The 62,127-nt window shown below is 43.0% G+C and overlaps 1 protein-coding gene across 1 annotated transcript; it reads right to left on the bottom strand.

Moving 5' to 3' along the window:
- Positions 1 to 3,330: 3,330 nt before the first annotated feature.
- Positions 3,331 to 39,576, bottom strand: PSAP (prosaposin). Its single transcript, XM_081329317.1, has 14 exons — positions 39,450 to 39,576; positions 24,643 to 24,779; positions 20,090 to 20,164; positions 19,133 to 19,258; positions 18,671 to 18,865; positions 17,775 to 17,918; positions 16,737 to 16,793; positions 13,665 to 13,778; positions 11,865 to 11,960; positions 11,298 to 11,478; positions 10,986 to 11,149; positions 9,328 to 9,408; positions 7,314 to 7,421; positions 3,331 to 5,178 (listed from the first exon to the last, which is right to left on the bottom strand). The coding sequence occupies exons 1-14, from the start codon at positions 39,493 to 39,495 to the stop codon at positions 5,143 to 5,145; spliced, it is 1,560 nt and encodes a 519-aa protein (XP_081185443.1). The 5' UTR covers positions 39,496 to 39,576; the 3' UTR covers positions 3,331 to 5,142.
- Positions 39,577 to 62,127: the final 22,551 nt, after the last annotated feature.

Here is a 62,127-nt window from a genome sequence, read left to right as displayed (position 1 = left end):
CTTGAAAGCTGGAGAATTCTTCCTTTTGTGACTCCTGCATTTGACTGCTGGCAACTTGCTGATACATTAATGTAATTAACAATAAGACCAAAATTAGCTGCCCGATCTAACTAGACTGATTTTTTGCAGTTCAAGCCAAGTTCAGCTAGCTGCTGGGCAATTACATAGCAATAATCAATGCAAACCTGATTCACATCCAGAATTAGGTGGAATGCAGTCTACAAAAAAACCCCCAAGGTAATTTTCTTCAAGGACAAATGGATGTGTACACCTTATTCCCCAACAGGAATGTCTGCGTGTTACTCATGAAAAATAGAGCTTTCCTGATCAAATCAGATATATGCAACATAATTGCTGTCCCATATTTTGCTTAAAGAGTTTGTGCTTACCTGAAGCCTATTATGAAGGAGTGAACAACATAATCTCCGAGATACGACAGGCTGGTTCTTCTGGATCCCTTGACTCAGCCTTTCTCCCGTAATCCCTAATGTATCCTCCCACATGCCAGAGGAAAGCCTATTAACAGGCTCCACCACTTTCCCCAAAGCATCTCTCCAATGATGAATTATTCAGAAATAGGTAAAATGGGTGACTTCTCCCTCTTTCTTTTTCCAGTCTAAGCAAATGGAGAGATGTGTGTGTGCTAGGCTCAAAATCTTTTAAAGACAATTCCAATTCAGTAAGAGTTCACGTTCTTATTATGCCAATCACCTCTGAGGGAGTTAGGAAATATGAAATATAAATACGTTGTTACATGAAGATCGTATACTATTTTGGCAATGGTATAGCTTTAGGCAGTGTTGTTTTGTAAAATAAAAATGTGGTTATTCTCAAACAGCTTCTTATAATAGTAAAACAAATCTTTGATAAGCTTGCAAAATAGAGTTTGTTCTGACTGCTTTGTCCCTCTGCCCAAGGAAGACTGATTGGTTTTGAAAAAATGACCCAACTCTAGGCTGTTCAGGACCTCCCACCACCATCCCGCCCCCAAAACCTGGGTATCCCTAACCCCCAATCTGCAAACTCCCTGTACTGAGGTGGGAGAAAGTATATTGGGTTGAAATAAAAAGGCTAAATAAGACCATATCCATTTCTTTTCATTCAGAAAAGAATGCAATGGCATTCAAAGTATGCCATTAAATTTAAGTAGTAGTGTAAGCCTGGAGGAATCCTAGAAGAACACAAAAGACTGAAGTACAACACAGTGCTTAATATTTTTTGTGCTTGCTAGAGCACTATTTACATTTGTAGAATCAGTTTGCTCAATTTGTAGCGTATCCATAGATTAAGCTTGTAACTTCAAGAAACGTAAGCACTCAAAAAACCCATTGTAACAAAATGAATTAGTTCAACTAGGAATAGGGGGGAAAAACTCAAAGAAATGCCAGTAATAGTAGAAAAATAATCATGACCCAGATATTGTAAGTACTTGGTATAGGTAGGAGCTGAAGGCAATATTCTTGTCCAGTGGCACATAGCTATATTGCTGTTCACAATTCAGTTATTGTCTTGCAAAATTCTGATTATAGAAAAACAATAGTAGAATTGAGAATTTAGAAAAAGGGAATTTATAAGCTACTGTAGTTTCCGGCATATAAGACTACTTTTTAACCCATGAAAATCTTCTCAAAAGTCAGGGGTCATCTTATACACCGGGTGCTGAAACTTTAGGGACAGGGCTGGCTGGAAAACCTGGAGCGGATCTCCCATTTGGTCTGTGCAGGGAAAGCAGGACCAATTGGAGAAGAAGCTGCAGTCTGTGATTTTTTACAAGCTGGGGTCTGGGCGTCTTTCCTTCTAAAGTTGAAGAGCAGCTGTAGTATATCCCAACTTGAAAGGCAGATGGGGAAGGCAGCAGCCAGAGCAGCGGCTTAGCTCTAAGGACACATTTGACTCAGGAACTGGGCGGGCTGGCTGGAAAACGTGGAGCGGATCTCCCATTTGGTCTTTTTTTTTAAAAAAAATCCCATTTATATCCTGCCCTTCTCCGAAGACTCAGGGTGGCTTACAATTTAAAGCACAAATCAATGTGGTTAGCAATAGCCTTCATTCTGTGTATACGCCTGTTTATTAGGGCTTTCACCACCACCCCAAGCAGCATTATTACAAAGTCAGCTTATTGCCCCCAACAATCTGGGTCCTCATTTTACCTACCTTGGAAGGATGGAAAGCTGAGTCAACCTTGAGCCTGGTGGGATGCGAACCTGCACTAATTGCAGGCAGCTGGTGTTATTTAAGGCTCTGCACAGGGAAAGCTTTAGAGTGAATTAGGAAAAGTGAAAAAGTGAATTAGGAAAATAGGGAGCGGTTGCTGGAATTGGGTATGTGTAGCTTAACGAAGAGAAGGGTGAGGGGTGACATGATAGCAGTGACCCAATATCTCAGGGGCTGCCACAAAGCAGAGGGAGAGAAGCAACCTAGAACTAAGGAGAAACTTCCTGACAGTTAGAACAATTAACCAGTGGAACAACCTGCCTCCAGAAGTGGTGAATGTTCCAACACTGGAAGTTTTTAAGAAGAGACTGGACAGCCATTTGTCTGAAATGGTATAGGGTTTCCTGCCTTAGCAGGGGGTTGGACTAGATGACCTCCAAGGTCCCCTCCAACTTCTTCTTCTTCTTCTTCTTCTTCTTCTTCTTCTTCTTCTTCTTCTTCTTCTTCTTCTTCTTCTTCTTCTTCTTCTTCTTCTTCTTCTTCTTCTTCTTATTATTATTATTATTATTATTATTATTATTATTATTATTATTATTTAATCCACTTGCACTGTTTTATGTTTACATGTTTGATGACAAACAGCCTTATGTTTATAAGTGACAGTTTTCCGACTAAGCACCTGCATGTCATAAGCATTTGAATTAAAATTACCATATTAAAATCAAATCTGATGTTTTTTAATTTTTATTTTGTGTGTGTTGGAAGAGGGGTAGTCTTATACGGCGAGTATAGCCCAAACCCTATAATTTAACAGGAAATGTGGGGGGTCGCTTATACGCCCAGTCATCTTATACACCGGAAAATACGGTATATGAAATGATTTAATTGTTCACATGAATTGGGGCTCTTCAAATTTAATATTTCAGCTTTACAAATAGGGAGCATAGTACATTAAACCCACCCTATGTGTTTGGAGAATAGGGAATAGGGACCATATTCAAAAAGAGTTATAACATTATACAGGAGCTCTAAACATCCCACTTCATTTAGGCTACTCTTTAAAATTTCCAGGATATGGCTCTACTGCTCACAAATTATCAACATTTCAACTTTTATCTCTCAATATATTAGCTTCCAAGTTAACAATTAAAATAATTTTTAAAAAATACTGACAAATGTAGTTACATATTTATTGAATTACAGAAGCTTTAGTGCAAAAAGAAAAAAGAAATAGAATAGAGCGGTTTGTTAAAGCAGCTGCTTATCTTCCCAGGTCATTTCTGAAGGTAAAGACATTATTCTGCACATCATATTTACATTAAGTTGTAAGAATTTGTCCAAAAAGTATGAAATAGTTTCGTATCAGCAAGAAACTGGATTCTATACATAAATGTGTTTTACCTCACAGAATGCCATTTTTCTTTATAGGGAGTGTATTATAATTTCCAGTAACACATTACAATCTCTTACAAAGGAAATATTAAGTACAACACTACAGAACAAACATCCATATTAATTTGCTGTTCTTTTTCATTATATACTTATTTCAAAGCAGCAAGAATTTGGAGCCAGTAGCAGGCAAAACAAAAAGTTATCAGTCTGAAGAATTCAAGTCAATGCCCTCAAAAGTGCACCCAAGATATATAAAATTTTAAAAAAAATATTCCTAACTGTAACAATAATGCTGAAGTTGATTATTTTAGGAATTCCATTCTACAAATCTGTATTTTAAACCAAGTCAGAAGTCATGGGGTTTAAGGGCTTTATGGTTTGTTTACCTATGTTCAAGAAGCGGCACTGTTTTTGAGTCTGTGTACTTGCTCCCCACCCCAACCCAGCACACCCCAGCTGTCTTCATGTAAAAGTCATGACTACCAGTTAACATTTTGCTCATACGTGGTTCTGATTTATTCCCACTACAATCCAAGAAAATGTCAACTTATGCAAGTAGAGGTAACACTGTAGAGCAGCGGTCCCCAATCTTTACTTGGAAAACAGTGGGCGCATGGAACACGCGTGGCCCCCACTGCTTGCGCGACCTGGGGGCCACAGCCTAGGGTTGTGGGGACCTCTTCTGTAGAGGGATAAGTTGTTAAGAAAAGACAATCCTAATAGATAAATGTACAATCCAACAAGAAAACTGATACTCAGCCTGTTTTTTTTCTACCAAGCTTTTTTTTTATTTTAATTTCAGAAAATACACCTTACCAAAATGGAGGGAAAGAGCTCCATGCACTAGATGTCTAGGTGGGCCAAATGAAATGCACCTCTTGAAAGAGAAGCTACTAAATTTGTTTAAAAAAAATAATGGGCTGATCATTCGTAAGCATTTCAAACTTGCACGATCAACTAGTCCTGCCTGCTCCTTACGTTGTGAATGAACATTCATTCAGTATTAGCTACACAGGCATTGGGACTTAAGACTTTTAATTATGACACAATTGTGGGCATACCTAAGTTATCCCTTCGGAAGGAACGGGATTGCCTCTGTCTATATAGTTTTAAGCCAGCAATTAAGAATTTATTTGGAAGATTTGTCTACAAAGTTAACTGATCACACAAAAGGGTATCAGCAGCTATTTCAGTAGAGAGCACTGCAGTCCCACATTTTAGGTTTAATTATCAGCAAGAATGTCTTTTTAAAAAAATAATAATTAAAATCCAGACACACCAGCACTGTCCTTAGTTTACTTACATTCACACACACAATATTACTCCTTCTCAGAAACACTGAACTCAATTGATCAATGACTGGCAGTATGTTCTCATGTACCGCAAAGGCCTACAACTGGAATTAGAAGTATCAGTAAGTCAAAACAGTGGATCCTTCCAAGATAGTAGCACTGCTACTAAGCAATTCATAAAAAGGTACTTGAAATGGAGTGGGAGAAGATCAAGACACTAAGATTTAGCTTTTACTAGCTTAACCCTTGGCTTCCATTTTCTTCCAAGAATGAAAAAAAGAACTGGCCAAAATGATGTATCTTCCTAGTTCCACACATGACGCTTGCAGTGCTCAACAGCCTGGGAGAGAAAGAGAGAAGGAAGGGGGGGGGGTGAGAGAAAGAGAAGAGATATGCAAGGCATAATCAGAGGAAACATGATTTATATCAGGGTTATGCAAAGTGTGCCTGGAAGCCATTCCCAAAAAAAATTCTGGGATTTTATAAAGTTGCTGCTTATCGAATATTTACAACTTTTTCAACCAACATCATAGTTTTAGCTGGCTCAAAACTTAAAGTCTGCTAAATCTAAACTGGAAAAAAAAAATCTAGATAATCATTAGATGGCAGGAAAGAGAGATAGAAACCATAATGCTTTGATGCCATCTAGTGGTCTGAAAATTTCTCACAGCACAGCTCTGACAGCCTAGCTACAACTTGGGCTCCACCCAGCCTCCCACTTACCTTTCCTGCTGTACTCTGAACTATGATTTCCAGTTTGTGCTATAATAATCACAAACTAATAAGGTTGACCCCTTATGAACAATCCTACTCGTGTTAGCCTAAACCAGGGGTAGGCAACCTTGGCTCTTTTATGACTCGTGGACTTCAACTCCCAGAATTCCTGAGCCAGCCATGCTGGCTCAGGAATTCTGAGAGTTGAAGTCCACGAGTCATAAAAGAGCCAAGGTTGCCTACCCCTGGCCTAAACCATGAGATTTACGTCAAAGGGGGAGGGAGCTGTTCCAGAGGTTGAATGAGGGCCATTTTATTTCATTTTTAAATTTTATTTCACGTTCCAGCCAAATGTGGCACAGTAGTTAATACGTTTCAAAGTGAAATTAAAAATTTCTCGAACAAAAAACGTCTGCTTGCCGTACACAGATAACAAAACAGGCACAAAGGAATGCCTTCCTGGGGAAGATACATATGGCATTGTGCGAGAGAGTACCATTCCAGGTAAAGAGTTGCCAGGTAACCAGTACAGCATCCCCTCTTTTGGATACTCACTCCCTAGATGAAATTAGGGTAAAGCATTTTGGCCTGCCGTACTGTGACCAAATAAACAAGTCATAACATTTTCCTCATTCATCCACAGTTTGACTTGGGTAGGATTAGCTTGCTAGTACAATACTAAAACAAATCAAGGAATTGCAAAAGGGAACTGGCATTGTCTATAGAAATTATTTTACTCTCACCAGGCTCTCTCTTCCATTTCCGTGTCATTCTAGAATGTTTACATCTGGTATCAGGCACTTGGGTTCTGAGGGTGCACTGCCCATCCTGCTTGACTACCCAATTGACAGAAATGAGACTAGATTTGATCTTCTCCAGAACATCCAAGGCAGGACTGCCACAACTACAGCAATTTACGACTTCGTGGCCTATCCCCAGAAGCTAGCTGATTCCAAAGGATGCTGGACAACTTTCCAGCTTACATGCAGGTGCTCCTCTTGGAAGCCCGGATTAAAATCCATGAAGCCATGGACAATGGGGAGGAGCTGGCCATGTGACATGACTGATTCTGGACATTCTGCATTCTCTTCTGCTATGCACAATCCATTCACTTCCTTAGTATATCCCTCCGCTGACAACAAAGCAGGATTAGGATGCAGACAGAAGAAAACTCGTGTCTGAGGGAATAGCTAAGAGCTCATTACTGAGCTTATTCAGTACAGACATGGAAGAGAAGCAAAAACATTTCATTCTTTCGCTATTGCATCCTGCTCTGATACTCTCTCATATCAGAGATGTGATGGACAAGCCTTTTCAATGGCAAGCTTATCCTTTTGGAATGAACTCTCCAGTAAACATATCAGGGTCTGTATTTTTTTTTATGTGGTCAAATAGGTTTTTAATTCTCAAAGGCATTTTAATCCACCAATGTGTTCATTTTAAACACCTTTGTTGTTTAGAAACTTTAATTACTCAGGATTCTCTATTTACTTGTTTTGGTGTTACAGCCTCCTTCAAAAAGGCAGAAACTATAGTTTTTTTTTTGTGGCATTCACCAATCCCAAATGGTGACAACTAATTTTAGGTGCATAAGCTGCACCCCTGCTGTGTCACTGCAGCACTGGATCCTGCTCATGCCTTCTAGTGGGTGCTCTTGCTTTGTAGAAAACCTCTCCCATATTAGCTGGCATAAGGAAATGCTGCTTGCTGGGTTTCTGTCTCTATCTACATGTCTGCTCAGAAGTACACAAAAATACTTACATTACACTGAGCTGCAGTTTCCATGTTCTTACACCAGTACCCTGGTCCTCGGACACACAATTCCGATCCCAAAAGAGGTTTAGTGGATGCTGAGCAAACTCCAAGTTTCTGTAAAGGGAAAGGCAGTAACTGCAGTTTAACTGTTTCACTGTAATAAAAGTGTGATCCGTCCGTTCACTTATTAGGATTTCTACAAAGAATGCTAAAGGAACCAAAGAAATCTCTGTCGTTACAACGGACAAGTTGTAACGACTTGGTTGGGTCAGAAAATAAGATAAGAACAAACCCCAGCTTTTCAAAGGGCATTTTAGCAAATGGAAAAAGTGACTTATGACCGTTTTTCATACTAATGACCGTTCCAGCATCCCCGTTCACGTGATCAAAATTCAGATGCTCGGCAACTGACTCACATTTATGACGGTTGCAGTGTCCCGGGGTCATGTGATCCCCTTTTGCGACCTTCCAACAAGCAAAGACAATGGGGAAGCCAGATTCTTATTCTTATTTTTCTGCTTTAATTTTGGATTAGATAAATCCAGAATAAATAAATCACTTTAAGATAAAGCATTATTGAGTTCTCTTTGGTACCTGCTATCCATAAATAGCTTTCAGTTGTGACAGTAGATATCTACAGTGAGGGGAAAAAATATTTGATCCCCTGCTGATTTTGTATGTTTGCCCACTGACAAAGAAATGATCAATCTATAATTTTAATGGTAGGTTTATTTTAACAGTGAGAGAAATAACAACAAAAAAAATAATCCAGAAAAATGCATTTCAAAAAAGTTATAAATTGATTTGCATTTTAATGAGTGAAATAAGTATTTGATCCCCTTATCAATCAGCAAGATTTCTGGTTCACAGGTGTCTTTTATATAGATAATGAGCTGAGATTAGGAGCGCTCTTTTAAAGGGAATGCTCCTAATCTCAGCTTGTTACCTGTATAAAGGACACCTGTCCACAAAAGCAATCAATAAATCAGATACCAAACTCTCCACCATGGCCAAGACCAAAGAGGTGTCCAAGGATGTCAAGGACAAGATTGTAGACCTACACAAGGCTGGAATGGGCTACAAGACTATCGCCAAGCAGCTTGGTGAGAAAGGGACAACAGTTGGCGTGATTATTCACAAATGGAAGAAACACAAAATAACTTGACAATCTCCCTCTGTCTGGGGCTCCATGCAAGAGCTCACCTGGTGGAGTTTCAATGATCATGAGAACGGTGAGGAATCTTGTCAATGATCTCAAGGCAGCTGCGACCATAGTCACCTAGTAAACAATTGGTAACACACTACGGCGTGAAGGACTGAAATCCTGCAGAGCCCGTAAGATCCCCCTGCTCAAGAGAGCACATGTACAGGCCCGCCTGAAGTTTGCCAATCAACATCTGAATGATTCAGAGGAGAACTGGGTGAAAGTGTTGTGGTCAGATGAGAGCAAAATCGAGCTCTTTGGCATCAACACAACTCGCCATGTTTGGAGGAGGCAGAATGCTGCCTATGACCCCCAAAACACCATCCCAACCGTCAAAAACAGAGATGGAAAAATTATGCTTTGGGGATGTTTTTCTGCTAAGGGGACAGGACAACTTCACCGCATCAAAGAGATGATGGACGGGGCTATATACCGTCAAATCTTGGGTGAGAACCTCCTTCCCTTAGCCAGGGCATTGAAAATGGGTCGTGGATGGCCCAGCCAGTTTCCAGACCTTAATCTCATAGAAAATCCATGTATTTTCACTTATTAAAATGCAAATCAATTTATAACTTTTTTGAAATGCATTTTTCTGGATTTTTTTGTTGTTATTCTGTCTCTCACTGTTAAAATAAACCTATCATTAAAATTATAGACTGATCATTTCTTCATCAGTGGGCAAACGTACAAAATCAGCAGGGGATCACATAATTTCCCCCTCACTGTAATCATTTAAACGCCAAGCCAATTATTTATTTAACGGTACATACACTGAAGTGTAGTTCATAAGTAAATATTCTAATTTGCGGTACTTACATTGCACACAAAAGTAGGATCCATCATTTCTGCCAGAAGTGCCACAACTGTTGGCTCATAGTCCTTCACAAACTGGACACACTGTTTATAGCAAATAAAGCATCAATGAGAAATGGAATAGGATCTACTAATTGATTATGTAACTTAGATGGAAACTTTTGAATTTAAGAGCCTTTTGTTATACCAAGTGCCACCTAGCCAAAGCTACTATTGATTTCAATGAGATATTTGATATCTGCTAGATTTTTCACAGTTAAGTTTGCAGACCTAATCTAACCACATAACTTATTTGTTACAAAGTTAAATAAATCCTCTCATTTAGGGACCAGAATCTGACTAGATGGCAGGGAGCGGAAGGATTTATATTGCTTGCAGACAGATGGTCATATGAAATGGTTGTAAAGGAACATGTGTGTGTGACAGAGAGACACAATGAAGACTGCTAGTTGCTGCCACCTCATTCAGATACAAGTTATTTCATACTGTGTCCTGTGCCTGATCCATTTTCCCCTCTTTTTTTGCAGGACAAAGAGATGGCTTAAACAAGCTAACTTTTCCTTAGCCGCTTTTCTCCACTACATAGCATTTCCCTAAAAAGTAATAACGGCAAGTTTAATAAGCTCAGCTCTGTGACTGCAATTACGGGTAGACCTTGTATAACGTTCAATGGTGGTTAGAAGTTATGATGGCACTGAATCAGGGGCATTTATTGATCTGTCCTTATAGTTGCAGCTGTTGCAGAATTCCTACATTTGATTACCGTCTGCAATCTTCATTGCCAGCTTCTGATAGGCAAAGTCCACGGGGAAACCCAGTAAGAGGTCAAAGTGATCGTACAGGGTTTGCCTAACAATGGCAACTAGAACTGCCAGATCTGCCATTGCACATGAGTGAGGTCATGTGACATTGGCCTGTAGAACTATGTTGCTTAGGAACAAAGTTCCAGGTCCAATTACTGTTTGTAAGCAGGATGGCCTGTGGGTGATTAGAACATTGGCTCCTGCCTGAAACTGACGAGACCTCAATTGGTTTCAAGCTGAAGGCTTTTGATAACAGGCCATGAAATCTGATGGTACACCCTGCCTCAATTCTGAGTTGTATTGTTATTACTGTCATAATCACTAAGCAGGGAATGACTGTGTACAGAATTGGTATAGAAGTAGATAAATTAAAATGCATCCACTGATTCTTGGACACAAATCCACTGGAGTATCATATAGATAGGTGAAAAGGAAAGCAATATTTCAAATTCCTAAGCATCATGCTTGTAGCTTGCAATTTCACAACAGCTTATGTTATGAAATACAAACAGGACCTCACTTACTCTACAGTACATCAACTTCTTTTAAAGCACAGAAGTGATCTGCTCCTCAAAGAAGCAACCCTAACATTACAGCTCATGTTAAGTATTAAATTTTGAAAGTGTCATCATAACAGATGCCAGCTAACCCAATAAAATGGTCTGTTTTCACAACACTAGGCAATGATTTGAAAGAACCCAACTCTAACATGCTGGAACTTAAAGTGTCCAGCTTTGTGGAGGTCGTTACAAAGTAGCAATCATTTGTAACTGTACTCTTTCTGCTTTCACAGATTAACTTTTCAGAAGAATTCATTCACAGCACTGCAGTTTTAACACACAATAGCACATTAATTACCTGGTCACTAACAGACTCTGGTAAGTAGTGGCAGACTCGTTCCAGAAACATTTCAATCTCCGCAGTGGTAGCATTCTTTGCTAGTTCCTTGTCTGCATAAGCAACGATCATCTTGCACACATCACAGACATTTCCCAATTCTGATTGCACTGGAACAATTTCTTCTGAGGGTACACAAAGCAAAGGTCTTTATGTCAAGTTAAATTTCTATATTTACATAACTGAATAAAAAATAGCAATACGGGCAAAGTAAAATCCAAATCAAACACAGAAGCACTGATTATGTAGCAAAGGATTATTCCAAGTTCTCACCAGGTGGTAAAATGTTATTTTTGCAGCATCTCAGCATCACACACACCATTTTAGGACTAGTAGCTTCCAACAGCATGTCAAGAATAGACTTCCCATAAACTTCCACAAAGTCCTTGCACTCCTCTCGGCTTTTTTCAGGTAGCACTAAACAGACTTTCTCCATTCCATGTATCATCTCCTCCTAAGTACAAAGACAATTACTTTGAGACTTAACACGTTTAATCATCACAAGGCCTCTAGGCATCTGGTCAAATTAGCAACATGCAAAGTAAGTATAGTACGGTTCAATGGCACACTGAAATGCAGCCTTAAAATCGTAATTTACAAAATAAGCATGGGTTGTTTATTTGAAGTGAATAAAGTAGGTATTCATTTTGTACGGCAAGAACATTGCAAGATGAGCTCCTCTGGTGATCCTTTCTTTGCCACCGCAAAGAAAGCCATTTTGTCAGAAGCCACCTGTCACCTCATTTGATCAAATTAGACAAAGCACAGCTCGTGGAGAGCAAACTGTATTATATAACAGGTAATATTAGCAGTCTAATATATTTCGTGGAAGATGCATACCTCCGTCTTATTGCTTTCCAGAAGGCTGGCCACCTCTTCTACCATGATAGTACATACTTCACAGAGAGAGAATGCTTCCTTGTGACTCGGGTTGGTCTATACATTTCAGCCAAAAGAATTATTTGCAGTAGTTATTATTACAAAAAAAACAAGACATCCACAGCTACAGAAATATGAAACAGTAGTTGGACGTACGCTGAAGTATATTTTGGGTCACTGGAAATTGGACCTGACAAGAAAGAGTTAACTCTATCTCACTAGTTAAGAAGGCAAGGCTTAAAACTTCCTGCTGTCACCTGAAGGAACCTCTCTACTCATATTCTGACTTCAGTATTGGATATTCAATTGTTCACCATAAAATTAGCAACTACTGCGGCATTTGTACAATGGTTAGCACAATGCAGTAAAAACAAAAAAAAACTTAGCTGTCAACCCTTGGGCTACTTCATTTCTTTCTAAATTAGGGTAGGACTGCAGACCCTCTCCTTCTAGCGTCCAGAAACGTTAATTCACATTAACCCAAGTTTCCATTCTCACTCATTTCAACATGAAAAGAATATTACAGCAGCAATCTTTCCACAATGGGCCAATATCATAAATCACGGCACTCCCTGTAACTCAGTGAAGATAGGTCCAGGCCCAAAGGAGCAAACATTTATCTATTTGATAGTGCTTTATAAGGATTTGCATTACAAATATCTATTAATGGTAACTATTATGGCTGTTGACACAAGTTCTACATTTATGGGGTATGCTGTCAATAGGAAGGAAGGGCTGCTCTTCCTGGCTACACATGCCAGGGAATTCTTTGACACTCTGCTAAACAGGACAAAAAAATCCTTTGGTTTTCTTCTTTGGAAGAGACAAACAATTGACCCATTATCCCTTTGAGGTACTTTTAGGGTATGTTCTCAGAGTCTTATTGCAGCCCCAGCTTGAGCCAGATGCATTCATTAGAGAAGATTTGGCTTGAGAAGTTCGGTAGCACGCTCTTTTGTGCTAGATGAAACGCGGATCTGGCCCGAGTTTAAAGCAGGGGGGAATCTGGCCTTAAAACCACTTCATCCAGGTGCAGCATGAACAGTTCCCCACCGGAAGAAACCTCTGGAGTCCAACTTTTCAAGTCAAGGTTAAGGCTAGCAAAATGGCTACCAAGAAAACAAAATATGATTTTTTAAAAAAAAATGATACGAATGGTCAAGACCCACGTAGAGAAACTAAATCACTGCAAGTGAGAGGAGAGTCCAAGAACGCCAAGCCACCATAGACAGTCTGCTTGTTCATACAGTAGTTTATTTTTCCGGGCCTTAGGAACCCCCAAAGTTCAGGGATCCTTGATGCTGGTGCCACTACTTTTAGTTTTTGCATCACCAGAGGGTTAAGTCAACTGAGATCTTGATGGCAATGGTTTTGGGGCCAAGATGGTCTCAGTGGAAGACTAGCCAAGATTAGACTCTTATTAGCCCATAAGAGCCATTCAGAAATTGTTTTGTTCAATTTTTCAGGCTACCATGAGTCTAAAGTGCATTACTGAACTTTGGGACAGGATGTCCAAGCATCTGTGATGACAATTTTACGTTCCTGGAGCTTTTTGTTCTATATCATTTTATTCTAACTTATCAGGAGGTTCCCTCTGTCACTGTCTCTTAGATTTTCTCTCCTTTACCATCTCCAGGCTTCTGATCTCTCACTTAGATCCATAAAAATAATCACATAAGTTAGAGCTTTTCACTATTTACGACGCTCATCTCCTTCTTGCTTCTGTAAACGACATTCAGATAGCTATGTACTAAGCCTTACCTCAACTGGGTCCATCTTTGCTGGAGAGATAACTTTAGCAGGCACCAGAGCTTGGAGGGGTATAGATTTCAGAGAAGAACAAAATCCTATTGTATTACAAATAATCTGTGGTTGCTGAAGACATAAAACACCAATGTAAGTTACTTCTATAGTCTACAAGGTAGCAAATTAGTTTTAACATCACTCTAATTTCAGTAATGTAAAAGCAACCCCAAAGCGCCATGCGGAATAGTACAGATATTATTATTTGTACATGAAATAAAAAATGCATTTTCTTTCAAGCCCAAAACATGGTGTCTCTGAAGTTCTGCCAAACTGTTCCAGACAAACGGTGGTTCCGTAGAATCAAAAGATAGAAAGCTTTGGTTGTTTCAGGTTTCAATCAAATCAAATCCATATTGGTCTTACAAAATGTGCAGTCAAAAAACTGACCTCCCCACTCTACTTAGTCTCTTTCCTTACATCTGTCACCCATGACTGAGATTGTTCTTGCTTTCTACCTCTCTCAAACATTTCTCTTTTCAACATGATGCTTCGGTATATATCCAAAAGAAAAATGCATGCTTTTGTCTGGATATGGACCATCCCAAAAAACTGGTTCACATACAGCTTGTTTAGTATATCCTCAAATGTTATGTATGTTTTCAGGTTGAATTTTATTCAATTTTGGCACTTCTATTCCACAGCAGGACAAGTTATTTTTAAGTTTAATCAAAGAACTTATTTCAGCAGCTTGCATGTGTCCACAACTGATTTTTCTTACAAAGCTAAATACTTTAGAACAAATAGAAGTGTAGATTATTGTGTTCTTCCTGATGTCTCATAACTGTCCATTGGTGCATATTAAAAAAAAATCAGAACTTCAATGAAACATGAGCGTTCTACAAGATACATGCAGTCATTTTATTAAATTCAATTTGTTGTTGTTAGCTGCGAAGTCGTGTCCGACCCATTGCGACCCCATGGACAAGTTCCTCCAGGCCTTCCTGTCCTCTACCACCTTCTGGAGTCCATTTAAGCTCACGCCTACTGCTTCAGTGACTCCATCCAGCCACCTCATTCTCTGTAGTCCCCTTCTTCTCTTGCCCTCAATCTTTCCCAGCATTAGGCTCTTCTCCAGTGAGTCCTACCTTCTCATTAGGTGGCCAAAGTATTTGACTTTCAACTTCAGGATCTGGCTTTCTAAAGAGCAGTCAAGGTTGATCTCCTCTAGGACTGACCGGTTTGATCGCCTTGCAGTCCAAGGGACTCGCAGGAGTCTTCTCCAGCACCACAGTTCAAAGGCCTCAATTCTTTGGTGCTCGGCCTTTCTTATGGTCCAACTTTCACAGCCATACATTGCAACTGGGAAGACCATAGCTTTGACTATACGCACTTTTGCTGACAGGGTGATGTTTCTGCTTTTTAGTGTGCTGTCTAGATTTGCCATAGCTTTCCTCCCCAGGAGCAAGCGTCTTTTAATTTCTTGGCTACAGTCCCCATCTGCAGTGATCTTGGAGCCCAGGAAAATATAAATATTATTATAATTTTTAGCGGTCATTCATCTATCGGAACCATGACACATTCAGTGCCAAATCCTAATTTCCTTTCAGTTAGTATTTCACATTAAAAGTGTTTAAAAACAGTCTCTAATTTATAACCCTACAGCACGGGTGTCAAACTCGCTGTGACACGTGACGTGATGTGACGTATCGTGACTTTTTTCGCATTGCCGGAGCTCAGGTGGACGCGGCCTCTGCATGATGCAACCGGCTTATTAAACAGGACTTATGAAAGACATGAGAACCAGTTTTAATATAAGTGATTAGGTTTTAGTACCGCCAGTGGGATGACCTTGGGCCAGTAACTCTCTTCTAGGCTTAGAAAGAAAGCAACGACAAAGCATTTTGGAAAAGCCTTGCAAGACAACTCTAAGGCCTAGTCTAGCTATCAGCAAGAATAAAAAACTGACTCAAAGGCAAACAAGATATAGCATTTAGTTTTTATAAATAGAAGGTAACAGTGGTTTAGAGATTGAGTGTCAACGCATGCACTTTTCCCAAAAGTTTTCCTATGAAAGTATACCATATATATATATGTATGTATGTTTCCAGATCATCTTCGAAGTAGTTCAATCATTCTTTTCTCCTATAGCCAAAGAGCTGTTTCCATACCACTTACATACAAAAGCAAATATACTAAAGTATGATGCCATCTCTACACAGGCCAAGAAATATCCTCCTTCTCATTTCACTGTTTTCCTCATTAAGGCATATGAAAGTTGGCAAACAAAACACCACAGCTCGAGTTATAAATACATGCAACATGCAATTGACAACCAAACCATGACAGGTGCAAGGTCCAAAGAGGTTTATTTAGGAAGCTCAATATCTCTTCCCAAATCATATCCTAAAACTATCTTGATCATTATGGCGACAGGCTTTGTAATATTTTCTGTGCATTAATTTTAGTTTCAAAGCCATGTGGCTCAAGCAGGCCTCATAATGTTTCAGAATGGCCAAGGTTTCATTTTAGACTCAAAAATGATTCTTTCCACAGCCACGCTATCCCTTGAATCTGTCAAAAATATCACATTTGTCAACTACATTAGCAAGAGATCAAGCAACACTCTCTAAGTGAGGGAGGAGGTTTCTCACATACCTGCTCTTGCTGTTGACAGGATAGAGAAAAAGAAACACAAGAGAGTTAACAATTGGAAATCAATCAAGTATCTAAATGGTTCACACCACAACTTTACATGCAAGTGGGAAGGGCCAATTAACAATATAATGATTATTTTTACAAAATAAAATTTGTTCAATGTTTATATATTCCAAATGGACATTAACACAACTGAATGCCATATGAAAAATGTTGTGATGCAGTCAACCCTGTATGATTCCCAGTATGAATATTATTTTGTCCTTACTACCATATTCCTATAGGTATCTTCAATATAAATAATTTCAAGAATTAAAAAAATGGAGCCTGGTGGTACAACAGGATTAGCCAAGATAACTTTTGATGCTATCAGACCTACTTTTTTTATATTTTTGGAGCAAGATAGTAAAATATAAGCAATGTTAATCTTACCATTTGCGTGATCACCTGAATTGCCAGGGAGGAATATTCAGAAATGTAGCGTTTACACTATTAAAAGAGGAAAAGAAACATTGGGGATGGATGTTATTACTGTATTTCTTATGTAATGACTTCTTCAAATAAATATTTGGGAGATATATATATATATATATATATATATATATATATATATATATATATATATATATATATATATATATATATATATATATATATATATATATATATATATATATATATATATATATATATATATATATATACATACATATATATATACATACATATATATATATATATACATACATATATACATATATATATATATATATATATACATATATATATATATATATATATATATATACATACATACATACATACACATATATACATACACACACACACACACACACACACACACACACATATATATATATAGGTCTTGGCGTGTTCAGATATATATATGCTTGTGCGAGCAAAGAAGCATGAAGCTGAAGACACCAGCCTGAAGATGACGAGTGGGACCTCATCGAAACGTCGCCAAGACACTCTCAATCTTACACGGGAAAAGACCTGAATACGCCAAGACCTACATACCTGTACCCATGAAAATCTACAAAAACAAATTTATTTTTATATATACACATACACACATACATATAGTGTGTGTGCGTGCACGCACACGTATGTATACACACTTTTTCATATACAATATGGAGGCAGGCATACATAATTGCCATCTTAAGTTTCTCTCGTGACAATGATGCTATTAAAAGGTGGGCACTCATCCAGTTATTCTGTAATACAAGCTTTGATTCAAATTTACACAATCCCCTTAAAGTTGCCCTTACACATTCTGTACAGACCATAAAATTTACTTCAGTCAGAATCAGATTTTTCATTTATATTGCTTTTAAAGATGGCAACTTAATTTCTAAATTGACAAAGCTGAGGAAATTAAAATGCCAAGCCAATGTACTGTATTTGCCACTAATATTAAATTAATAATACTAAGTAAAAAATTACCACTTCAGACATGGCAGGGGCGAAATGTTCACACTCTTCCTTGGCATGTTCAATTAAAGAACTAACGAAAGTCGAATTGTTTCTGACAGCGTCCTGAAGATCCGTTACCAGCTGAATACAGTCATTACACACATTTCCACTTCCCTGTAGGTTAAGCATGAAGCAAATCTTAACCATATCATAATATTGCAACATCAGATGGATGGCTATATAATTTTTTTAAAAAAATAATGTCTTACACACTCCATGCCTTCAGGCACTAGAAAACATCTTCTGTAAAATCTGCTGACAATTCATTGCTGGTGAGATTTTGGATGAATCTAGTTACGTTGAGTAGTCTAGACAATTTTACCCTGCAACATTCTGACCTGGGCCGTTACTTTTTCCATATCACTGCATCAGGTAATTTTAACCTAACAAGATTTAGTAAAGGTATACTGGGAACAGCAACATGCTTTTATTCAGAATCAGCACTAGTAAGATTTCCAAACCAAGAATTCAGAGGAAAAGCATATAGTCTTGTTGCACTTATTCATTTACCTCTCAAAATACTCTTTGAGTTAACCACAATTGTTTATACTTTCTTGAGTTTTCCTAATGTTACAATAGCATCCTTTAATTGGTTTAGTTAGAATGCATGATAAAGTTTAGGACTAAAGAATCATAGTTTTTATATTAACACCACATACATGATTAAGCAATGTATTTGCATATTGAAAGTTTCTTCTTTATTGCTTCTGATTAAGGTAATGGGTTTAGAGGAAAGTTTTAGCTTTGGATATTTGTGAGTTTCTTTATTCAACTGTCAGCAAGATTAAAAGTTAATAGCAACTACAGATGTTATTATAGATGTTATTAGCAGCCCTAATAGCCCATTTTCGGTTTTAAATTCCCACCTTAGTTTCTTTCTTAGGTTTATCCTGAGGATAAAGAAGAAGTGGCACATTAGCCATGAATGGAGATGCCAGTTCAGAGAAATCTAGTTCCAGAATTTTGTTGGACTGAAGCTGGTTTTGTAATTTTACTTCTGCCAGGTGCTTCTGAAGAGACTGACATAGTGTGAGTGCACTGCATATAACTTCAGGATTCTCCTAGAGTAGAAAAGCACACAAATTTACTTATTTTTATCTATGCTAAATGTGGTAGAAGCTAAGCAGCTAAGTACCCCTGAAAACCAGAAAATCAAATCTTCCAGAAATCATTAGACTTTTTTTTACTATTCAATGTTTCCCCAAGATCCCTGCTGCAGAGAATTCTGGAATATTGAGTTAAGAAAAATGTAAAACCCACTAATTTTGTCCAGTTTATTAAAAAAAATTATAAAATCAGCTGCTTTGGTAGCATTAGTGAATACTTACAAGTTCCGATCTGACCATATCCAGAATACTTGGCAAGTAAGATTCCACTATGTCCTTGCACTGCTCTATCATGTCTGATTCAGGGAGAAATTCACACATTTTGTTGAAATATTCACCTATTTCTTCCTGTAATAGAAGATAGGTATATTGGTATAAACATAGAGGAACATTTTCCCACCTTTCTCATTCAGGAAGAAATGCTCAATTCCTAAATCACATTAGAGAGAGATATGGGCAACGTTTTGGGTTGGATGTCACTATGCCTGCTTATTGGTCAGCAGGACACAAGAAGTCTTCTAGCAATGTGATACATGAAAAGAACAGACTGTACATTTTCAACTTTAACATAATTTTGAAAAAGTTACACCCAAAAGTTGCTTTGCATTCCCATTCTCATCTTTCAAACAGAAAATGTTATGGCCAAACTGTTTATTTTGCCATTAAATTTTGGTTACGTGATTTTAGCTATATATTACCCATCTCTGCTAGATTCTATACTAGGGGGAATTAGTACTTTCTACAAAAAGTAACATTAAATACACTGTGAAAGTAAGCATAGTCAAAACTTTACAAAGCATCACATAAATATTCAGATGATTTAACTTCTGTCATCAGAGAAGCAGTGAGAGTTTTGTATAACTGATGATCAGTCTTTTACTATGCAATGGAAGGATTTAAAGGATTTTTATACTGTATATCTGATTAATATCTTTCTAAGGCATGAGCTCATTTTTGTACTAATATGAAAAAATATAGGCCTAGGAGCTCCCACTAAGAATGAATGCAATCCAACATTGGCATTTTAATATCAAAATACCTTCAATTTTTGGAAATAAGTTCATGGTAAACCTTGGTTGAAAGGCATATTTCAACATAGCAGTGGCTCCCATTTTTAGATCCTGCACTTTGCTTCTCGATTAAAAATATTGGATTTTTTTTAAAGAAAAGAATTCTTACCATTGTATCATTCTTCTTTAAGAGTTTTCCCACCACTCGTACAATTTCTTTGCACAAGTCACAGGGAATACTCTCCTGAGGGGGAAAAAAAGACCATTTTGATAAATAAAATGACATTTACTTTTTAGACAGATAAAAGTATAATCTAATGAAAATGCAGTTAAGACAGTCCTGCTGCAAATACTACTTAGGTTTACAGTGTTATTAAAATTTTCTAGTTCACATGCTGGACAAATACATTAAATTTGTTCCCAACCTTTCTAGACCAATGCTCCAGATGATATTGAAAATGTTATTTAGTATATTTTTTTATTAATGATTTATAAAAGGAAGAAAAGAATAAATGGATTTGGGTTTTAAAATTATTTATCTAATGTATTCTTATTTTATTGCCCTGTACACCGCCCTGAGTCCTCCAGGAGAAGGGCGGTATATAAATCAAATAAATAAATAAATAAATAAATAAATAAATAAATCAAATAAATAAAAATGATTTATAAAAGGAAGATAAGAATAAATGCAAATTAATATAAAGTAAGAAAAAGAAAATAAAAAGAAATCAAGGAGAAAGCTAAAAGTGCAAGGAAGGGGAGGGGAAAGAAAAAAAAGATATAGTTCCGAATCTTCTTTACAGCAGTTACAAGTACAATGAAAAATTTACCTCTTACTCTATGGTTACAGCATAATTCTCTGCTTTCTATAATTGATCCTATTTAATCAACAAAACCATAAATCACAAGTTCATTTTTCCTATTTTACACAAATAGTCCATAACGGGTGTCCAATCAGCAATAAACATAGATAACGCTATTTTCTCTGATCAAAGAAGTGAATTTAGCCATCTCAACCATTTCTGTCTTCTTTGCCAACAATTCCTTCATTATGGATTGTGCCAAAAATGTTCTCATGAGATTGCTTGTTCAGAAAATGATTACTAGAAAATAAAAAATTGTATTTGAAGGATGAGGCATGAGAGAAGAATTTAAGAGCTTATTAATGTTGCACTTGATATGTTTCTAAATCAAATATTCTGCACAACTTTAAAAAATAAAATTCAAAACACAACAATAATCACCAGAAGTCATTGTGGTTTTTTTGATGTAGAAATTAATAAATAAATAAAAATAGAACTTCTTATATTGGCACTTAAAGGAACTTTAAAAAGCCTTGAAGAGCCTTGGTGGAGCCTTGGTGCCTCCTTACGTAACACCAGCTGCCTGCAATTAGTGCAGGTTCGAGTCCCACCAGGCTCAAGGTTGACTCAGCCTTCCATCCTTCCGAGGTAGGTAAAATGAGGACCCAGATTGTTGGGGGCAATAAGCTGACTTTGTAAAAATGCCGCTTGGGAGGGGGCCCGAAAGCCCTAATAAGCAGGCATATACATAGAATGAAGGCTATTGCTAAGCATATTGATTTGTGCTTCTAGATTGTAAGCCGCCCTGAGTCTTCGGAGAAGGGCGGGATATAAATGGGATTAAATTTTTTTTAGCAATTATGCTGACTGTTATTTTCCACAAAGAAGAGCTGATACATATTAATGTAATTGTACCAGCCCTGGCCAGGTTCTCTATGTTACACAACCTGGCTGAAGTTCACAAGTTCTTTAGAACAAGGGTCCCCAGCCTGCAACCTAGTGCTGGGCCACAGCCCATTCGGAACCAGGCCACAGAAGTGGTGGGTGACCACAGAAGTGCGTATGTGGCTGCATTTGTGAAAGCAGCGTGTGCACATGAAACCATCCCCCTCACCCCTCCCTCGCCGATCTGCCAAGCTGGAAAGGTTGGAGACCACTGCTTTAGAACAAGTTTTCAGCTGCCTAGATATGTCTCATGTGCTATTTTATGATTGAAGTTTGATCTTCAAAGCATGAAACAAGAGCTTGGCTAACAATTAGCAACTATTAGTTGGGGAAAAAAATCACTTATTTTTCTGGCAGCTTTCAATCTAGCTGAAAGCACGCCACACCTCTATAGTTTTGCTCCTTTTCACTTATATCTATTTTCCTTGGGCCATGAGCAAGCAAAAGTAACACTAAGAATTGAAGATGTAGCTAACCAGCCAAAACTAGGTTCTCAAACAGGGGAACTTAGAAGGGAAGTTGATACACAAAGGGCAAGAGAGAGCCCTGAAAGAGCCTTGGTGGAGCAGTGGGCTAATGCCTCCTTAAGTAACACCAGCTGCCTGCAATTAGTGCAGGTTCGAGTCCCACCAAGCTCAAGGTTGACTTAGCCTTCCATCCTTCCGAGGTAGGTAAAATGAGGACCCAGATTGTTGGGGGCAATAAGCTGACTTTGTAATAATGCCGCTTGGGGGGAGGGGGGCGAAAGCCCTAATAAGCAGGCATATACATAGAATAAAGGCTATTGCTAAGCACATTGATTTGTGCTTCTTAGATTGTAAGCCGCCCTGAGTCTTCAGAGAAGGGCGGGATATAAATGGGATTTTTTTTAAAAAAGTGCCCTTTCCTAATCACAGAAGAGCATTCACTCAAAGATTTGATAAACGCCTTTAAACTGATCAGGGCATATCCCAAAACATCTTTTATAAGGAACGCAAGCATCTGCCCTTATGGGCTGGAATAACAGCAAACACTATCCACTGTTTCTTTTACAAAAATTACAATTCCTGCTGCATCAATCTGACCAGAGAAATTCTGTATCTGTCTACTGCTAAAAAAACAAAAACTATTTTTACTACATACAATGTTGCAAAATTTCGTGTGATAGCCATTTAGGCCATTTCCATGAACTGTTCACTGATCACAATATACTTTTTGTCTGCCCAAGTCTTTTTGTAAATGACTTATGTGTGCAAGTCTGTACAGCCAAAACATATGGCTGCATTCTTCAGTAAGCAATTTGCTTTTTTCGGTGTTTTCCATTAAATATTTTACAAGAGTCTTTGGTTGTAGAAAAAAAATCTTCAGTATCCATTTGATTCCAGTACAGAAGCTCTGATTAGTTACAATTATTTTGTATTAGATTTTACACACTGTGTTTTATTAGTTCTTATAGAAGCTACGTTACAATTTTATTTTCTTATAAAATTTAAAGTATAATATTGTACATAACTATATTAGTACTATTAAGTTTCCTGAACTGTCAAATCTGCAATCTTGTATTCCCATATTTGATGTCAGAAATTACGGAAATAATTAACCTATGGACTGGATGCTAACGTTGAGAACCATGAACGCTTCAATGGTGAACTCTGCTTTAAAAACAGGGGGAAAATATTATACTGAAAACTAAGGGCAGAATCTGAAATATATTCCTCATTTAGCAAGTACATTTGGGACCAGAAAATTGGTTGTTAAATGAAGCAATCACTAAGTGACTCTACATCTCTGCTTACAGTCTCACTGCAGCTAATCTTTGCTTTACAAACCAGAAAGTTACAAAGGATGAGGTTAGTTGCAAGGTTACTTTTTCATCACCACTGCAACTATGAATAGTTGCAAAATGAGGCAGTCACTGAACAAGGATGACTTATGTCCGTCAATAAAACTACATCTTGATAATTCAAGAAGGATCAGGTTCTTTGGCTGCTGCCAAGAACCATGAGGTGCTTTCATCTCTGCTGGAGTTAATGTCTGAAACTAAACCCAGAAAATCTTTGTATCAAAAACTCAGAAAATCTTTGTATCAAAAACTAAGGAGTACTTTCATCTTCACCACTAAAGATATTTTTAAATTATGGATTAAAGAACCGGAACAGCCGGTAACAGAACATCAGTGGTTGCAGGTCTTAAAAAAATGTCAAATTGATTTTACTGAATTTAAGATTCAAGTTAATTCATAAAAACATTCTATTCTGTTTGAGTCTTCTTCTTGATACCTGGAAGAATTTATCTGAAAGGATGGCTCACGGATTTTCTTGCTTACAATGAAAAAAACCTACAATACTTGGAATAGTATTTTAGCATACACACATAAGCAAAATTATGAGGAACCCTTTCATATTAAATCTGTTTCATTGTATCCCAAAGTTTTAGAATCTATTTCTGAGGAATTATGGCTACACTGAGCGTGGGGTACCACAGGTAGTCCTCAACTTGTGTTAACTGAGCACAGAATCTCAATCGCTGAGCAAAGCAACCGTTAAGCAAGATGTCACGTGACTGAGTCAAATGCAATCCTGGCACTCCTGGTTGCAGTTGTTAAACGACACAGACCATTAAGCATAATTCCAGGGAGGAGCGTGGTGTGCCAGGGAAAGATTTAGAAAAATTCAAGTAGGATTTTCAGCCCCTGAAGAAAAGATGTTCCTGTGTTTATTCCAACCCACCTGAGGCACCCTGCACTGCTGGCCTTATCTGCCTAACCAACTCACTGCTCGAGTTTCAGCTCATTCTGATCTCTAGGAGATCTCTCCTCTGGGTGCAGACGGCAATGCCTTCGGTGGGGTGCAGAAACAGGGCTCAGGTCTTCAGGATCTGAGCTCCATTACTCCATCTCACCAACGTTCAGTCCTGTCTACGTGCAGAAGAAAACTTCTTTGGCAAGCTGCAAAAACAGAGCTGAAATCATCAGCAAAGCAATAACATAACTTACCGTAGTAGGCTTGTTCCACACATTTTGCTGACAATGTTTAACTGCTTTGCAATCAGACGCAATTCGCAAATTCTGGCACCACACCTCTGGACCTTTTGCACAGTCTTTCTTCAAGAGCAGGGGAGTTGTCAAAGCAACTGAAAATAAATGCATTAGAATGCATTAGATCACGCATGCCCAATCTTTTGGCCTGCCTGTGCCACACTGAAGAAAGAGGAATTTTCTTGAGCCGCATATCAAATATACAATACAGTTAATGTATACCGTATATACTTGAGTATAAGCCGAATTTTTCAGCCCACTTTTTGGGCTGAAAAACTCCACTTCGGCTTATACTCCAGTCAACAAAAAAAAAGAACTGTCCCTTCGTTCGGAACAGGCTGCTGAGAGAAGGGAGCGGCAGAGCCTTGCAGAGCTGGCGGCAGTCCAGCGTTGTTTCTCCCCCTCGTGCGTGCGTGTGTGTGTCAGACCCACGGGAATGGCTGGTAGGGAAGCGGCATTCCGGCATTCCCCCCCTTCCTGTGTGTCGAGCCCACGGGGCTTGACACACAGAGAAACGCAAATGCCGGACTGCCGCCACCTTTACTAGCCATTCCTGCGGGTCTGACACACACACACACACACACACACACACACACACACACACACACACACACATGCCGCCGGGCTCGGCTCCTCCTGAAGGCCAGGGGGCAGGCAGGGCGGGAGGGTGGCCGCGCAGCTCAGCGCCGCCCCGAAGCCACAGCCAGCCGCCGCTTCCCCCCCATCGCTCGCTCGCCCGCGCAGCCCCGAACTCGCCCCAACTCACCGCCAGCCGCCGCTCCCCCATCGCTCGCTCGCCCGCGCAGCCCCGAACTTGCCCCAACTCACCACCAGCTGCCGCTCCCCCCCCATTGCTCGCTCGCCTGCGCAGCCCCGAACTCGCCCCAACTCACCGCCAGCCGCTGCTCCCCCCCATCGCTCGCTCGCCCGCGCACCCCCGAACTCGCCCCAACTCACCAGCCGCCGCTCCCCCCCCATTGCTCGCTCGCCCGCGCAGCCCCGAACTCGCCCCAACTCACCGCCAGCCGCCGCTCCCCCCCATTGCTCGCTCGCCCGCGCAGCCCCGAACTCGCCCCAACTCACCGCCAGCCGCCGCTCGCCCCCCATTGCTCGCTCGCCCGCACAGCCCCGAACTCACCCCAACTCACCGCCAGCCGCCGCTCGCCCCCCGCTCGCCCGCTGCCTCGCCCGCGTCGCCCCAACGCCACAGCCAGCCGCCGCTCGCAGGCCTTTCCGCCTCCCTCCCCTTTGGGCAGCGCTCCGCCCGGCGCCTTCCCTCCCCCGCTCTCCGCCGCCTGGCAACGCGCACACTGGCGCAGCGGGGCTGAAAGGAAGCCGGTCCCTTCCCTTCGCTCCCCGCTTAGTGCCCGAGTCATGGCTGCTGACGGGGTGGATGAACGCTGCTGTCAGCGCCCAGTTCGGGCAATGTGACTCCAACGGCCCCGCCGTATTTCTCGGACAGCAGCCCGAGAGGTAAAAAAAACCCTCATCTCTCTCCCCAGCCTCGTCTCCCGGCACGTTGGCCCCAAACTCCCCATCGGCTTTCCCGGCGTCGCTGCCAAGTTCGAGGGGAGAAGAAGAAGAAGAGCGGGGCGCGGGGGTGGGGGCTGACGGAGCGGACGAGCTTGGGCGGCGGGGCAGAATTCCACGGGTCGCTTTCGAGGCCGCGGGAGCGAACCGTCTCCAGTTCTTCCGTTTACTCCCGGCTTTAGGCAGCTCCAGGCGCGCTGGGGAGTGAATTTGGGGGCGGAAGGGGTGCATCTCTTTGCGCCCCCCAGGCCTCCCTAGCTGCTTTGTTGATGGCAAGGGAGAATTGGGGATCGGAGTGGGGGGCATCGGCTTGGAAGGGGGCGGGGACGCGGCTGCTGCGGAGAGGACTCCGCTGTCCTTGAGGCAAGGCTGAAGCTCCTGAGCCTTCTTCCCATTTGCCTGGCTCTCTGCGCTTCCCTCCTTTCCCTCCCCCCCCCACAATTTTGCTGAATCAGGGGGCTTCTCTTGAGAAACGGGCACGAGGGAAACAACGCTTGACTGCCCCCCCCACACACACAAAAGCGGCAAAAGCGGGGGGGGAGAGAAACGCCTTGTTCTCTCGTCTCAGCGGAGACTTGTTTCGGGGGATCCAGCCTCTGTCACACACACACACACACACACAAGCGGCAAAAGCGGGGGGGGGGGAGAGAGAAACGCCTTGTTCTCTCGTCTCAGCGGAGACTTGTTTCGAGGGATCCAGCCTCTGTCACTGGGCAGCTGACAGAAAGGGGCGGCAGAAGCTGCATCCCCCGAAAGAAGTCTTCGCCGAGAAAATGGGCGCTGAGATTTTCTCGGCGAAGACTCACCTTCTCCCGTTCACCTTCAGCAGCTCCGCCAGGCCCGTCCAGTGCCCTGCTAGCAGAGCTTGACAAATGCAAAAGCTGCTTTGGTTAAACACTGGAAGGTTTAGTGATTAACCCACCCCACCCCACCCGGTCTTCTTGCTGTTTCTCCCCATCCTCACTCCTACCCACAGGGGCTCTCTGCCTCTTCTACTACTTTTCTTTTTTGCTGAGGTGTGCGTCTCTCTCTCTCTCTCTCTCTCTCGTGTGTTATCTCGAACCAGATGGGATGGCAAAGTCGAACCAGATGGGATGGCAAAGTCAAATTTTTTTATATACCATATATACTTGAGTATAAGCCGACTCGAGTATAAGCCGAGACCCCCAATTTTACCCCCCAAAACTGGAAAAAGTTATTGACTCGAGTATAAGCCGAGGCTGGGAAATGGCTAGAATAGAATAGAATAGAATAGAATAGAATAGAATAGAATAGAATAGAATAGAATAGAATAGAATAGATAGAATAGAATATAGAAAGTGGATGGAATAGAATAGAATAGAATAGAAATATAGAAAGAGAATAGAATAGAATAGAATAGAATAGAATAGAATAGAATAGAATAGAATAGAATAGAATAGAATAGAATAGAATAGAATAGAATAGAGCTGGAAGGGACCTTGGAGGTCTTCTAGTCTAGCCCCTTGCTCAAGCAGGAGGACCTATACCAGTGGTGGTGAACCTATGGTACGCCTGCCAGAGGTGGCACTCAGAGCCCTCTCTGTTGGCACGTGCGCCACCACCGCTACCAGAGCAGCAGGTCCTTGTCGGTTGGTGGCCTGGAAGAAAAGGGAGGGGGAAGCATTTTACATGCGTGCATGCGTGCACGGGGCCACGAGCAGGCACATGCTGCAAAGGGGGCGGGGCTAGTGCCTGCGTGATACTCACTAGCCCAGCCCCGTTCTCACGTGGTGCGGTGCCTTGTATCTGCACCCTGCGGCGCGGTGGTTGGCGTTTTTGTGCCTTGCGGTACGGTGGCCCATTTTTTGCTCCCCCTTTTTTTTTCGTGCCAGAGGCGGCACTCAGAGGCGCCTCCCTGTCCCCTCCCCCGAGGGCACCAGAATGCCGATGCTGCCTTGGCACTTTGTGATAAACAAGTGGGTTTTGGCTTGCGGTTTGGGCACTCGGTCTCTAAAAGTTTTGCCACCACTGACCGATACCATCTCAGACAGGTGAATGTCCAGTCTCTTCTTAAAAACCTCCAGTGATGGAGCACTCTTGATTTCTGGTGGCAAGCTGTTCCACTGGGCAGCTGAGAGAAAGGGGCGGCAGAAGCTGCATCCCCCGAAAGAAGTCTTCGCCGAGAAAATGGGCGCTGAGACGCCTCATTCTGTTGTGACTCAGGGCCAGCCTGTGGGTCCGACAGCCGGCTCTGATGTATCGGATGACTCTGAGGGGGAGGAGGGAAACGAACCGGCTGATGATGGTTTGGAGGAGGGAAACGAACCGGCTGATGATGGTTTGGAGGCTTTGCAGAGTCCTCAGCCGGGGACCTCTTCTCAGCTGCGTGAGCCCGAGAGTGCGGAGGAAGATGACCCACAGCTGGCCCTGTTCAAGGACGCCCGACGCAGGAGGCAGTCAAGCAGGAACAAACAAAGAAAGGCTGCAGGACTCCTCGGGAGGAGGCACAGGGAGACCACGCCCTGAGCTCTCTATAAAAGGAGTGTTTGGGGAGGGGCTGGTTGCTGAAAGCAACTTTTCCGCTTGAGAAGACAAGCTCTAGTGTTTTTGTTAACTGCGTAATTAAATCTTGGCAGAAGCCTTTTAGCCTTGGACGCTTTCCAGTCTCTTCTTTTTGAATAGGGGTTGCGAGAAGAGGGCTGGTTCAGAACAGTTTGCTTTCAGCCACCCACCCCTTATTACTTCGATGGAGCAGCTTCTTGCCGAGAATGCCCAGCTCAACCAGCAACTCACCTTGCTGGCCACTCAGGTGGCACAACTGCAGGCTCAGGTACATGCTGCCCCCCCACCCAGGAGGAAATGTCAGATAGCTATGCCGGATAAATTTGCTGGTAAACCAGAACTGTTTCCTGCCTTCCTGGGACAATGCCAGCTTTATATCAGCGTGAGAGCAGCTGATTTCCCCACTGACCGAGATAAGGTGGGATTCGTGTTGAGCCTTCTGTCGGGAGATGCAGCTCGTTGGGGCACGCCTCTGTTGGCACAGCCTAGCCCTTTGTTGGATAACTTTGGGGGGTTTTGTGACCATATGCGCCTCATGTACGAGGACCCGATTAAGGCGCAGACTGCCACCCGACGCCTGAAAGCTTTGAGGCAGGGTCAGCGCCCTCTACAGGCCTATATCAGCGATTTCCGGCTGCTTAGCCAGGATTCCGCCTGGAATGAGGCTGCGCTCGTGGATGCCTTTCAGGATGGCTTGTCAGAGGAGATGTTGGATGAGCTGGCCCGCGTGGACATTCCCTCAGACCTGAATGGGCTGATCCATCTTTGTCTGCGGATCGATGCCCGGCTGCAGCAGCGTAAGAGTCGCCGTGCCACCCCACAGACCCCTGCCGCCCCTGTTGTGCGTGAGCCCCCAGTCCAGAGGGAGGAGCTAATGGAGCTGGGTGCCGCCAGGTCCCGTCTATCGGTGACGGAAATGGACAGACGACGATCGGAGGGGTTGTGTTTTTACTGTGGGGACCCTGGACATTTGGCTGCTTCTTGCCCGAAGAAGCGTCAGCGGGCGTCAGTGACCAAGCCGGCCCTGAGAAAGTCCCCTGCTTTGCTGTCGGGAAACGGCCCGAGCCCGATCTAGACGGTGTGAAAGATCGGGCGAACCACAACGGCCACGCCGAGCGACGCCGTTCCGACGGTGCCTGTGAACCTCCACGGCATTTGATTTTGGAGGCACGACTGATCCTTCCTGGCAAGCCAGAGGGGATTCCGGTCCATGCCTTAATTGACTCTGGGGCTACCACTAACTTTATGGATTCGGCCTTTGTGGCCAAATGGGCTGTTCCCCAGTGTCCAGTGGATCCGCCCATGCTTGTGGAGACCATCGATGGTCGAGTGCTCCTGTCCGGGCCTATTACGGCCGCCACGCAACCCGTGTATATGGCCATCAGTACCCATGTGGAGGCCATTCAGTTCTACGTCACTTCGGAACTGCACTTCCCCGTGGTCTTGGGACTGGCGTGGCTCCGGGCGCATGATCCACAGATCTATTGGTCTCAGAACTTGGTCACCTTCCCAAGTTTGCAGTGCGTGGACCACACCCGCCATATCTGTGCCGGCCAGGTGGAGGGTTCCCCAGGGGTTACCTTGCCTCCCGAACTGTCCGACTTTGCTGACGTGTTCAGTGAGTCAGAGGCGGACCAATTACCCCCGCACAGGCCCTACGACTGCTCCATTGACCTAGTCCCTGATGCGCCTCTCCCAGTGGGGCGTTTGTACTCCATGTCGGAGCCCGAGTTGGCTGCATTGCGGGACTTCCTGACAAAGAACTTGGCTCGTGGTTTCATCCGGCCCTCGTCCTCGCCAGTGTCTGCGCCCGTGCTCTTCGTCAAAAAGAAGTCGGGCGAGTTACGACTTTGCTGTGACTACCGGAAACTCAATGCCATCACGGTGCGTAACCGCTACCCGCTGCCCCTCATCCCCGAGCTCTTGGACCGACTCCGGGAGGCTAAGATCTTCACGAAACTGGACCTGCGTGGAGCTTACAACCTCGTCAGGGTTCGGCCGGGTGATGAGTGGAAGACGGCGTTTGGTACTCGCTATGGACATTTCGAGTACACGGTGATGCCGTTTGGCCTGACCAACGCCCCCGCTGTGTTTCAGCATTTTATGAACGACATCTTTCGGGATCTGTTGGACCAGTTTGTTGTGATTTACCTGGACGACATCCTGATTTACTCCCCGTCGCGTGAAGCGCATCATCAGCATCTCCGTCAGGTCCTGCAGCGCCTCCGGAAACATCGGCTGTTTGCCAAGTTGGAGAAGTGCCAGTTCTACCAGGTGACCATTGATTTCTTGGGCCACCGCATTTCTCCTGAGGGCATCGCCATGGAACCGAGTAAAGTTGAGTCGTTGCAGAGTTGGCAACCCCCGCGTCGCGTGAAGGATGTTCAGCGACTTCTTGGATTTGCCAACTACTATCGGACATTCATCCCTGGCTTTGCTGCCTTGACAGCCCCCCTCACCCGGCTCCTGCAGAAGAAGACTCGGTTCCAGTGGAACGCCCCCGAACAACAGGCGTTCCAAGCTTTGAAGGACGCCTTCATGAAGGAGCCCATCTTGAAGCATCCTGACCCGCAACGGCCGTTTGTCGTGGAGGCGGACGCCTCCGACATTGCCATTGGGGCCGTGTTACTCCAGGCAGCGACGCCCAACGGTACCCTTTTCCCTTGCGCGTATCACTCTCGGAAATTGAACCCCTCGGAGCGCAACTATACCATCTGGGAGAAGGAGCTGCTGGCCATCAAGGCGGCGTTCGAGGCTTGGAGGCATCATCTGGAGGGGGCGCGGCATCAGATCGAGGTCCGGACGGACCACAAGAATCTGGAAAGCCTGCAGACCGCTCGGAATTTGAACCAACGCCAGATCCGGTGGTCCCTCTTCTTTGCGAGGTTTGACTTCCGGGTGCGGTACATACCAAGCGGGCACAACCAGAGAGCGGATGCTCTGTCCAGGAAGCCCGAGTACACCCGAGTGGAAGACAAGCTTCCGCCCAGGACAGTGATCCCCGTCGAGTCTTTTGCTGCGGTGCGGGAGCCGGTGGATATACGGGCTCGGATCCGGGAGGCGCAGCAGCAGGAGGCGTGGGTGGCTCAGCGGAAGGAAGAGGTGGGGCCAGATTCGCCTTGGTCGGTCACGGATGGACTCCTGTATTATCGTGACCGGCTCTATGTTCCAGGAGGGCCACTCAGGGGACTCGTCCTCAGCCAATGTCATGATAACCCGGCTGCGGGGCATTTTGGCCTGTTCAAGACTCTGAACCTGGTCTCCCGTACCTTCTGGTGGCCCCGAGTCCGACACGATGTCCAGTCTTATGTCACCTCCTGCGTCCCATGCAGGCAGGCCAAGTCAGCGACAGGGGCCCCGCCTGGTTTACTGCAGCCTTTGCCAACGCCCAAGAGACCCTGGGGGGCTGTGTCCATGGACTTTCTGACGGATCTACCCCCATCCTCCGGCTTCACGACAGTGTTTGTGGTGGTGGACATGTTGACCAAGATGGCGCACTTCATCCCCTGTCGCGGCTTACCGTCAGCTCGCGCCAATAGTCGCATGTTCATCCAACAGGTGTTCCGGCTGCACGGCCTTCCCGATAGAGTCGTCTCCGATAGGGGGGCCCAGTTTACAGCCCGCTTCTGGCAGGAGTTGATGCGGGCGTTGGACATTAAGGTTTGCCTCTCGTCCGCGCATCATCCTCAGACCGACGGGGGTACCGAGAAGGTCATCGGCATCTTAGAGCAGTATCTGCGCTGCTACGTTAACCTGCAGCAGGACAATTGGGTGGACTATTTGGCCATAGCCGAGTTTGCCTTTAACAACTCGCAGCACACCTCCACGCAGATGACACCGTTCTTGGCCAACGTGGGTTATCACCCCCGGTTTTTCCCCCTTTCTCCCGTGGACTCACCGGAGCCGGCAGCGAACGAATTCATGGCGGAGTTACAGGCAATCCATCGGTTGGTGCGACGGCAGCTGGAGAAGGCCAAGGCCGACTACAAGAGGTTCGCCGATCGGTCGAGAAGGGATACGCCTCCACTATCGGTGGGGGATCGGGTCTGGCTGTCCACCAGGAACCTGCCATCCACTCGGCCGGCGAGGAAGCTGGACCACCGTTACCTTGGACCGTTCCCAGTCGAGGCCGTCATCAACCCGGTCGCCTATCGTTTAACTCTGCCACGTTCCCTGCGCGTGCACCCCGTCTTCCATCGGTCCTTGCTGGTCCCCGAACAACCGGCCTGTCCACTTCGCCAGGCGGAACCTCCACCATCAGGAACTCGTGATGGAGGCAGCACCCCCGAGTACGAGGTCGCCAGCATCAGGGATTCCCGCTGGCTGAAAGGTCGCTTCCAGTACCTGATCGAGTGGAAAGGGTACGGGCCGGAGGACTTCACATGGGAAGACGCGACCGCCGTTCATGCCCCTGCATTGGTGACTGCTTTTCACGAACAGTTTCCATCCCGACCGCATCCGGATCGGCAGACCCGGGGGAAGGGCCCTGCGGTGCGGGATAGTGTTGTGACTCAGGGCCAGCCTGTGGGTCCGACAGCCGGCTCTGATGTATCGGATGACTCTGAGGGGGAGGAGGGAAACGAACCGGCTGATGATGGTTTGGAGGAGGGAAACGAACCGGCTGATGATGGTTTGGAGGCTTTGCAGAGTCCTCAGCCGGGGACCTCTTCTCAGCTGCGTGAGCCCGAGAGTGCGGAGGAAGATGACCCACAGCTGGCCCTGTTCAAGGACGCCCGACGCAGGAGGCAGTCAAGCAGGAACAAACAAAGAAAGGCTGCAGGACTCCTCGGGAGGAGGCACAGGGAGACCACGCCCTGAGCTCTCTATAAAAGGAGTGTTTGGGGAGGGGCTGGTTGCTGAAAGCAACTTTTCCGCTTGAGAAGACAAGCTCTAGTGTTTTTGTTAACTGCGTAATTAAATCTTGGCAGAAGCCTTTTAGCCTTGGACGCTTTCCAGTCTCTTCTTTTTGAATAGGGGTTGCGAGAAGAGGGCTGGTTCAGAACACATTCTCTCGCTCAGCGGAGACTTCTTTCGCGAGATCCAGCCTCTGCCGTGCTGCACCGAGAGAACAGCAAGCCGCCCCATTCTCTCGGCGGAGCACTCCACCGCCCCATTCTCTCGGCGGCTTGCCACCCCGTTCTCTCATCTCAGCAGAGACGTCTTTCGGGGGATCCAGCCTCCAGCTGCTGCATTTCCCAGCCTCGGCTTATACTCGAGTCAATAACTTTTTCCAGTTTTGGGGGGTAAAATTGGGGGTCTCGGCTTATACTCGAGTCGGCTTATACTCAAGTATATACGGTATATAAAAAAATAAAGCGTGTTATTATTATTTTTTAATTACGATTTTGTAGGTTTGCATTAGTAGCTGTCCAGTGCTGCAGGTTCGACATGCCTACATTACGTTTCATTACAGTTTCACGCTATATTTTTTATTAGGCTTAAATATGACATAACCTTTTCTTGCAAATAATAAGATAAATGAAAATGGTATGGACACTATTTTTGGCACTTCTTAGAAGTTAAAAAGAGATTATTCTATCTTAGTGATCTTTCAAGAAAACCTTTTAATTAGTACCATAGGTGACTTCAAATCAGTCAATCATTCAGCCTATCAGGAAAAAAGCATTCAATCAGCCATTTTGTGTGGCTGGACAAGAGAAAGGAAGAAAGATGTCTGGGCAGAAAAAGGAGAAGGTGATAGCCAACAACGGTAAAGGTAAATGTAAAGGCTGCAAAATGATTATCAATGAGATTCATGTTCCTGCAACCATGGCTACTAATATTATCAAGCAGTTTAAGGTCCATGGAACCATAACTAACCTCCCTAGATGGGGCTGCAAGAGGAAAATTGATCCCAGGTTGAACAGAATAGTCAGACCAATAACAGACATTATTAGTAGTCATAGTCATACTAATAATAGAGATATTATCAAGTCATATTTTCTGTTGCCATCTGATTGAAAGTGGCATCCATGGTAGAAGACCCCACTTCTAAAAGACATAAAAGAAGCCATTCTGGAGTTTGCTAAAATACAAATTGACAAGTCACAGAACTTCTGGGACAATATCCTCTGGACAGATAAAACGTTTTGGGTAAATCACAGCAGCTCTACATTCACAGAAGGAAAAAACCAATGCTTTTAAAGAAAATAACACCATCCCTACTGTGTAACATAGACAAAGTGCCATAATGTTATGGGCTTGCCTTGCTGCTTCCAGCACTGAGTGCTTTAAATCTGTGTAAGACACAACGAAATGACAAGATTAGCCAGAAATTTTGGATCAAAACATAATAGCCACTGTTAGAAAGCTCTCTGTCACGGGTATGTGCCTTCCAACAGGATAAATGACTCAAACACACAAATATGGTTGAAAAGCAAACATTGGACTGTTCTAAATTCCCCTGCTACAAGTCCTAATCTGAATCCAACAGAACATCTAGAGCAGACATGTCAAACACAAGGCCCAGGGGCCGGATCCGGCCCGCAAAGTGGTTTCATGCGGCCCGCAAAGCCATCCTGGAAACAGTGAGGGAACGGCCCCCACTGCCTTGGCCCTGGCCCAGAGACCCTCCTTCTGCCAGAGACCCTCAGATCTGTCCCACTCCTGCCCAGGCCCCCATAGGCACCCTTGATGCGAACGATGTAGAGCTGGCCATGCCCACCCAGTAGGCCATACGCACTCTAGCCACCCCCACCCAGCAGCAGGCCACTCCCACCCAAGCCATACCCACCCGGCCCCCTGAGGGCAACCACAATGCTGATGCGGCCCTCAATGAAATTGAGTTTGACACCCCTGATCTAGAGAAAAGTCTGAATCTCAGAGTTGGGAGAAGGAAGCTTAGGACAACTGGAGTAATTTGCTCAAGATGAATGGGACAAATTGCCAATTGAGAAGTGTAAGACTTTTATTCAGAGCTATAGAAAGTATGTGATTGTCTCAAAAGGGTGTTCTGCAAAAATATTAGGTTGGGAATACCAATAATTATGCCCATATCATGTTCCATTTGTTATTTACAAGAGTATGTTAAGTTATCCGTGAAAAGATTGGTGTCTGCTCTGTGAAGTATAGAAGAAGAGTGGATTCTGTTTATTTGGGTCAGTGTCAACTTATTGCTTAGCAAATTGGAATTGTTTGGTGGAAAATAGCATAGGTACCAACACGTTTGGCTACATTTGTTGCCACTCCAACCATAACTGAACAGTTACAGGTCAATAGCCAGCGAGATACGATTAGAATAATATGCAAGAATCTCTTAACAATAACAAAGAACTAATCCACTTGAATTCCAGGATGTTTTTCCCCCAGTATTTGCAATCGACAAATCTAAGCTTAAAGACAAAAAAAAAGACATACTGCCAATAAGGATATCTTGCATTTCTATGGCCATGAGAAAACGTATTGGCTCATATTCATTAATAGTATGCTAATCTTGCTCAAAATGGATAAAACATGTAGGTGGTTAATCCGAGGAATAGCACGTGCTGTGTTTTTTAAGAAAATAAATTGAAAGCAAAAGCCAACTGCATTAAAAACAGTTTTTGTTCCTTTTTCTGTTCCTTCCATTCAATCAAGCCCAATTCTGAAGAGACTGCCTGGACAAGCCTCTGCAGTTTACTTGGCAGGGTTTTTCCGAACAGGTTTGCCACTGCCTTTTCCCTAGGGCTGAAACTGATCAGCCCAAGGACATCCAGCAGGCTTTGTGCCTAAGGCAGGGCTAAAACTCAATATTCCCCAGTTTCTAGCCAGATACTTTAACCACTACAGCAACCTGACTCTCCAGTGGTTCATTATATTTTACAAAATTTTATAAGCCTAGTTGAATTTTTTTTAAAAAAAAACATGATTAAGCAGTTCAGCTTTTTCTTGGAGTGTAGTCCGGGACCAACTGGATTCATACAACCACGGACTTTACTGAATGACTTTAGGCTTGTTAACTCTCTCTCAACCTATCTCACAAAATTGTTGTGGGTGATATAATTATAATTTGAGCGGGCCACGAAGAAGGAGTATATATCGGAGGTGGTGACCCTTTGAGAGCTGTATGCAACAAAATTTCATTTTGATGTATGCCGATTGGTGTACATTCAAAGTGACAATAAAGTTATCATCATCATCATCATTAAGGGATAGAAGTGCAATCATTTAGCTTTCATCACCCTTAAGGATTACTGAATCAGAGTAATAATCACCTGAGGGGTTGAAATAATTAATGATGTAGCTGCAAAACATTAGGTAATTTATGGTTAGCAATCCTCCAGGGCAATTTTTGAACATATCCATATCTCCTGCTTCATCAGGGGGCTGGAGTATAATAAGGCCTCCAAGGTCCATTCCAGCTCTATTTCTATTCCTATTCAATACACCTATCCTCCCCAGCCCTTTTGCTTGTCAATATGCCAAAAACGGAATAAAACTCCATGTAGCAACAATTCAAACGCCACCAAATCCCAACTTCAGTGCTACATAGTGTGCTCCACGTTCTGCTCTGCCACGTATTTTATTTAGAATATTTTTACATCAGCTTTCATTGGAAAAAAACGGCACTAACGCCAAGAAACAATTTCTAGAGGATTGAGTAAAACAATTCCTCAGCTCTGTTAAGTGGCTGACAAAGACTATCCATCCACCTATTGGGCAAATTCAGTATCTTGCTCATTTAGTGCAATTAGTGCAGGTGTCAGAATCCATTTATATCATATTCATAAATGGAATGTTTCAAACATTATTCCATGGATTCTGCCATCTCCCGAAGAGAAGAGAATAGATGTGTATTGAACCAGCAATAGGCATTTCAAAGGAAAGGAGAAGCCTTTTGAACTGGGGAAACAAAAGGGGGGGCTAGCATCTGGTTTTTGTCACGGAAGACAGCAATAAACAGGAAGAGTCCTAAGTTCCTTTTTCCCACGAGATGGATGATACGAGAAAAAGGATGGGGGACTGACCAAATGGGGGTTAAGGGGGGTTAAACCGGGAACTCTTTATAAGGGTTTACTTCGTGGAATAATATTAAGTCCTGTCTCGTTCCTACAACCAAGCATGTCATAGTAAAGATTCTTTTTGGAATAGATTTGACTCCAAGAATTTTGTCTTCTTAAGACGTGGTTTGTGGTGGGTCCTGACAGCAGGTTCGCATCCCACCAGGCTCAAGGTTGACTCAGCCTTCCATCCTTCCAAGGTAGGTAAAATGAGGACCCAGATTGTTGGGGGCAATTAAGCTGACTTTGTAATAATGCCGCTTGGGTGTGTGTGTGTGAAAGCCCAAATAAGCAGGCATATACATAGAATGAAGGCTACTGCTAAGCTTGTAAGCTGCCCTGAGTCTTCGGAGAAGGGCGGGATATAAATGGAATTAAAATAAAAAATAAAAATTAATAAATTTAGGTCCCTTCTTATCCACAGGGGAGGGGGAAAAATATCCCAAAGAAGAGGCGAACAACCAACAAACCCCCACAGCTTTTTGCCTTAAAAGAACGCAGGGAAGTCAGGATATAAACCACAACAGTTGAACCATCGTCCTCGGTTCAGAAGGCAGCCTGAGTGAGAAAACCCGCAAAAGTGAGACAAAGAAACTTGACCAAAGCCATTTAACAGGCAGCTATGCCATTTCTTCACACACACACACACACACCACCCATGGTTATTGGGATAATTGCTACCCCAGGGCTGAATTTTTCACTCTGATTTAAATTTGGGGATTTTTAAATTAAAGAGCGCGGGAGAAAGAAAATGAGCAGTCTGACCTGGTCTGATGGGTTAGGGTTGGGGTTTTAATACATCTTAATTATTGTTTTCACCTGGGCATTTCTTTAATCGCGTTTAACTTTTTGTATCCTGCTTTTGTATTTATTGCCCTGTACACCGCCCTGAGTCCTTCGGGAGAAGGGCGGTATAAAAATATAATAAATAAATAATAAATAAATAAATAAATAAATAAAAGGAAGGCAAGTTTAAGGGGGCAGGAAAGCCTAGGCCAGGGGTCTTCAAACTTGGCCCTTTTATGACTTGTGGACTTCAACTCCCAGAATTCCTCAGCCAGCAAAGCTGGCTTAGGAATTTTGGGAGTTGAAGTCCACAAGTCATAAAAGGGCCAAGTTTGAAGACCCCTGGCCTAGGATTTCAGTCGCGATGCGGAAGGAGGGCAGCTCCCAAGGCGACGCCCTCTCTCTCTCTCACGGGTAAACAAGAACACCGCCCAGCCAAGCCCCTGCGCAAGGCCGGGGACTCGGGCGAAAGCAGGCCCAAAGGACCGGCAGCCCAGTTTCTGCCAGTGGCCAGGAAAGATTGGGCGAGGTCTATGGGACGCTTTTCCGGCCCGCTGCTCTCCCGGCCGGTAATCCCCACACTCTCCCAGCCCGACTCCGGCACTGAAAGCCGGAGGACAGGGGGAGCGACTGGCCGAGTTTTGAGGCGCCTAATCCTGCCAAGGCCCAAAAGCCAGGGAGGGGGTAGGCCACCTCGGCTCTTTTGTGACTGGCGGACTTCAACTCCCAGAATTCCTCAGGAATTCTGGGAGTTGAAGTCCGCCAGTCACAAAAGAGCCGAGGTGGCCTACCCTTTGGCCCAGGCCGCGGAAACCGAGCTTCGTTTTCAGCCCTAACGGGCTTTTTTTTTTTCTTTCCCCCTCAGACCAGCGCGGCTGGGGGCGCGAGAGCCAACCCTCCACACGGCGTCCACCCTGGGGCTGCCGTCGGAAAGCGAAAAAAGCTTACCCGCTGCCAGCGCGCAGAAGAAGAGGAGGAAAGCGAAGCGCCCCATCGTCACCGTCTGCCGTCAGAAGCTCCGCCGTCTGCAATGCGGGAGCAATCAGCTGATGGCCGCTTTTATACCCGGGCGCTCCGGGGGGGCGGGGGAAAGAGAGGTAGGGAGGCAGCTACTGCGCGTGCGCCGCGGTGGATGGGCGATCACGGGAGAAGCCGGCCCTCCAAAGCGCTGTGGCCGTTGCGCAAGGGAGGGAAAGCGCGACGGTCCCTTCTCCCTCGCTCGATATTTTCACGATCTGCGCTTGCGCGTTTGTGTCTCCTTTCAGTTTCCCCCCATCCCATCCATCTGCTGACACTGACTCATCCGGAGCGCGGGGAAGGGGGGAGGAGGAGGATTTAACTGTAAGAGCCAAAGGTGAAGTTACGAAACTGCAAACCGCCAGGTTGATCCAAAGCGAGCCCAGCTTGGAAAGACGATTTATAAATACTTTCAATAATCTTGCTTGTTTGTTTAGCGGCTCGATTTTTAAGAGATGCTGCTTGCCCTGCAAGCCTTCCGACCTCCGTTTGTCTCTAGGCGGGATTGACAATCCCCATCATCCTTAAAAAATAAATGTAAAAGCAGTTTAAAAAGGGTGCGTGCCTAATAATGAGTCCTTCGGGGAGAAGGGCCGTATATAAATTAAATAAAATAAATTAAATAAATAAATAATGGAATCTACAGTGAAAATAAACTTGGGAACGACTAGACCAGGGGTAGGCAATCTCGGCTCTTTTATGACTCATGGACTTCAACTCCCAGAATTCCTGAGTCAGCTATGCTGACTCAGGAATTCTGGGAGTTGAAGTCCATGAGTCATAAAAGAGCCGAGGTTGCCTACCCCTGGTCTAGACTCTAGACCAGGGGTTTTCAAACTTGGCCCTTTTATGACTTGTGGACTTCAACTCCCAGAATTCCTCAGCCAGGCATGCTGGCTGAGGAATTCTGGGAGTTGAAGTCCACAAGTCATAAAAGGGCCAAGTTTGAAGACCCCTGCTCTAGACTGTAAACGTTGCTGCATAATGTGTTACTCCCTTACGAGATCAGGTAACCGTTAGGCACGTTTAGTTCTTCAGTACCCGAGTGCTATTATTTATCTTCTAAAAGTAAGTTGCAAACCACTACTCCGTTGTACGTAACCTCCCTCATAATTACTTCATGCCTCCGGTTCTATATTATACCTCAGATATTTCTGACTCTTGCACGTACTGTCTGATTGGTGGAAGTTTCTTTATTGATTGCATGGGGTTTTCCCTAATTTTAATCTTAATAATACTGCGAGACAGGTTAGGTTGAGAGAGAATGACACGCTCAAAGTCATCAGTGACCTCTGGTTAATGGAAAATGTAAGCCCTATTCTATATCTGGAAATCTTAATGTCAGGGGGAACTGAACTGTTTCTTCTATCATGTGCATATTTTTAATTCAGCGAGTCTAAAAAACTTCAGTTGTGTGCATGAAAAGAACAAAAAAAAAATTATTGTAAGGTTTTAAACAGCTATACTGCTGTCCTTGGCTCTCTTTCTGAATATGAAAGATTTAATCAATGTGCCTTTTGTGTATTATCACTCTAGATAGAGATAAGCCAAATCTTGGTATATAATAGATCAAATGTAACAACTATTGAATATCTGTGAACAGACTCCTGGAAGATGCAGTCTCTGTTCCTCACTTGCAAACATTACAGATAAGCTCCACAATTAGTCAGTGGCCTTCTCTTCCTCATTTCTCACCCATTACCCACTAGCGTGGTTGGAAAAAGTCGCTGAATTTATATTATTCCATTTAAGCCAGACGTCTGTTTTTTTTTCCTTTTATATATTTATTTATTTATTAATCCTGCCTTTGTTACTTTATGAAGTAATTCAAGGCAGCAAACGTACATAATATTTCTTCTTCCTCCTTTTTTCCCCATAATAACAACCCCCTGGGATAGGTTGGACTAAGAGAGAAGGACCAGCCCAAAGTCCTAAAGTAGGAGTAGAATTCAGAATCTCTTGGTTTCTACAGGTAGTCTTTGACTTACAACAGTTCATCTAGTGACCATCTGAAGTTACAATGGCACTGAAAAAAACTAACCTATTACCATTTTTCACTCACGACCATTTGTGATCAAAATTCAGACACTTGGAATTGACCCATGACGGTTGCAGTGTCCTGGGGCCATGTAATCCCCTTTTGCAACCTTCTGACAAGCAAAGTCAATGGGGAAGCTAGATTAATTTAACAACCTTGTCACTGTGGGAAGTCAGCCCCTCCCCTCCGAGAAAGAAATATTTTTGAGAATATTAAAAGGCAGAGTATTATATTTCCCCAAAGGATCTTAAAGGCAGAAACCCACCTGCCCGCCCACCCCAAGTCTCTCTCCCCCAAACAGAAACCAGGTCTGCAGAAATGCAGATGTGATAATCTTGTCAGAAAGATTGGAGCCAGGAAGGTGGGACTAGAAAGATAAAGATCCCTAGAATCAACAATTCCTCACACCAAAAAAAAAAAATCCAACACTCATCAGCCATCAGCCCCAGGGAAGCAAGATATGACCTTTGGGGCATAATAGGATTAACCCACCAATACCAAAAGGACACACTCAGACTCAGGTTAAAGTACATGACACAGGAAATACAAAGCCTCAAACAGGAAGCACTCCAAATACAAAGCCCAGAAAGGTATAAAAGCCCACCACTCCCTGCTACATGTGGTCAGTTTTCCCAGAGCCATCTTTCTGTCTGAGTCTCCTCTTCAATAAACTGCAACCTTCTTTCTAAAGCAGTCTCCATTTTGATTATTCCCAGCTTAAACTGGACCCTGATGGAGATTTTTCTTTCCACATAACTTAATACTTTAAAATGAGCCTTGGTGGAGCAGTGGGCTAATGCCTCCTTAAGTAACACCAGCTGCCTGCAATTAGTGCAGGTTCGCATCTCACCAGGCTCAAGGTTGACTCAGCCTTCCATCCCAACTTCAGTGCTATATAGCGTGCTCCACATTCTGCTCTGCCACAGATTTTATTTAGAATATTTTTTACATCAGCTTTCATTGGAAAAAACTGCACTAGCGCCAAGAAACAATTTCTAGAGGATTGAGTAGAACAATTCCTCAGCTCTGTTAGGTGGCTGACAAAGGCTATCCATCCACCTATTGGGTAAATTCAGTATCTTGCTCATTTAGTGCAATTAGTGCAGGTTCGAGTCCCACCAGGCTCAAGGTTGACTCAGCCTTCCATCCTTCCCAGGTAGGTAAAATGAGGACCCAGATTGTTGGGGGCAATTAAGCTGACTTTGTAATAATGCCGCTTGGGGTGTGTGTGAAAGCCCTAATAAGCAGGCATATACATAGAATGAAGGCTACTGCTAAGCTTGTAAGCCGCCCTGAGTCTTCGGAGAAGGGCGGGATATAAATGGAATTAAAATAAAAGAAATAAAAAAAATACTTGCAATGATTCACTTAAAAACTGTGACTAAAAAAGTCGTAAAATGGAGCAAAACTCACTTAACAAATTTCTCACTTAGCAATAGAAATTTTGGGCTCAATTGTGGTCTTAAGTCGAGGAGAAATGTACTACACCACGAGCTCCCTCATGGACTGAGAATGTGTTTGATTCTGCTTTTCCTTCCTTCATTCCAGCTTGACTAAAAAGTACTTACTGGAAAAGTTTTGACCGGCAAACAGGATGAAATCCTATTTAATGGATTAAAAGCTGCTCCAGAGCACTCTTATTTTTTTATTATTATAATCCTATGCCCTTTGCATCTCTAATGCAATTGACTACCTTAGTTTATAAAGCCATCTCGCTTGTCCAGCCATATCTTTGATCAAACAAATTGCAGAGTGATGGCCCATAATAATTAGCTAACAGAATATCGGTTAGACCAGACATGTCAAACACAAGGCCCGGGGGCCGTATCCGGCCCGCGAAGTGGTTTCATGTGGCCCATGAAGCCATCCTGGAAACAGTGAGGGAACGGCCTCCACTGCCTTGGTCCTGGCCCAGAGACCCTCCTCCTGCCAGAGACCCTCAGATCTGTCCCACTCCTGCCCAGGCCCCCATAGGCACCCTTGATGCGAACGATGTAGAGCTGGCCACGCCCACCCAGTAGGCCATATGCACTCTAGCCACGCCCACCCAGTAGGCCACGCCCACCCAGGCCACACCCACCCGGCCCCCTGAGGGCAACTGCAATGCTGATGCGGCCCTCAATGAAATTGAATTTGACACCCCTGGGTTAGACAGTGTCAGATGCATAAAAACATACACACCCTAAAGGGAAATATCTTATAGTTAGCAGAACTGGGATTGCACCACACATTCTTGCTGTAGGAAGCTAAAAAACATTCAAGTGACTATTCTGGCATCTAGCCCAGTTATATTATGGAAGGAAGCAAGCTTGCATGTCGTAAATGCCATAATCACTGCAATTGGCATAGCTGGATTCCTTGCTGCCCCCCCCCCCCGCTGCTTCTGGAGACTTGGAAACTGGGCTCTAAAGACAGTATTGTGTAGTAAGTCTTGGTCTCTTCCAAGACCTTTATATAACTCCTGTATAAAATGAATACAAATCAAAGAAATGTGCTGATCTTGATTTGTGTTCCTTCGGCCTTTCCTTATAAGGCTCATTTTTCATTTCATTGATCATTTTGAGTGGCCTTCTTTATTCCAGTTTATCTAGAATTGCACCCCACTTGAATTATAGCTTCTAGGTTCGGACATAAAAAACTCTGGAACAGGGAAGAACAGGAAAGCCCTAATAAGCAGGCATATACATAGAATGAAGGCTATTACTAAGCACATTGATTTGTGCTTTAGATTGTAAGCCGCCCTGAGTCTTCGGAGAAGGGCGGGATATAAATAGGATTAAAAAAAAGAACAGTGATTTCCTGTTAATTGTTCGTTTGTATAATAATTCTACTACTTTCCAACTCAAAAGGTGCATTAATTCTTTTTTGGGAACTGAATCATGCTGATGAATCCTTTTTCAGTTTTTAAATTATATTCTTGAAACTTTTGGGGTACTGCCAAACCATGTTCCACTCACTGCACCAGGCATTGTGTTGCATTTTTGTTGTTATTGCCTAAATTCAGAGCTTTACCCTCTGTTGTATTACATTTGCTTAGTTTTGAGCCAGTTTCCACTTTCTAGCCTGTTGCCTTAACCATTAGATCATATTATTATCATATTAGCATATTAATCCTAATAGTATACCTCCAGGATTTAATCTACCCCGACACATATGGGTGACATACAATAGAATTAGAACGACTCATGGGGTGTGTGCCGATTCTCTGTATAAATGGGGAAAGACACCTTCAGCACAATGTGATTGTGGGGCTCCCCGACAGACTATCCAACATATAGTGAGGGAATGCAGTAATAGAAGATACCCAGGACGTTTTAAGGACTTCCTCTGCGTAACAACGGCAGCTACTGACTAGATCTCCAAACTCGACATTAAACTCTGAAATGTTATTTCTGTTTTCCTCTTAGGTTTTATAATCGCTTCTTTTTTTAAAAAAAATTGTTTTAACTGTTCTAATTTGTAAATATGAAGTGCTTTTAATTCTATGTGTGACCAGCCATACGCTAAATAAATAAATAACCATTAGATCAAGCTGGCTACTTCCTAGAAGAAAGAATGGATTTAATATTCAATTAAATGCACTTATTTTGATTAATGCTTAACAAATTCTTCCCGCAAGATAGAAAATAACTGTGAAGAAAGCATGCTCAATAATAGTTGCCTACTCATTTGTACCATGTGTCCCCCAAAATAAGACCCCGTCTCTACATTTAGGCAAGAAAAACCAAATGCACAGGTATAGTATAGGGGGTACCTTGCTCAATAATAGTAACTGTGAAAGGGATCTCAGAGTCCTAGTGGACAATCACTTAAATTTGAGCCAGCAGTGTGCTGCAGCTACAAAAAAGCCAACACAATGCTAGGCTGCATTAAGAATCAAGATCACATGAAATGTTAATACCACTTCACAATGCCTTGGTAAGGCCACACTGGGAATACTGCATCCAGTTTTAGTCACCATGATGTCAAAAAGATGTTGAGACTCCAGGAAGAGTACAGAGAAGAGCAACAAAGATGATTAGGGGACTGGAGGCTAAAACATATAAGGAACGGTTGCTGGAATTGGGTAAGTCTAGTTTAATGAAGAGAAGGATGAGGGGTGACATGATAGCAGTGTTCCAATATCTCAGGAGTTGCCACAAAGAAGAGGGAGTCAAGCTATTCTACAAAGCACCTGAAGGCAGGTCAACGGATGGAAACTAATCAGAGAGAAGCAACCTAAAACTAAGGAGAAACTTCCTGACAGAACAATTAATTAGTGGTAAAACCTGCCTCCAGAAGTGGTGAATGCTCCTACACTGGAAGTTTTTAAGAAGAGACTGGACAGCCATTTGTCTGAAATGGTGTAGGCCGGGCTTTCCTGCCTGAGCAGGGGGTTGGACTAGAAGACCACCAAGGTCCCTTCCAACATTATTATCATTATCATTATTATATCATCCTTTCCCAATTTGCCACCATCAATATATTGGCATTCCTAGTCATCGAGGCTAGGGACACGGTGGCTCAGTGGGTTAGGACGCTGAGCTTGTCGATCAGAAGGTCGGCAGTTTGGCATGTCGAATCCCAAGTGCCGCGTAACAGAGTGAGCGCCTGTTACTCGTCCCAGCTTCTGCCAACCTAGCAGTTCGGAAGCACGTAAAAATGCAAGTAGAAAAATAGGGACCACTACGGTGGGAAGGTAACAGCATTCTGTGTGCCTTTGGCATCTAGTCATGCCAGCCACATGACCATGGAGACGTCCTCGGACAAGCGCTGGCTCTTCGGCTTTGAAATGGAGATGAGCACCGGCCCCTAGAGTTGTAAACGACTAGCATGCATGTGCGGGGGAACTTTTACCTTTACCTTTACCTTTAGTCATCCAGGCTATAGCTTTGATATGAAAAGGTTAGGTTGATGTATGGTCAGAAATGGTTAGCTTGATAAATGGGCTATAATGTAAACACTGGCATTGCTTACTCAGTAACTGAACTCTTTTACCAATTGAAATGTGCTTGCATGTTTAACAAAATGCTGTACAAAGGCCATTTCTAAGAACGACCTCAAATAATATGATCCACTCAGCAAAATTGTCTCATGACTCACATTTTTGCCATCTACATTCAAATCACATTTTATATGAAGTCAGCTCAAACACCTGATAGTTAGAGCTTGAACTGGAAAATGGTTCTACATTCATGTTTCAGATCTTGCCTAACCACATAGGATTAGGATTTCTACTCCCTGTCCCTCTCAAAGCAATTTGAAACCAATTTATGGTCATCTCAGTATACACTCTGGTTTTTCCCCCAATGACGAAACAAAACTCTTGAGTCCCCCAGCCATAGAATATGAAAAAATCTCTCACCTAATTTCCATACCAAAGAAAATTGAATGAATTTGTCACATCCTACCCATATTTTTCAGTATGTGTATTTCTATGCATTTGTCTGATGGTTTGCAGAAATAATAATAAATCTGAGAGATGGCTCCGAAGTGAAGCTTTGAGAGAAACTTTATTTTATATATATATATATATATATATATATATATATATATATATATATATATATATATATATATATATATATATATATATATATATATATATATATATATATATGTTTTCGTACATACATACATACATACATACATACATACATACATTTATATATACATAAAAAGGTAAAGGTAAAGGTTCCCCCGCACATGCATGCTAGTCGTTTCCGACTCTAGGGGCCGGTGCTCATCTCCGTTTCAAAGCCGAAGAGCCAGCGCTTGTCCGAGGACGTCTCCGTGGTCATGTGGCCGGCATGACTAGACGCCAAAGGCGCACGGAACGCTGTTACCTTCCCACCGCAGTGGTCCCTATTTTTCTACTTGCATTTTTACGTGCTTTCGAACTGCTAGGTTGGCAGAAGCTGGGACGAGTAACAGGCGCTCACTCTGCTACGCGGCACTCGGGATTCGACCCGCCAAACTGCCGACCTTCCGATCGACAAGCTCAGCGTCCTAACCCACTGAGCCACCGCGTCCCTTTATATATACATACATACATACATACATACATACATACATACATACATACATATATATATATATATATATATGCCTTCATTAGCAAAAAAATGCTTGCCCATCACTCAGAGTTGTATTTAAAATCCCCTGCAAGTTATGAAACTAAAATAATTGCAAGTTGGTAACTTGGCAACTAGCTACTTTCTCCAGGATTCATGACTGGCTGCAAAGTGGCTCTAAAATCAATGTATATGTTAGGAAACAAGTTCCAGGAATAGGATGTTGAAACTTTTATAGGATAAGAAAGGGGGGCAGGGGGAGAGAAGGAAATAATGGTTGACCTGACCTAAAATGAGTTAAGTGGTCATTTGGGCAATATGGAAATAGGTAGTTTCAATAAACCAAACGAAAGCCAGAAATAACTCAGTTCCTTAAAACAATGAGATGAGTTTGATCATTCCAAAGCTTTTCCATGAAAGTATGTCGTTCATTAGGATAATGTGGGCAAGGCTGTTCTGCTTTATGGATTATTCACTAGATTATGACATTCATTTGGGTGAATTCTGCCCAAAACTGGGTGAAACCAGCTCTGCTGATCGGGTTTAGTACAATGTATTGTGCAAAATTAAAGAACTGGTTTGAATAAATCATGCTTACATTTATGATAAGCATGAATGAACATAAATTATTAAATATGACTTTTAAAGCAGTGTGCGAAGAATCCAGAGAAAGAAATATTTTGGGAAATATTAAAAAGGCAGAATATATTTTCCCAAAGGAATAATGGAGAAGATCTTTAAAAAAGACAGAAACCAGCCCCTGGAAATCAGCCCCAGCCCCTAGGCCAGTGGTGGCGAACCTATGGCACGCATGCCAGAGGTGGCACTCAGAGCCCTCTCTGTGGGCACGCTCGCCATGCCCCAGAGATGGCAACTGTCCCTCTTCAAGCAGCCACCCACTAACTTGCTGAGGTCCCACATGGCCGGATGCATCCTGGCACGGCTGATTTTCCACCCCACCATCCGGTCCCTCCTGGTCTCGCATGCTCTCCTTTTCCTGAGCACGACCCACTGCATCGCCTCCTCAGCTGTCGGCCGGCCATCCAGCTCAGATGAAGCTTCTTTGAACTGCTGGCGGCAGGCTGCGGAGCTCCAGAGTGCACCAGTCAAGAGGTCAGCAGGCTGTGGCTGCTGACGGACGCCATGCGCTCGCTGGCCTTTGTGTGCGGGGACTGATGGTGTCAGGCAGCAGCCGCCCCAGCCCTTGGCTTGCCCCATGGCAATGGCACCCCTGCCCTGCCTCACCTCACTCTGCAGGACGAGCCTCCTGCCCCACCTGCCAGAGACCCCTTGGATCTCCTCCATCCCTGCCCACCCCCCACAGGCGTCCCTCCCCACAAGCAACATTCAGGTGACCATGCCCACCTTGGCCACACCCACCCAATCTGCCATGACCACCACAGTCACGCCCACCCAGTGGGCCACGCCCACCTGGCACCCGGCGATAAATAAGTGGGTTTTGGGTTGCAGTTTGGGCACTCAGTCTCTAAAGGGTTCGCCATCACTGCCCTAGGCAGAGGCCAGCTTTTAGAAATGCAAATTCAATAATCCTTTCAGAAAGGCTTGAGCCTTCCAGCTAGAAACTGAAGAAATTAGGAAGACCCCTAAAATCTACATACCCCCACCCAAATTCTAAGGACAAGAGATATAATAGGATTAACCCACCAATACCAAAAGGACACATTCAGACTCAGGTCAAAGTACATGACACAGGAAATACAAAGCCTCGAACAGGAATAGGAAACAACCTCAAGAGCCCCAGAAGGTTGAAAAGCCCACCACTCTGCTCCATGTGGTCAGTTTTCCCAGAGTCATCTTTCTGTCTGGCTCTCCTCTTCAATAAACTACAACCTTCTTTCTAAAGCAATCTCCATTTTGATTATTCCCGGCTTGGACTGGACCCTGATAAAGATCTTTCTTTCAACAGTGGTTTTACCTAGTTATTTTTATAACAAGAGGGTTCAGTTAAGATGCAATACTCCTAATGTTAACTTCATATGGGTAAACATTATTAATCAGTGGAATTGGCTAATAAGTCCATATGCTAGTTTTTATTACATAGAATTATCAAATAAGAAGGCAGGTAAGCTATGTGTATGTATTTATTTATGCATCCACCCATTCATTCATACTGGGGCTATATAAATTCTTCAGAAGAGATGCTTTCCAGTGCAGAGGTGCATGGATGACATGGTCCTTTAGAATTATTAAAGCAGCTGCATCATTTCTCAGGCTCTCATGGCAACTGTCAAATTTGAAAATGATTATGGCTGTAGCTTTATTTGTCTCTGTCTGTTGGAACCATGACAACAGCTTCAGAAGTTGCTCCTAGCCAGGGATCTTTAAACTTGGCCCTTTTATGACTTGTGGACTTCAAGTCCCAGAATTCCTCAGCCAGCTAGGAGCCCTGCTCCTAGCCCTCTTTGCAAGTCTGTCACAGAGCCACTTCTCCGGAAGTACTGTAACTTCCAAAGTTGCTGCATCAACTTGGGGTGGGGGGGAGAAACATGTCTGCTTTAATGATTCGGGACATTGGTTAATGCAGCTAAAGGAAGGCAAATGAAGAAAAAAAAACATGGGCCACAATCCAATGTCACAACACAAATATGAAAGGGCAAAACTTGTGTTATCATTTGGCTATGAGTCCAAAATAGATGATTTATTGGTATTTGGGCTATGGTGTATTTCAGAGAACTTTTTTTAGAAACTTTTGTAGAAATCTGATCATTGATAAAATATGACTTATGAGAAACAAACAGCAGTTCAGAAGTTCATTTGATCATTCCTGCACTAAGTAGGTTCCTGCTTAGTTCTTGGAGGAATGCAGGAGACAAACCAGTGGTGGGATTCAGCTAGTTTGCACCACTTCGGCAGAACCAGTAGCTCATTTTTTGTTGCCCAGGCCAAGAATGAACTTCTGGAAGCGGCATCCACACAGAGAACCGGCTGTTCACATATTTAAATCCCACCACTGAGACAAACCAATATTTTCATGAAGAATTGTATGTGCCTCATGTGTTGTCTTATTTCTACGATTAAAAGAAAATGTATGTTTACTAGATTTCAATCTGGCGATTTTATCGGTACAATACAGAACTGTCAGTAACAAAGACCTTCTCTTATTTCTTTTCACTCCTGTGCCTTTTAGAGATATCTTAGATGCAGCAAATATTTGATCAGTGGGAAAAAAGGTACAGGTGCAGCTTCCCATGACATTTTGCTACAGATCAAATTGCTAAAAAGAAATAGTTACAGAAGCTAATTTAAAAGTTGGCAGGCCCTAGTGAATCTTGAGTGCATTGTAAAAGAATGAACAAACCTCACTTTTATCATTAGAGAACATAATCCCATCATGTCAGGAACACCGGGGAGCAGTGTCATTGTCAAAAATACGAAGAATAATTGAACTTTTAGGTAAATCTTCTTCATTTGGGATTTTAATGCACAGGGATTTCAGTGCATTTGCAAGGCAATAGATCAAGCAAAGCTTTTCTAGGGGAATGTACATAAAGATCAAATGTTTAATTAATTAATAATTTTTATTATTAAAATATTTTATAATATTAGAATATTTATTGCACATAAAGTTTTGAAAGCTATTTGATAGAAGGCTTTCCTAAATTCTTCGGTACACCTATGAGTAACACTAGACGTAACATCAAAGAGGGAGATTTCTTTTGCATTTAATGTGTCCATTAAAATAAAAACATCTGCCAGATTAGTCTGGGCAACTGATAATTATTGAAATAGTAACAGGAAGGGTAGAATACCTCATTTTGAAGCTGCTTTTTGCTCATATGGGAAATTGGATTTCTATGTATTCAGGCAGAGCTCCCCATTGTCACTCCATTTTATTAGTACACTAGTTTAAAAAAAATGGAAAACCATAATTGCAAAGCAGTATATAGGAGCTTCCATAAGGGCTTTGGCACCTTTTTTTGCAGCAATGCTTTATCCCTGATTTCCAAATTCCAGCTAAGCAGCCCACCTGACTTTCTTCTGGCTCTGTTGCCCCAGATGTTTGCAATTGGAAACTCTGAAGACTTGAACCAGGTCATTTCCCCATTGTTAAGAGACCTGTCAGGACCCACCCCAATCCATGTCTTTGGAAAACAAAAACTCTTGGAGTCAGTTCTAGTCCAAAAGGAATTTTTTACTAGGACATGCTTGGTTGTGGAAATACAAGACAGGACTTGGTATTGTTTTACAAATTTAAACTTTATAAAGAGTTCCCGGTTCAACCCCCCTTCCCTCAACCCCATTTGGTCAGCCCCGCATCATTTTACTTCGTGTCATCCCTTTCGTGGGAAAAAGGGAACTTCGAATCTTTATGGTTATTGCCTTTTTCCTTTACAGATTCAATTGGAGACACAGGCCAGATGCCTTCTTCCCTAACCCTCCCCTTTGTTCCCCCAGTTCAAAAGGTTTCCCTTGGTCTTTGAAATAACCTAAGGCAGGCTGAATCCACATGCGCTCCTCCTTCCTCGGGAGATGGCAGAATCCATGGGGGGGGGATAATGTTTTAAACATACATTTATGAATGTGATATAAATGGATTCTGACAAGACCTCACTGATCCTCAATCTCATCTTCTTGGCCAAACTTAGAGGATATAGAATTTAGTGCTTCAAATTGATTGGACTAAAGTTACTTTCATCTTAGAGAAATTGGTGCCCTCCACTGGACATTTTTATAACATCATTGATTATTTATGTTGTCCTGAATTGATTCATCATTCACTGTGATGCTGTCAATAGATGTACTAGTCTTCATATGATAACTGCATTTAGATATGTGCATTCCAGATGCAGAGTTTGTAACTCATATAGAGCATTGTTAAATTTCCCATTGTATTAACTCTTGTTTTAATTCAATTCAGTTTCACTTCTAGGTAGTCCTCAATTAATGACTACAGTGAAGTCTGCAATTTTGTTTGTAAGTCATTGTGGTCGTAAGTCAAATCAGCACATGACCAGACTAAATTTTAATACTGCTTTTAGGACATTCATTAAGTGAGTCACCAGAGACATTAAGTAAATCATGTGGCTATAAATCCAAATGCAGCTTATCCAATGGGCTTTTTCTTTGCTGAAAAATGGCAAAAAAGTCTCAAAATGTGATCAGCTGCATGCCAACTGTACCAGTTGTCACTAACCCCTAATAAAAGTTTCCTTTTGAGACAATGCCTGTTTCAAGAGTTCTGCTTTCTTGGGTGGTTAGCTGAGGTGGGTTCCTACATAAGGCGAGATCTGCATAGTACTCAAGCCAGAGAAGCTGATGCCCTACCGGGGGAGTCACTACTGATTTCAACATGGAGGATTTTCAGGCAGAGAAATGGGCTGAAGACCTCTGCTTAAAAGCCGTTGAAAGCCTTTCGAGGGACCTGGAAGAAGCCAGACCTTCTGGCGAAGAAGATGGAGCCAGATGGTCACCCGAGGTTGGTAAGAAAGCACGATGGGAGGAGAAAGCCCCAAAAGTCATTCCAGAACCTGCCCTTCCCGATAAAGAAGGGGAAAAGAAGAATTGAAATCAGGGACGATGGAAGCTGTGATGGAGTATGTGAAAAAAGCCCTTGACAAGTTTAAGGTACAGCTGAAAGAAAGCCCTGAATTGGAGGAAGAGTCAGAAGGTGAATCAGAGGAAGAAGTCCAAGAGATGGCTGCAGCTGGAGCCCAGGAGGCAGCACCGCGGCGAGGCCATCTGTCTCAAGGAATCAGAGGCAGATCACCTCAACCAGCCAAGGTGAAACCAATCCTGATTGGAGTGAAGTTCAATGGAGACCCAAAGCGCCTGGGGTATTTCCTGGCACAAGTGTTCACCTACAAGCAAATCTATGGGAGAACACTGCCTACTGATGTTGAGAAGGTCCGAGTCGTCACCCTAGCCCTGGAAGGTGGAGCAACAGACTGGATGGTGACACTGTATAATTGCAATGCACCCGAATTGAGGAATTTCAACTGCTTTATGGCTGCTGTCTGCAGATGTTTTGAAGACTGGCTGGCAGACAAGAAAGCCCAGAAGCATATAAAGACATTGAGCGGAGAAGGAGACCAGTCGCTGAATACACTGAAGAATTCAGAGAGCTTGTCAGTCACCTTCACTGGCCAGAAGACATCCTGGTAAGCTGCTTCCAGGATGGGCTCAACAAAGAGATGTACAATGCCTGTGTAGCCCATGGAGCCCCAGGGTGGCTGTATGACTGGTGCCTGCTAGCCAAGGAAGTGGAAATCAACCAATGCAAGAACCTACATTGCCCGGTGAGACCTAGTTTCAAGCCGCAGTCAGAGAAGTGAGGGGAAACCCCATGAAGTTCGCCTGCTCCAGCTTGTAGCACCACCTGCTTCAAATGTGGTAAAGAGGAGCATTGAGCCATGGATTGCTGCAGCAAGACACTGGCAAGACACTTGCTAAAAACCAAGGGGGGACAAGCCAAAGCCCAGCCAATCATTGAAATGGACAGGGGAGTGTCAAGCAGCTTTTGAGAAACTTAAAAGGCTTTTCTATATGGAGCCAGTTTTGAAACACCCGGAACCAGAACAGCCGTTTATAATTCAAACAGATACTAGTGATGTGGCTGTGGGAGAGGAAGGACAATTACAACTCTGTGCTTACACCTCTAGGAAATTATCAGAGACTGAGCAGAGGTGGGTAACTTGGGAGAAGGAGGCCTATGCTATATGATGGGCTCTCCTACCATGGAGGCATTTCCTAGAGGGGAGTAAAATACCATTTCAAGTATGGACTGATCATAAGAATCTTGACGCTATGAAAACCCCCACAAAACTCTCTCCTAAACAAGCAAGATGGTGTCAACATTTTGATCATTTTGATTTCACTATTCATTGCCTCCCTGGGGGAAAGAATTTTCTAGCTGACTCATTGTCCAGATTACTACAATATAGCAGCAAGAAAGCAGAAGTGACTAAACCATTTTTGCACCCTTGTCAATTAGCAGCTCCTGTAACCACCAGAGCCCAGTCGAAACCTGTGGCTCTCCTTGAAAAAACTCTGTTAAAGGAGTTTAAGACTGCATTAGAAATCGATGAGTGGTTTTGAAACCACAATAACCTGTGTGTGTTAAAAGATGGATTAGCATGGTTTGGGGAGAAACTTTATGTCCCAGCATCTTTAAGGCTTAAAGTAATGCAAGCAGGATATGACTCAAAAACTGCTAGACATTTTGGATTTGTAAAAACCTTACATCTTATTAAAAGGCAGTTTTAGTGGCCTGCTTTGAAAAAAGACATAGAAAACTATGTCACCAGCTGCCCCACATGTGCAGTAGACAAATAACAACAAGTAAAATCCCCAGGACTGCTTCAACCAGCAGCAAATCCATCAGCACCCTGGAGAGAGATCTGTATGCCTGAAAGTGCCGGAAACACTGTAATTTGGGTCGTAACAGATTTGTTCTCTAGACAAGTGCATTTCATCCCATGCCCCAAGATCCCAACTGCAAAGAGCCTTGCTAAACTCTTTGTGCAGAATGTATATCGTTTTCATGGAGCTTCACGATGCATAATTTCAGACACAGGGGTCCAATTCACCTCTAAGTTCTGGAAAGCTTTTCTGAACTTGATGGGTTCTAGTCAAGGGTTATCATCTTCGCATAATCCTTAAACGAATGGGGGGACAGAGAGACTGAACTCAGTTCTAGAACAATACCTGAGACGTTTCATTAATTATCAGCAAGACAATTGGTCTGACCTGTTACCATTTGCTGAAGTGGCTTATAACAATGCTGTGCACTCCAGTACAGGTTTTACTCCATTTCAAGTAGCTAATGGTCAAACATTTATGGCCATACCTGAACTTCCTGTCAAGGAGCCTGAAATCCCCTCCTTGCAAGAATGGATTAAACAGTTACTATAATGGAGGGTGGAGTAACAACCATATAAAGTTGGAGACTGAGTATACCTCTCCACAAAGTATTTGCAGTCTTTACAACTGCCTAAGAAATTAGGCCCTAAATTTGTAGGACCTTTCCCTATCAAACGCATCATCAATCCTGTGACGGTTGAATTAGACTTGCCAAAGAACCTATGGAAAATCCACCCTGTTTCCCACTGCAGTTTACTCAAACCAGAAGTCACTTCTGCCCTTAGGCCTCTTGCAGTTCAGGTACCCACACCTATCATGGTTAAGGGTGAACACACTTTGAGATTAAGGACATTTTGGACTCTCGAATACATCATGTGGTAACACAGTACTTAGTAGCTTGGAAGAATTTCCCTTTTGTTCAGAATGGGTGGGTTACATGTTTGTAGCAATAGCACTGGCTTGCAAATATCACTTTGTGTTTTCTTTTTATTACCAAGTGATTCAAGTTATTAAAATTCAGATGCTTGGTTCTTACCTATAAAGCCTTTTCGAAGATTGAGGATTTCAGATTTTTACCAAAAACTAAGCAACATTCAGAATTTCAGATACCATGATTATGCCAAAGTGTCACTTGTTATTTCTTTCGTATACTTTTCCCATACAAAGTATATATTTAATAGATATTGATGAATTCCAACTGAAACTCTCATAGAGAAATTTTAACAAATACTTAGGTTTTTTTGGAGCATAGAGTCCTGCAATGATTTTTTTACTGAATACAATTTGGGAGGAAGTTGAACAAAATATCAATGACCCAAAAATGTTCTGAGCAAAATGTATTATTATGCAAGACTTCTCTAGTTTGATGTGTGGAAGTAGTTTTCTTTGCAAGCTTTGTTTGCATATTCCATTTTTCCCTTTTGCTTTCCTTCAGCAAACAATGGAGATCATTTCTTTAAATTTGTTTATTGAGATATATGCCCCTTCTTTGCTATTGGCTCCTCAGTCCTGCTTGGCATCACATGGTGAAAAATACAGACATCAGAGTTTCTTTGGTTGATTTAGCTGAATAAAAGTAAATCAAGTAAATCATAGGAAGCTGGAATCCTTCCTAAGCATTTGGGGGCAACTTAAATCATAAATTCAGCCCAGTTACAGAACCTGAATCTGTCCTATTAAAATGTCAGGAGGCTGAGTGATCATCATCACCATCAACATCTGAATTATGCAAATGTGATCTAGGTGTGAGTGGTCTAATTCTTCCCTTATCATAATCCAGTACTGAAGACAAAAGGGCTCTAGTTTTGTGATGTAGACATGCTTGAATAGATGTTTCCAGCATGTTTGAGCCCTGGCATTCCCAAACAGGACTGAATCCCCTGTTTTAATGTGGAAAATATCTATGTGATTGCTAAAAACCAACACCAATCATCCATCAATCAATCAGTAGCTAATACTGGGCTACTGACCAAGAAAGCAAGCTTAGAAAATCTGCCTTAGGATGGTATGTACTTTGTATCCTTGATATATTTCCCTTCTCTCCACCAAGTGAGGGCAGCAGTTGTGCCTTTTGGTTGGTATACCTGCACTTTAGAACAGCCTCCCTTCAGGAATTCAATATGACCCTGGAGTAAGGCCAGACTAGCAAAAATGTTTAAAAATAAGTCTAGCGTCTGTTGGAAATGTAGACAAAAACCAGGCATGTCCTATCATCTTTGGTGGACGTGCCCCAAAGCAAAAAAAAAAATGGACAAAAATTCATACTTGGTTAGGAAAAATATTAAGAAGGCATGTAGATATTAAGCCAGAACTATTTCTATTAGGTATAATTTCAGGAAAATATGAGAAAGAAAGTATATTTAATGGTACATGTATTAACAGCAGCAAGAATTGCTTTTGTACAGCATTGGAAAAATGAAGAAATGCCATCTGAAGATGACATAATTAAGAAAATACTGGAATGTGCAGAAATGAATAGACTCACACTGATTAAAGAAAAAGAAGACACAGAATATTTTCAAATATGGGATGTATTTTACCAATGGCTGGAAAAACGGGGTAGAGATTAGGATTTTATTATATGTTATTGAGCGCCAAAGAATTGAGGCCTTTGAACTATGGTGCTGGAGAAGACTCCTGCGAGTCCCTTGGACTGCAAGGCGATCAAACCGGTCAGTCCTAGAGGAGATCAACCCTGACTGCTCTTTAGAAGGCCAGATCCTGAAGCTAAAACTCAAATACTTTGGCCACCTAATGAGAAGGAAGGACTCACTGGAAAAGAGCCTAATGCTGGGAAAGATTGAGGGCAATAGAAGAAGGGGACGACAGAGAATGAGGTGGCTGGATGGAGTCACTGAAGCAGTAGGTGTGAGCTTAAATGGACTCCAGAAGATGGTAGAGGACAGGAAGGCCTGGAGGAACATTGTCCATAGGGTCGCGATGGGTCGGACACGACTTCGCAACTAACAGCATATGTTATTAAGCTAAGACCCAGACAACATGTTTATTAAGCACCTATGAACTGTAAACATAAAAAAAAACTAATTAAAAAAGAAGTCGAATAAGTGAAACAGCAGTCTTAAACTTCAAACTTGCTTCCTAAAGGAGTAACTACAAATTCATGTTAAACTGTAAAATCCATCTTAAAACAATTTCAGCTTTGCTTTTAAACAGGCCATTTAGAGCACATGAGTAATCTCCTTCCCATGACAATTTACTAATCTCTGTAGTACATTGTCCAGTCCACATCTACTCACTTGTTGAAGCATTCTGTCATCTTCTCTAGCTCTCTGGAATAAACTCATATTCTCATTTTTTTTTTCATTTTTGCTGGAGATAATGAGGTGTTTGTCATCTTGATTATTTCATGTTGATCTTCCAGTTAAATTTTTAAAATAAAGAAGTAATATATTAGGAGAGGCAAAGAATCAGATATTGCAAAGAGAATACACGGTAGGCAGGCAGATTGGTGCCCATAGCTAGTGCATGGGAACCACAGACCTACGTTGATAGGAATTCACACACTTTACTGTGTTTGCAAACATTCCTATTTGCAGCACAAAATCTTCAGGTGTTTAAAAGACTACATTATATGGATAAAGGATTGTCCCATATATATTTAAAAAGAAGAAATATATCACTAGAGCAGACACAGATTTGCAGAAAATACAAAATAAATACCTTGGTACCTTGTTATTCAACTGCTTTGAAACTCATCAAATTTGGTACTCAATGCATTTTGACATGAAAAGTTTGTCCTTTTACTCATTGTTTGGTATTCAATGCAGAAGCTAGAACTTGATGGTGTCAGCTACCTTATGACTCACCTACATTATGCCTTAAGGGGAAAATGTGTTTGGTACTCATTAATTTTGGTATTCATCGTGCCTCTTAGAACCAATTAATGTTGAGTATTGAGGTTCCAATGTATAAACAGCCAGTCTAGCCAGGTGAATCTGGAATTCAGCGGTTAACCATGGGTGGACAACTTGAAGCTTCTTTTTATGGCACGTTATCCTTAATTCCAGAAGTATTCTAGCTTAGGGCTCCCCAATCCCCAGGCTGTGGCACACTACCAGATCTTGAGCCTTTCGGAACTGGGCCATGGAAATGGTGGGTGAGTGTGTGCATGTGCACACATCCCCATTTGCATGAGCAATGGACAATCATGTGCACACCAGCTCCATTTGCAAGAACGGTAGGCACACATGTCTGCTGCTTGTGCAAATGGAACTGTGCACACGAACTTACCAGCCGTTTGTGCAGAACCATCCCCTCTTCCCCCCACCCCCTGCCAGTCCACAAGTCCAGAAAGGTTGGGGAAGTCTGTTCTAGCTCATCTACTGGATAGCCAGGAAATAGCCTTTGTCTATGTGATATGTAACTTTGAATCCAGAAGGTCATAGAGACAGAACATAGATTGTAGACAAAATGTGCTAATGGGATGAAATCCTTTGTCATACCGGATCCCAAAAGGAGTTAGGGATGTCTCCAACACTTCTCTGGCTGAAAGATCATTTGGAAAACTCCTCCATAAAAGAAGAAAGGTGGGCAACAGATACACTGTAAATCTAATGCACACCATAGGATTACTGTATGGGTTGGTCATTGTAATCAGAGGCAACTCTGCACCCTTACTGTAGATCAGGGGTCTTCAAACTTGGCCCTTTTATGACTTGTGGATGTCAACTCCCAGAATTCCTTAGCCAGGCACACTGGCTGAGGAATTCTGGGAATTGACGTCCACAAGTCATAAAAGGGCCAAGTTTGAAGACCCCTGCTGTAGATGCAGAACAATAAGGAAGCATCAGCTGTCTTTAGCCTCTCCTCAATTGTCACCTACTTCCCACTCTCAATTGTCAACAGGGCAAAGAAACAGGACACCAAAGAAGGACCTGTAATGAGAGAGCGGCTGCTTTGAGCTGTGCCAATGTTTGCAGGATCCCACCCTACCACCAAAAGTGCTTTCATCCCTGTTAGTTGTGACAGATGTAACCTTAACAGCTTTGGCTTCAACTTACTCATGGTTGTTGTTGGTTGTTGTTGGGTTTTTTTTTATTTCCTCCCTGCTGTTTTTCCTTGGTTTGTCGTGTCTCTTTGATTGAAAGCTTGAAGGCAGGAACTATTATAATGCTACTCAGTGCTTTTTTTTGTAAAAGAAAAAGGTGCCGGAACCAGTGGCGTAGCGTGGGTTGTCAGCACCCGGGGCAAGGCAAGTAATTTGCGCCCCCTAACCCGCGCTCAGCGCTGCGCTGGGCAGCCGCTGCACTGTCCCTCCCCCAGATAGTCCCTCGCTCTCTCTCCGCACTGCACCGCATGCCTGGCACCCCCCCCTCCACAGTGGGCGGCGACCCGGCGGCTCGGATTGGATTCGCACAGCCAGCACTGCAGTGAGAGAGAGTGAGTGAGCCAGGCAGGGGCAGAGAGCTGCGAGTGCGAGCACGCCCCCCCAGATGTTGCGCCTGGTGTGGCCGGCCCCCCCTGCACCCCCCACGCTACGCCACTGGCCGGAACTCACACATGTCATACAACCTGCCTTGCCTACCCTACAAGGTTCCATCCAAAAAAGGTGCCGGAACTCCGTTCTGAGCATTCTATGACCAAAAAAAGCCCTGATGCTACTCATCTTTTTAAGCTGCCAAGGGAAGAATGTTTGCTTAAGTGTGCATAACCCTCAGAACCTGGGCAGCATTGCTGTCTGCAAGCCAATTGCTCAAATTGTTAGCTCCAGCCAAGTCTCTCCTTCCCTCTCTTCTTCTATTAGGTTTTAACAAGAGAGTTGAGAGTGGAAATTAGCTGCAGGTCAACCACCGAATGATCTCAGAGCAAAACATTCTCAGCAGTTAATGCTTATAAACGGGATGCTGTTGAAAGACTACTGCTGTTTCTATTTTCACTTCTGCAATATAATGTAAATATATACAGAAATAACCTGAGCTAGTGGTTGTTTACGGCTGAAAGCTTCCCTATTCATTTTCAGTTCTCTCTGAACTTCTGTTTACAGTAAAAGAAATGATTGCTGTTAAACTGAAACATTAATAATATGGATTTCTAATGCATTTAATGCCTTTTTTAATAAGTTTTATGTTAGCTTTTCACATTATAAAGCAGGGGTGTCAAACTGCCGGCATCGTGCAGAGGCCACGCCCACCCCAGCTCTTTTGCCTTCTTTTACCATAATATAATATGGTTGTTTGTGGCTAGCCAGTGTGGAATGAATTATGCCACCATATTTTATTTGGCAAGCCATGGTTCAAAAACTCAATGGGACATATAAATCCAGGCAGTTGTTAGCTTCAGATGCTATCCATACTACAGTAGCAACTGATAGCCTCATGAGAGGGAAGGATTCACTGGAGAAGAGCCTAATGCTGGGAAAGGTTGAGGGCAAGAGAAGAAGGGGATGACAGAGAATGAGGTGGCTGGATGGAGTCACTGAAGCAGTAGGTGTGAGCCTAAATGGACTTCAGAAGATGGTAGAGGACAGGAAGGCCTGGAGGAACATTGTCCATGGGGTTGTGATGGGTCAAACACGACTTCGCAACTAACAACAATGGTAGCAAACCTTCACGTTGTTCCTGATTCAATGCCTTTAAGAGTGGATATGAGCAAGCAGTCATATTGGTCTCCATGCTCTCAAAAAATTCATTTGTAATTTCTGTTGTTGGGAATCCTACTGCAGACCAGGCCTTTTTTAAATGACTTCTTTCTTGTTTTAAATCAGCAACAACGACATTTAACAAATTCAAGAGATAGGAACCTTGCACAGATTAAAAACAAAACAAAACAGCAACTTCTGAAATACATTCAGTTGCCTAAATCAGCCAGCATCAGTTCTGGAGGGACAAGAATAACAAAGCAGTATATAATAATTGTGGAAGTCATTACCACAAAGCATGATAATGGCTACTGGTTTGGATACATTTAAAAGGGAATTGCTAAATCCATTGCAGATGGATCTATCAATGGCCATTAATTTTAAGAAGTCAATATTATCTCTAAGTTACATGCAGCATGCCCCCAAATACCAGTTGCAGAAGAAATACAGGGGAAGATGGATTTGTTCCTAGCTCCTGCTTGTGAGTCTCCCAGAGGTATCTGGTTACTGCATGTGAGAAATCAGATTTGGACTTAGAGGGATCTTGGCCACATTCAGCAGAGATGCCCTTGGGAAGACTATTCTGATAGCCTACTCTTG

Source organism: Vipera berus (genome assembly GCF_964194415.1).
Source record: "Vipera berus genome assembly, chromosome: 5".
Classification (NCBI taxonomy): domain Eukaryota; kingdom Metazoa; phylum Chordata; class Lepidosauria; order Squamata; family Viperidae; genus Vipera; species Vipera berus.
This window is presented reverse-complemented; position numbering and strand designations above follow the sequence as displayed.

What these genes read in the sequence shown, in the direction of transcription:
- PSAP (XM_081329317.1), bottom strand. Translation starts at nt 39,495, where the DNA reads ATGGGGCGCTTCGCTTTCCTCCTCTTCTTCTGCGCGCTGGCAGCGG. An exon ending in ATATGGTCAGATCGGAACTT is followed by an intron (nt 18,866 to 19,132) that starts GTAAGTATTCAC and finishes TTTCTACTCTAG; the next exon opens with GAGAATCCTGAAGTTATATG. An exon ending in AAACTGCAGCTCAGTGTAAT is followed by an intron (nt 5,179 to 7,313) that starts GTAAGTATTTTT and finishes TTTCTCTCCCAG; the next exon opens with GCTGTTGAGCACTGCAAGCG.